This window comes from Podarcis muralis, chromosome 2, assembly GCF_964188315.1.
Source record: "Podarcis muralis chromosome 2, rPodMur119.hap1.1, whole genome shotgun sequence".
NCBI classification, from domain to species: Eukaryota; Metazoa; Chordata; class Lepidosauria; order Squamata; family Lacertidae; genus Podarcis; species Podarcis muralis.
The window spans coordinates 111,962,176-112,024,685 of NC_135656.1; the positions used below are offsets into that span (position 1 = coordinate 111,962,176).

Consider the following 62,510-nt stretch of genomic DNA (forward strand, 5'->3'; position numbering starts at 1 on the left):
CAAAAATCAATTAGAGGGCTAGCTGGCTGAATTGGTCCTACTTGGGCCAGTGAGAAGGCCAGGGGAGAATTAGCTGTGGGGTCTCAGACCAGGTGATCTTCATAAAAAGGGAGGGGGAGGGAAGGGAAGGGAAGGGAAGGGAAATAAAAGATCAGGCTGAATTCAAATTAAAGGCCAGGCGGAATAGCTCTGTCTTACAGGCCCGACAGAAGGAGGTTAAATTCTGAAGAGCCCTAGTCTCATGGGACAGAGCATTCCACCAGGTCAGAGCCATCACTGAAAAGGCCCTGCCCCTGGTGGGGATAATCTGACTTCCTTAGGGCCCGGGACCTCTAAACTATGGTTATTCATGGACCTTAACGTCCTCTGCGGGGCAGACCAGGAGAGAGGGAAATTCAATTGTGCCAACTGAAAACCAAAATACAGACATGCTTTTTAATTGATCCAGGAACTGAAGTATCATACAATACTTTGCCAAGATTTAAAGCACTGAAAATAACCCCATGACAATACTGGTTAAAGATTACCATATTTTCCCGTGTATAAGACTAGGTTTTTTCCCTTAAAAATGTCCCAAATTAGGGTGTTGTCTTATACACGGATAGTGCCGAGGGTGGATTTTCTTAAATATGAGTCCCCAAAAGTAGGGGGTGTCTTATACATGGGGACGTCTTATAGACGGGAAAATACGGTATATCTTTTCACCAATCGTGCTGATAGAAACTCTTTTCTTTCGTTTCTCCCACCACATTTTCAGTTTCTAAAATGCATTTCGAAAGGCCCAAACATACAAGATTGCTATTTATTCATCCCCTCTCTATTTCACCCCAGGCTGGCATTCATCAAAACTGAGGTAGAATAAATATGGAGGACTCAATGATGTCAATATAGCCAGGATTGTTTCTGCAGGAATAGCTCCCATCGTGGTCCATGCAGCCATTTCACCCAGTGACCTGGCAGTCTGTAGTAGTGGCACCCGCCCTGTGGAACACCCTCCCACCAGATGTCAAGGAAATAAACAACTGTCTGACTTTTGGAAGACATCTGAAAGCAGCCCTGTTTAAGGAAGTTTTTAATGTTTGATGTTTTATCGTGTTTTTAATATTCTGTTGGGAGCTGCCCAGAGTGGCTGGGGAAACCCAGCCAGATGGGTGGGGTATAAGTAATAAGTTGTTGTTGTTGCTGTTCCAGATCCAGAACACACAACCGAATGGTTGATATAATGAGGAAAGAAAATGTCACTGAAATATAAATGCAAGGTTTTAATTCATGGGATGAACTGAAAAAAAAGCACCATAGGGATACTAAGGTAAAGGTAAAGGGACCCCTGACCATTAGGTCCAGTCGCGGGTGACTCTGGGGTTGCGGCGCTCATCTCGCTTTATTGGCCGAGGGAGCCGGCGTACAGCTTCCGGGTCATGTGGCCAGCATGACTAAGCCGCTTCTGGCGAACCAGAGCAGCGCACGGAAACGCCGTTTACCTTCCCGCCGGAGCGGTACCTATTGATCTACTTGCACTTTGACGTGCTTTCAAACTGCTAGGTTGGCAGGAGCAGGGACTGAGCAACGGGAGCTCACCCCGTCACGGGGATTTGAACCGCCGACCTTCTGATCAGCAAGCCCTAGGCTCTGTGGTTTAACCCACAGCGCCACCCATGTCCCAGTATAGGGATACTGGACGCTTCTTTATGTTGTGTCAGACCATTGGTCCGTCTAGCTCAGTCTGTATTGATTGGCAGCAGTTCTACATAGATTTTAGACAGGATTCTCCCAACCCTACTTGAAGACGCTGGGAAGTGAACCTGGGGTCTTCATAGGCTCTACCACTACGGATGGGCGAATCTGTCCATTTTCGTTCCCTCAGGTTGTCTTCTATCAATCATACTTTCAGTTCTCCACATTTCTGCAGCATTTTTATTTTTATTTTACTTTAAGCCTGGTGAATTTTCACCAGCATTTTAGCACTGATTTCCTCCTGGCCAATATTTTTGCAATTAATTTCCCTGAAATAGAATGAGTTTTGCATTTTTATTTGTTTCGTGGTCTTTTATTCTCACAACGACCCTGTGAAGCAGACTGTAGTGAAATCCGGGGGGGGGGGGGGGACAAAAGGAACAGCATGAGCACATTCAAGACTAACAAATTTATTCTGGTGTAAACTTTTGGGGGCTAAAGTTCCATCAAATAAATCATTCTTTGCAATCCACGAAAGCTTATGGAATGCATTTGCTACATAGCCTCTGAAGCGTCACTTAACTATTGTTTCATTCCTGCTATAAGTCATGGATAGTTGGCGGCCCCATTGATTGAAAGGACACCAGCATAATTTTCTCAACACCACACAAGCAGCCAATGACAGAGAGGAGGATCCTTAAATTAAGCACAACAGTGACAAATGATGGAGTCTGGGGCCCCTGTAAAGCAAATCCGCCATGACAATGAAGTCTCAAAACCACATCTTTTTTGCCCTGGCTTCCTTCCTCTAGAGTCTAGAATAATGTTTAAAAAAGGCACTCTTTTCCTTCCTCTTCGGTGTCTCAGGCAGGATATAATCAATAACTTTAAAAGAAACAAGGACATAGTCTTGTGAGGTTCAGTTTACAGAAGGAAGGAAGCCCTGAAAATTAAAAACTAGAGGCCAAATGGCTCCCTTTATGAGTGTGTGTGTGTGTGTGTCAAATTCACCAGGAAAACCACAATGGAGTAAAATGGAAATGGTCTGCACTGAATTCAGTGCCAAAATGCCTCCTTGCCATGTCCTTATAATCCCAGTGGGGTACTTTGTAAATCCATTTGTGTGTGTTGTGGGGAGGAATCATTTTTCTCATATGCAGCACTTTGTAAATCCAGGTTTGGTTGCTTGCTTGTGGTTGTTAAGATCCATGGCCCCTTCCTCAGGTTAATCCAGGCATCCACCACCGTCTTGGTCCTCCAGAGCAGTAGAGTTTTTCATTTTTGTTATTCTTACTGGAGTGGTTTCTTTGAGTTCAGTTTTCTGCCCCAACTGAAGCCTCTGACTCAGGGCATTCTGGGATAACATCTGGTGAATCAAAGTAGGCATTATCCAATCATCCTGATGTAATCTGAAGGAAGATCCACTGTCGGGGGATAAATCACTAAGGCAGATGAAGTTCTGAAAGTATGAATTGTGTGGGACACAGGATTCTTCCAGGTGGAGCTTTATTATGGAATCAGTGGGTCCAATTCTTTTCCTTCCACCACCATGGTTGCCCCGAGGCATTCTGGGATTTGCAGTTTGCTGATGACTCTGGTCGTTCTCTCTTAAAGGTTCTTAGCCACCCTCACAGGACAGAAGTTCTCGGGATGACATTTAAACTGCTTTGAATCTGCCACACAGGCACGCTCATAAATTAGTTTAAGAGGGAGTTGACAAGACGCATCAATAACTTCCCCACTGAACAACACACTCATTCACAGGTGGCACCAAACTGGGAGGGGTAGCTAATTCCTTAGAAGACAGAATCCGAATTCCAAATGACCTTAACAGATTGGAGAACTGGGCCCAAGCTAACAAAACAAAGTTCAACAGGGACAAATGTAAGGCTCTGCACTTAGGCAGGAAGAACCCGATGCACAAATATAGGATGGGCTTACTAGTGGTACATGTGGAAAGGATCTAGGGGTCTTGGTGGACAACAAGCTTAACAGGTGTCAACAGTGTGATGCAGCAGCAAAAAAAAGCTAATGCTCTTCTAGGTTGCATCAAGAGAAGTATAGCATCCAGATCAAGGGAAGTAATAGGTAAAGGTGAAGGGACCCCTGACCATTAGGTCCAGTCACGACTGACTCTGGGGTTGCAGCGCTCATCTCGCTTTATTGGCCAAGGGAGCCGGCGTACAGCTTCCGAGTCATGTGGCCAGCATGACTGAGCCGCTTCTGGCGAACCAGAGCAGCGCACGGAGACACCGTTTACCTTCCCGCTGGAGTGGTACCTATTTATCTACTTGCACTTTGACGTGCTTTCGAACTGCTAGGTTGGCAGGAGCAGGGACCGAACGACGGGAGCTCACCCCTTCGCGGGGATTCGAACCGCCGACCTTCTGATCGGCAAGTCCTAGGCTCTGTGGTTTAACCCACAGTGCCACCCGCGTCCCTAGGGAAGTAATATTCCCACTCTATACTGCCTTGGTCAGACCACACCTGGAATACTGCGTCCAATTCTGGGAGCCACAATTTAAGAAGGATGTTAAGCTGGAACGTGTGCAGAGGAGGGCAATCAAGATGATCAAGGGTCTGGAAACTGAGCCTTATGAGGAATGCTTGAAGGAGCTGGGTATGTTTAGCCTGGAAAAGAGGAGACTGAGAGGAGATATGACAGCCATCTTCAAATATCTGAAGGGCTATCCCATGGAGGAGAGAGAATGCTTATTGCCTCCTGCTCTGGAGGGTAGGACTCGAACCCATGGCTTCAAAATGCAGGAAAGGGGATTCCGACTAAACATTCGGAAAAACTTTCTGGCAGCAAGAGCTGTTCAGCATTGGAACGGACTCCCACGGGAGGTGGTGGACTCTCCTTCCTTGGAGGTTCCTAAACAGAGTTTGGAGGGCCATCTCTCCTGGAGGCTTTAGCTGAGGTTTCTGCATTCCATTCTAGATGCCCCCTTGGGATCCCTTTCAACTCTATGGTTCTGCAATTTAGTTTGCCCCAGCGTTATCTCTGGTCCATCAGCTTTTGCAGGCTTTTGAGGTCCATGATTAACCATAGTTTAGAGGTCCCGGGCCCTAAGGAAATGAGACTATCCTCCACCAGGGCCAGGGCCTTTTCAGTGATGGCTCCGACCTGCTGGAATGCTCTGTCCCATGAGACCAGGGCCTTGCAGGATTTAGCCTCCTTCTGTCGGGCCTGTAAAACACAGCTTTTCCACCTGGCCTTTAATTTGAATTCAGCCTGATCTTTTATTTCCCTTCTCTTCCCTCCCCCTCCCCTTTTATGAAGATCACCCACTCTGAGACCCCACAACTAATTCTCCCCTGGCCTCCTCGCTGGCCCAAGTAGGACCAATTCAGCCAGCTAGCCCTGGGGGTTATCTAATTGATTTTTGAATTTTGGATTTTATTGTTATTCATGTTTTTATACTGTATTTTATTCTGCTTTTATAATTAAGTGTTTAAAAGTGTTTAAAATTTGTTGTTAGCCGCCCTGAGCCCGGTTTTTCATCTGGGAAGGGCGGGGTATAAATAAAAAATTATTATTATTATTATTATTATTATTATTATTACAAAACCCTGCAAGATCAGTGAATAAGAGTTTATCCGACCCCCCACCCACAGGGCAACAACATCTCTAACATCTCGTACAACCTCAAAAACACTCTATGCTGTCTCTTTAGTCAGCCATAGCTGCATCTGCTTTCGGGCTCAGCCAAAATGAAGCTTTGTGACAGCCAGGAGATGCTGACACCTGCTGGTAAAATGTTAGAACTGCTGCCATATCTGTGCCACCATCTTTCAAATGGAGAGGGGTAGAATTGCTCATGAAAGGTGGAGAATAGCACCCTCTATTGTCTCTGAATGAAGTTTGTCCATCTTCTTTTTTTACTCACCCTTTCCCCCTCCTCCTCCCTCTTCCCTCAAAAGTCTCTCTCCTTGGTGTCCAACTGTCTAAAGAAGCAATTTTTTGCTGAAGTAATTTTGATGTATGGAAGTGAGAGCTGGACCATAAAGAAGGCTGATCGCCAAAGAATTGATGCTTTTGAATTCTGGTGCTGAGGGAGACTCTTGAGAGTCCCATGGACTGCAAGAAGATCAAACCGATCCATTCTGAAGGAAATCAGCCCTGCGTGCTCACTGGAAGGACAGATCCTGAAGCTGAGGCTCCAATACTTTGGCCACCTCATGAGAAGAGAAGACTCCCTGGAAAAGACCCTGATGTTGGGAAAGATGGAGGGCATAAGGAGAAGGGGACGACAGAGGACGAGATGGCTGGACAGTGTTCTCGAAGCTACTAGCATGAGTTTGACCAAACTGCGGGAGGCAGTGGAAGACAGGAGTGCCTGGCAGGAGTGCCTGGCGTGCTCTGGTCCATGGGGTCACAAAGAGTCGGACACAACTAAACATCTAAACAACAACAACCATTTTGATGCCTGAGGTGGGGCAGACAATGCCACTGCCTATCCAAGCCGAGGTCCATCAAGTACCTGGTCCGAAATAATTTTGATACCCGAGGAAAAATATTTCACAAGCACATCTTTCTCTCTCTGTGGCAGCAGGGGGGGAAAGGATGGGGTGGGGCAGAATAATGAGACATTAAATAGCTAACATTCTGCTGCCTTTTTATGACACAAAGAATCAGCTGCCTGAGGGGGCCACTTCACTTTGTCCAATGGTAGGGCTAGACCTGCATTAAAATATTTTAAATATGGGGGAGAATGACTGAAATAGTTATGGGAAGGTGCATGTTTTTGGAACAAAGGCAAATACAGTCCTACCCATAGCTGTCAACTTACAGATTTGAAAATAAGGGATCAGCAGCCAAAATAAGGGATTTTCCAAGCACAGGTATGTTCAACTTCTGAGCCCCTCCGAGCCAAAGACAGAAAGCCCAGCCAGCAGCCAAATGAAGCCTCAAGCGGTGGTTCCCATAGCGCAGCAACCCGGCAAAGGGGATGCAGCAAGGAAAACCACCGTCACATCTCTGCTGGGAAGCGCTGAGCAAAGGCGAGTCCCCAGGCAACATGGCCGACTTGATCAGCACAAGGCATGCAAGCTCCACCCCCAAGTCGTTCTTAGACTCCTTATTGGGTGAGCAACGCAGCCAAGCAACACAGCTGGAGCCTCCCTCCTCCCTGCCTGGCAGGGAGGGAGGGAGAGGAGCTGCTTCCTTTGAAACCCAGGAAATTTAAGGGACATCATCAATAAGGGACAGCAGTGGGAAACAGCACTGGGATAAGGGAGTTTCCCGCCAAATAAGGGACGGTTGACAGCTATGGTCCTACCTTGGATCTTAAACGCCTTGGCTCCTGCACAAATTGGCTCCTGAACGCCGCAAACCCAGAAGTGAGTGTTCCGGTTTCTGAACAATTTTCAGAAGCCAAACGCCCGGCGTGGCTTCCAATTGGCTGCAGGACGCTCCTGCAGCCAGTCAGAAGTCGCGCTTTGGTTTCTGAACTTTTTGGAAGTCGAACGGACTTCTGGAACGGATTCTGTTTGACTTCCGAGGTACAACTGTATAGAATCCAGGAGAACATAATATGAATTGAAATACCAATCCAGAATGTCAAAGGAGTAGCAAACAAAATAAAACCTTTAATCAGCATTTGTATATAGGTATCTGTATAAGGCAGGAAGTGAATGATTTTATATTATTGGGTCTTGAATTCTATACATCTCAATTGGTTGTTTTTGCTGATACAGAAAAATATGCATTATCATTATCATCATCATTATTACCAAAACTGTGGTTGAATATGACTTGTTATTCTTAGCCAATAATTTACAGCACTGAAGCAAAATCTGGAAAAACAGAATTTAAACATTACATTTTTAAACAGTTCATTCCAAGGTAAACCTTTCTTGAAGTTGTGCTAAACATTTCTACATCCTTCCCATTTGTTTTTGCTTTAAGTCCCCCAAGTGGGGGGAAATGGCAGTTTTTCCATCCTTATTCCTCTCCTGGCTTTCAAGCTGCCACAAATCAAAATCCCGCTAGCAGGAATGTACATAGAGCAGGGATTCCCAAACTGTGGCACACGAGTTTCATCCAGGTGGTCTACAGCAGTGTTCCCCAACCTTGGGCCTCCAGCTGTTTTTGGACTACAATTTCCATCATCCTTGACAACTGGTCATGCTAGCGAGGGATGATGGGAGTTGTAGTCCAAAAAGCAGCTGGAGGCCCAAGGTTGGGGAACACTGGTCTACAGCATGCCCGTGTTAAATATTCATATTGATTTTTAATTGGGGGTTTTATTGTTTCTTTTACAGTGGTACCTCGCAAGACGAATGCCTCGCAAGACAAAAAACTCGCAAGACGAAAGGGTTTTTTGTTTTTTGAGCTGCTTCGCAAGACGATTTTCCCTATGGGCTTGCTTCGCAAGACGGAAACGTCTTGCAAGTTTGTTTCCTTTTTCTTAACACCGTTAATACAGTTGCGACTTGACTTCGAGGAGCAACTCATGTGGTAGCCTTTTTTGAGGTTTTTGAAGACTTTGGTGGTTTTTGAAGCTTTTCCAAAACTTTCCCGACACCGTGCTTCGCAAGATGAAAAAAATCGCAAGGCGACAAAACTCGCGGAACGAATTAATTTCGTCTTGCGAGGCACCACTGTATTTCTTTCATTTTCCCGCATTACGTCTTGAATTCTATGGGATGCAAATCTAGCCCAACACATTACAATTGCTACCAACAGACAGACAAATCTTTAGGTGACCCACCAAAAGAATTAGCCATTTTCAAACAGTCAGTGGAGGGGCCAGGAAGTTGAGGAATTACTGTAGGTTCGAGGATGACGGCACTTACTCCAAGACTATACAGTGGTACCTCAGGTTGCGAACTTAATTCAATTCGTTCCGGAGGTCCGTTCTTAACCCGAAACCGTTCTTAACCTGAGGTGCACTTTCACTAATGGGGCCTCCTGCTGCCGCCAAGCCACCACCACACAATTTCTGTTCTCATCCTGAGGCAACATTCTTAACCCGAGGTACTACTTCTGGGTTAGCAGCGTTTGTAACCCGAAGCGTTTGTAACCCAAGGTACCACTGTACACATATCTTTTAAATTCTCTCCCCCCCCCTCTTTTTTTTGTATTTTTTTCTTTTATTCTTTTTCTCTTTTCTCTGTAACTTTCAAAAATGCAATAAAAAATATTTTTTAAAAAAAGACTATACACGTATGGAAGCATATGTGACCTTTTCGCTTTGACGCTTGGATTTCCCCGCCTTCTTCACGACGACCTCTGAATAATTCAGATCTGCCGTTGACTCTGCCTTCTTGTCCTACGGAAAGAGGTCAAGGAATCAGTGTCATTGTTTGTGAGCTTCCCCAGATGTTTCCTGAACACTGGTACAGCCACAACATCAGCCATTAGGCCTCTAGCAAGTTACCGCTCCTTCGGATCAACCATACAGTGGTGCCCCGCAAGACGAACGCCTCGCAAGACGGAAAACCCGCTAGACGAAAGGGTTTTCCGTTTTGGAGGCGCTTCGCAAAACGAATTTCCCTATGGGCTTCCTTCGCAAGACGAAAGTCCATAGGGAAATCTCCGGCACAGCGGGGAAGCGCAGCGCGTCTTCCCCACTGTTCTCTCCTCCTCGGACCTCCTCCGAAGGCTCCGAAGGAGAGACCTCCTCCCGCCGCCAGCCTTCGGAAGGCTGCTCCGAAGCTAAAGAAGCTAAAGCAGCCCCCCGCGACCCTCTCCCGGCTGGAGAGGTGACGCGCGCCTATGGCAGGAGCCTCCATAGCCGAGCGTCACCTCTCCAGCCAGGAGAGCGTGCGCAGGGCTAAAGCAGCCCCCCGCAACCCTCTCCCAGGTGACGCGCGCCTATGGCAGGAGCCTCCATACGCGCGCGTCACCTCTCCAGCTGGGAGAGCGTGCACGGGGCTAAAGAAGCCATAGCCCCGCGACCCTCTCCCAGCTGGAGAAGTGACGCGTGACTATGGCAGCAGCCTCTGAAGGATGCTCCGAAGCCTCGCGACGGGAGGAGGTCTCTCTGCCCCTCCGCCAGGCTTTGGAAGGCTGCTCCGAAGCCTGGCGGCGGGGCGGAGAGACCTTCTCCCCGCGCCAGCCTTCGGATGGCTGTCCTGAAGACTTGGGGTGGGAGAAGGGTTTTCCTTCCCACCGCCAACATTCAGAATGCTGTTCTGAATGTTGGCGGTGGGGAGGAAAAACCCTCCTCCCACCGCAAGCCCCGGGAACAGAGGAGAAGCGCTGCGCGCCTTCCCCTCTGTTCCCGTACCTGTCCTGAAGGCTTGCGGTGGGGAGAAAAGCCCTTCTCCGCACCGCCAGCCTGGCAAGCGGTTTCCATAGGAACGCATTAATTGATTTTCAATGCATTCCTATGGGAAACCGTGCTTCGCAAGATGAAAAACTCGCAAGAAGAAAAAACTTGTGGAACGAATTAATTTCGTCTTGCGAGGCACCACTGTACTACAATCACTGCAATTACAGTCAAACCTTGGTTGCTGAACGTAATCCGTTCCAGGAGACTGTTCAACTTCCAAAACGTTCGACAACCAAGGATCAAAGGGCGGTTGGCAAATTCAGTGGAGAAAAAAGAAGAAAAAACTCCCCGGAAGCCGTTCAGCTTCTGAAAATTGTTCAAAAACCAAAGCAGCTATTTCTGGGTTTTTGGCGTTCGGCAGCCAAAATGGTCCAAAGGGAGGCATTTGTCAGCTGAGGTTTCACTGTATTGTTTTTTCCAGGGATGCGGGGAGTAATTAATGCACCTGTCCAGGGGTGGCAGAGAAATTTGGTTCTCATTTCATTGCCAACATACCTAATTCTCACTTCCTAAAACAATACGCAAAACCAAAAGATAGCTGTTCTTCTAAATTCGCTTTTCTCTGAATTTTGCAGTGCAGGTCTCCAGCCCAAAGATAGCCTGGATAGGTCAGTTGGTTAGGTACTGATAATGCCAAGGTTGCAGGCTTGAACCCCATATGAGGCGGCTGCATATTTGGGTTGGACTAGATGATCCTATGGGGTCCCTTCCAACTCTACGATTCTATGTATTGAACAATGAGCACCTCTGGGCGAAGTGTGTCTTAAACCAAGTGCCTTAGGGGAAGTGGCGTACAAAAATGCACTAAACTGGGGGAGACCGCTTGCAAAAAAAAATGGATATACAGTGGTAAGGTAAAGGTAAAGGGTCCCCTGATCATTAGGTCCAGTCGTGACCGACTCTGGGGTTGCGGCGCTCATCTCGGCCGAGGGAGCCGGCGTACAGCTTCTGGGTCATGTGGCCAGCATGACCAAGCAGCTTCTGGCGAACCAGAGGCAGCGCACGGAAACGCCGTTTACCTTCCCGCCGGAACGGTACCTATTTATCTACTTGCACTTTGACGTGCTTTCGAACTGCTAGGTCGGCAGGAGCAGGGACCGAGCAACGGGAGCTCACCCCGTCGCAGGGATTCGAACCTTCTGATCAGCAAGTCCTAGGCTCTGTGGTTTAACCCACAGCGCCACCCATGTCCCTTACAGTGGTACCTCGGGTTAAGTACTTAATTCGTTCCGGAGGTCTGTTCTTAACCCAAAACTGTTCTTAACCTGAGGTACCACTTTAGCTAATGGGGCCTCCCGCTGCCGCCACACCGCTGGCACACGATTTTTGTTCTCATCCTGAGGTAAAGTTCTTAACCCGAGGTACTATTTCTGGGTTAGCGGAGTCTGTAACCTGAAGTGTCTGTAGCCCGAGGTACCACTGTAGTTGCTCAAGGGAGCCGTGGACTCAAAAAGGTTGAAAACCTCTGGGCTAGAGACTACATCAGGTCTGCCTCACCTCTCCAACCTCCTCCCAGTTTCCAAACTTGCCCGTGTAGTATTATCTATGCTAGCTAACAATGTTTCAAGCAGAAGCCAGTCTGCAGATCATAGCTGTCAACTTTCAGATTTGAAAATAAGGGATCAGCAGCCTTGAAAATAAGGGATCAGCAGCCTCACCTGTCCCGGGCTGTCTACGGGATATCTAACAATCCGGGATAGCAGCAGGAAGCAGCGGGAAACGATGCTGGAATGAGGGAATTTCCCGCAAAAAAGGGGAAGGTTGACAGCTATGCTGCAGATAGCGGGTATCAGACCTGAGATCTTTGCCATGCCATGAAGTATCTGCGACTGAGCTGCAGCCTTTCTGCGCTACACATGCAAGCCTGACTCTGTTTTTAAGCTCGTCGGCTTACCTGACTCAGGCGTTTCGTCCCGGATCCTCTTGCTTGGCAGCAACCTGCAAATTCAGTTTCATAAAATGTAGCGAGAGAGATGCAATCCGAACAAATTTTCCTCTAAATATAACTCATAGGAGGCCTATCTTTGGTTCCCATCTGTTTGCTAGGCTATAGCAGCTTTCACCAAGCTGGTGCCCTCCAGGTGTTTTGGACGTCAGCATAATATCATTTCCTGAATAACAATTTATTTAACTAAAACAATAACATTATAGCATATGTATCCATGTTTCTTAACTTGATGTGGTTAAATGGTTTTTTATTTTTTAAAAAACCAGAGTTTTAGCACACATGAAAAACTTAAAACAAATCCTTATTTCCTGATGAATAGCCTTTGGACTACAATGTAACTTAAACAGAAAACTATCTTTTTTCCTCCAAAAGCATTTTATTTTAAAAATCCAATTTAAATTTAAATCTGATTTAAATTTTTTAAAAAATCCGATTTAAATTTTTAAAAAATCCATTTTTTAAAAAAATCATTGATTTTTATCCACCCTGCCTTCAACCCCCAGGTCTGTCAAATGCTCATCTCTGGTTTAGAGACAAGCTCCAGTCACCAGGCTCACCTTTTCTGTTCCTACAGTAGAGCACTATCAGAGGAGAAACTACAAAAACCGCCAGGGCTGAGCTGAGGCCTGCCCAAAGCGCTATGGAATGTGTTCTATTTTCATCAGGTTTCTTAGGATCTCCTAGGAGAGAGAATAAATGGGGTATTACATCATCAAACTTCAGAATCAAGGTAACAAAATGTTATAAGGCACACTCACCCACATATGTACACAGTGCCGCAATACAGGAAGACATTGTGAGAAAAATTCAGATTAAATTCAACAGATCCTGCTGGATTGCTGTTGCGGTTTCTATTCTTTCTTTTTAACTTTAGAGGTTCCTCTGGGCATTTTTATACACTAGCACAGAGGATCTCTCGCCTCATTGCTGACAACAAGAAAACACAGTCTTGTCCTTTGGCCTTGCATGGGGTTTTTCCCTCTCAGACAGAACAACCAACAGTCTATTTCTCATGTAGCACATGTTATCACACCCTGGGAATGGCCTTTCCCCTTAGCAGTTAGAATATTTGGGAACATTCAACGACATCACTGCTGCCCATCCAATCTAGGGGAGAACCTCAAAGCAGCAGCCGGTCCTTAGAAACTACAACTAACCCAGAATGCGGCTGCCACACTGGTGACTGGCAGCGGCCGCCAAGACCACATAACACCGGTCTTGAAAAACCTACATTGGCTCCTAGTATGTTTCCGAGCACAATTCAAAGTGTTGGTGCTGACCTTTAAAGCCCTAAACGGCCTTAGTCCTGTATACCTGAAGGAGCGTCTCCACCCCCATCGTTCAACCCGGACACTGACGGCTGCCTTCAGATGTCTTCTAAAAGCCAGATAGTTGTTTTTCTCTTTGACATCTGATGGGAGGACGTTCCACAGGGAGGGCGCCGCCACCGAGAAGGCCCTTTGCCTGGTTCCCTGTAACTTGGCTTCTCGTAGCGAGGGAATCGCCAGAAGGCCCTCGGAGCTGGACCGCAGTGTCCAGGCAGAACGATGGCGGTGGAGACGCTCCTTCAGGTATACAGGACCAAGGCCGTTTAGGGCTTTAAAGCTCAGCACCAACACTTTGAATTGTCCTCGGAAACTTACTGGGAGCCAATGTAGGTATTTCATGACCGGTGTTATATGGTCTTGAGGGCCGCTCCCAGTCACCAGTCTAGCTGCCACATTCTGGATTAGTTGTAGTTTCCGGATCACCTTCAAAAGTAGCCCCATATAGAATGCATTGCAGTAGTCCAAGCGAGAGATAACCAGAGCATGCACCATATTTGGAGATGGCTCTCATTTCTCCTCCCAGTCTCCTCTTACACAGGCTAAACATACACATCTCCCTCACCCATTCCTCAAATATATCAATTCTTCACCCCCCAACTTACTGTCCACACAGAAAATCCAGAAGTACTACACCCCAGCACTTTCTACACAAGCAGCTTCAAGCGACAGGGAAGGCCTGTAGCTGAGTAGTAGAGCAGCTGCATCTTTCCTGAAACCCTGCAGAGCTGTGCTAGTCACTGTAGATTACAGTACAGTGGTACCTCAGGTTAAGTACTTAATTCGTTCCGGAGGTCCGTTCTTAACCTGAAACTGTTCTTAACCTGAAGCACCACTTTAGCTCATGGGGCCTCCTGCTGCTGTCGCGCCGCCGGAGCCCGATTTCTGTTCTTCTCCTGAAGCAAAGTTCTTAACCTGAAGCACTATTTCTGGGTTAGCGGAGTATGTAACCTGAAGCGTATGTAACCTGAAGCGTATGTAACCCAAGGTACCACTGTAAACTGATAATGAGCTAGATGGACTATCTCAGTAGAAGGCAACTTCCTATGATAAAACCAGCAACATCTGAGTCTAGCCCACTGTTTTCCCAGTGAACCCATCCCAGTTCCTTCCTTCCTTCTGACCAACTACAGTGGTACCTCGGGTTAAGAACTTAATTCGTTCCGGAGGTCCGTTCTTCACCTGAAACTGTTCTTAACCTGAGGTACCACTTTAGCTAATGGGGCCTCCCGCTGCCGCTGTGCGGTTTCTGTTCTCATCCTGAGGTAAAGTTCTTAACCCGAGGTACTATTTCTGGGCTAGCGGAGTCTGTAACCTGAAGCGTCTGTAACCTGAGGAACCACTGTACATTCCTTCCACAGAACCCAAGCTCTTTACCTTTCGCAGCTTTAAGCACATGAAGCTCAGTCCCGTTCCCCGACGTCTCCTGGAATCCAGGGATCTTCACCACGCATCGATACACCCCCGAGTCGTAATGTCTCAGATCCCGTATCTCTATGTCAGCTCTTCTCCCCAAGAGGAAGGCCTGCTCCGAGGTGCGACTCACCCTTCCCATGAATTCCCGTGTGGTCTTTCTGACCTCCACCCCAGGCTCCTTCACCCACCGGACGCTCCCAACCTTAGGCTCTGAGGTGGAGTTGTAGGAACAGGTCAAGGTGACGGAACCGCCTTCCGTTCCTTCTGCTGAGCTGGGCTGGGAGACCATGAGGAGTTCTTGAGCCTGGGAAGCTAGGAGAGTGGAAATGGGATGGGGGTGGGAGAGAAAGAAAGGCAGGAGTCCCAGTTCTTCATGGTCTTGACCAGTTCTCCCAGCCTAACCTCCCAGCGTAGCTAAACTGTACAGTCTTAATGGTCCCTGAATGAGGCACCATTGCTCACACACAACTTATTTCCAACATGGTCAAGAGGAGGAAATAAAACTCATGTGGCTATTATTTCAGTTGCATTAGACCAAAGCAGGAATGAGGGAGAAATTCAATTCAACTCCTCCCCCTCTGTGTTCTGGAGGTGCATCCCCCTCAGTTCTTGGAAACCATATTTGGTGCTCTCAGAGTTAATGCTGCTGCTCATTTGTCCAGCATGGACAAGCCGATTCCGCACCTGCAGAAACAGCTATACAGTTGCACTTGTTTGTGTTGGGACACACAATAGTCACAATTCATCGCAATATCAATTACAGTGGTACCTCAGGTTAAGTACTTAATTCGTTCCGGAGGTCCGTACTTAACCTGAAACTGTTCTTAACCTGAAGCACCACTTTAGCTAATGGGGCCTCCTGCTGCCGCCGCGCCTCTGCTACACAATGTCTGTTCTCATCCTGAAGCAAAGTTCTTAACCTGAAGCACTATTTCTGGGTTAGCGGAATCTGTAACCTGAAGCGTATGTAACCTGAAGCGTATGTAACCCAAGGTACCACTGTAATGTAATGTTTCAAATATTTTGTGTATCATTGAAATCTGGTGAACCGTTGAAGCCTGGTGGTTAAATCTGACAAAGTATTACCTGTGGAAGTTTTCACCACAATAAATTTACGGGTCTTTAAACTGCCACAGGACACAACTTCATAAGCCTTGCTACAAGTGCTTAACACGGCTAAACCAAAAAAGTCTGGTTTGGATTTGAAATATGTTATTAGAATCATGTAAGTGATAATCTGAAGGCAGCCCTGTTCAGGGAAGTTTTTAATGTCTGATGTTTTATTGTATTTTTAATATTTTGTTGGAAGTTGCCTAGAGTAGCTGGGGAAACCCAGTCAGATGGGCGAGAAATAAATAAATAAATAAATTATTATTATTATTATTATTATTATTATTATTATTATTATTAATTGTGGTTGCGTTTATACAAGAAACTGCCCTCTTCTATACAGCTATTAACAGAACAAGAGCTCTTTCCTCCCTCTCTCTTGAGCACCCTAACACCGGGGGAGCCTTGGAGAAGTCAGCAGAGACCAGGAAAATGCACATGTCCAAGAAGATGGAACATGAAATAGTCACTCCTTACCTGCCCAGAGGATGAAGCAGAAGACCTCCAGAGGCATCATCGACACGAAGCAGTTAGGAATCAGTTTGAACAGCAACAGGGGCCAGCACAAAACCGAGTGTGCATAGTGTGCACGCTTCCACCAGTAGCTTCCGGAGAAGGCGAGCGCACGGTGGAAAATGTGGTCTGGTGGCCGGAAAGCAGAGGTGCTGCCCGTCCACAGGAAAACACAGCTCACATTTTCCATTCTGGGAGCCACTGGAACAGGTGACCAATCCATCCCCCAAACCATTCCAGTCCATCCATCGTCCCCCCAAAAGCTTTCCAGCTCTTTCTGTCGCTTGCAACCATAGCTCAGCGAACATGCTCTGTATGTACAATGTCCCACATCTGATCCCTGACTTCTCCAGTTAAACTAGAGGCGGGGAACGTGTTCCCCTCCAGAAGTTGTTGTTGTGTAAGTCCAATCCTTCCTGAACACTGAGCCATGCTGGCTGGGGCTGGTTGGAATTGACACTCATACAACATCTGGAAAAGCCACGGGTTCGCTAGCTCTTGAGTTAAAAGCTCTCTAATAGTACGGACGCGGGTGGCGCTGTGGGTTAAACCACAGAGCCTAGGACTTGCCGATCAGAAGGTCAGCGGTTCGAATCCCCGCGAACTCCTGTTGCTCGGTCCCTGCTCCTGCTAACCTAGCAGTTCGAAAGCATGTCAAAGTGCAAGTAGATAAATAGGTACCACTCCGGCGGGAAGGTAAACGGCATTTCCATGTGCTGCTCTGGTTCTCCAGAAGTGGCTTAGTCATGCTGGCCACATGACCCGGAAGCTGTACGCCGGCTCCCTAGGCCAGTAAAGCGAGATGAGTGCCACAACCCCAGAGTCGGCCACGACTAAACCTAATGGTCAGAGATCCCTTTACCTTAATAGTAGGGGGTGGGCAAATAAGTCCGTTTTGAGTTTCTCTCTGTTTATCCTTTCTCCAGTCTTCAATTCGGTTTTCCGCATCTCTACATCGGCTTGCATTTCGAAGCCCTCGTGCTTGAAGCCCTCGTGAAAAGTTGGCCTTTAAATGCAAAGTGAATTGAAATTTTCTTCTCCAGCCCTGGGAAAGGTGCTCTGCCCAAGACTTTGGGGGATGATTTGCAAGTCAGATTACAGTCAGTGAGGTATAACGTTAGAGTGTCCCTCTAGAACCAGGGAGACCTTGGCTCAAATCTCCAGTCAGCTGTGGGTGGGGTTTCCTGGAGCTTGTCAATATCTTTCAGTTGCCTGGCATTCCTTCACAGTGTTGTTGTGATAATAAAAAGAGAGCAATGTTTGTATCAACAATCTGAACATTTTGTTTTATACTTTCATAAACCACTTAGAGGTTTTTAATAATCAAGGGTAGTGCTTTTTTTTTCTTTAAAAAAATGTTTTGGGCTACTCTCATTTTCCTACTCATATTGAAATACTGCCCATCAATGAGGCCAAACTTAGATTCACAAAATGTTTAGGGGTATGCGTCCCCCTGCGTCCCCCCAGGAAAAAAGCACTGATCAAGAGACGTAAAAATCTTCTTAAAGAAAAATAATTGAATGAATTAAATTAACCATGCTGATTATTTTTTTTATCCTGAGTCCTTCACACATGTCCTCGCCAGTATTTTGGGACAATCAGCAACCATAATCTTCATTTTTTTCCTGTGACATTATGAGTCCACTAAGCACAGTTTCAGGTGTTATTCAAGTACGGTACAATTCTCTCAAGAACTCCTCTGTGGCAAACTGACTCAAATCCCTCTATAAACAGGCACAGATTTCCTCCCCCTTCTTCTTTTTGCAATTTTCCTTGGGGAGGGAACAGTTTGCTGGCATTGCGCAAGCTCCCAACTGGGGGCGAAATCACCTCATCTCCTCAGATTCTCTCTCTGTTCCACAGCTGTAGCTCTGGAACTTCAGAAAGTCCAGCCCTCCTTAGCAGAGGTTGGATTTGTGAGCAAGGACCGATGCGTTTCCTCAGCATCCTTCTTCCAGGGTCTTATTCTTTGCCGGAGATGCTGGTTTTGTAATAACGTACAGCACACTGCAGGGACGCGGGTGGCGCTGTGGGTAAAAGCCTCAGCGCCTAGGGCTTGCCGATCGAAAGGTCGGCGGTTCGAATCCCCGCGGCGGGGTGCGCTCCCGCTGCTCGGTCCCAGCGCCTGCCAACCTAGCAGTTCGAAAGCACCCCCGGGTGCAAGTAGATAAATAGGGACCGCTTACTAGCGGGAAGGTAAACGGCGTTTCCGTGTGCGGCTCTGGCTTGCCAGAGCAGCGATGTCACGCTGGCCACGTGACCCGGAAGTGTCTCCGGACAGCGCTGGCCCCCGGCCTCTTGAGTGAGATGGGCGCACAACCCTAGAGTCTGTCAAGACTGGCCCGTACGGGCAGGGGTACCTTTACCTTTACCTTACAGCACACTGCATCCACGTCTGGAGCTGGGAGATTCCACAACTTCACCACTGGATTCAGCAAGGCGGTTCTTATCTCCAGTGGCTTTTTGGTTCTGATCTATTTCCCTCCCAATTGCAGATACCGAGTCCCTCCTGTGTCGCCCACACAGCCTGCCCTTCTTTGGATTCGCAAGGGCTTTTTCAATTCCACAACCCCACCTTCCCAGAAGTGTGTGTTTGCTTGTTTGTTTGAGAGAGAGGCTCTTAAGTGCAGGGTCCGTGAGTCGCAACAGAACAAACCACAGGGCTGAGAGAGACAGGAAAGGGCTCTGCCACCTTCCAGACCACAAACAATGGCTCTTCGCGTCCACCCGAGCAACTCTGAGGAGGAGTTTTGCGGTGGCCGCTTTGATGCTAAGAGGCAGCAGGCCTCTTGCACGGATGGTCACGTCTCTCTCTAGCAGCGCCATCGAGACTAAACTCTCCCCTGGCAAGCTACTGCCGCTTCTGTTTCCTTCCAAACCGCAACGCTCACACTTCTTTTCCTGCCCTCGCTTTTCAACTTGCAGATTTCCTCGTGAGGCCCCATCAATTGTGTGAAATTGGATTGCGGGCCCGACTTTATCAGCCACTTTCTTTTGTTCTAGAAGTACCTTGAGTGGATTCCTGACCAAATATTCACTTCCTTATTTATTTATTGCTTCACTAAAGACCCGCTCTTAAAACGTCGACAGCTTGTCTTCCTGCTTCCGTGTACATTACAAACCTGCAGTTATGGGCTTAATTGATTGAGGTAGCTGATAGACTCCTTCGTTTTTTATTTTAAAAAAAAATAGGGCACACCCGTTGAAATTAATGGGGGAAATAGGCTGGACCTCACTGGAGATAACCCTTTTTATTGCTGCAATGAAACAGGTGCATTGTTCAGAAGCGAGCATTGTCATTGTTCATAATGAGAAGCTGGAGTTTCTCAAGAAGCTCATGTGTTACTAGCAAGCTTGCCAAAACGTCTGGAACAAAAACAACAAAGGGGCAGTATTTTCAGATGAATTTTAGGTCACATTTTCAGATGAATTTTACGTCACATTCGCGCTGTGCTTTTAAAGCACTCTTTTATGACTTTGGCAGTCATGGCTTTCCCCCACCCCACCCCCCCCACCCCAAGAACCCCGGGGCACTATAATTTGTTTAGGGTGCTGAGAGTTGTTAGGAGACGCTTCACAGAGCTACAATTCTGTGGCTGTTGGGAATGCAACAGCAGAGATCGTAGAACATGCAGCTGAAGTGTTAATTCTGTTCATGATCATTTGTTAAGGTAAAGGGTAAAGGGACCCCTGACCATTAGGTCCAGTTGTGACCAACGCTGGGGTTGCGGCGCTCATCTCGCTTTATTGGCCAAGGGAGCCGGCGTACAGCTTCCGGGTCATGTGACCAGCATGACGAAGCCGCTTCTGGCGAAGCAGAGCAGCACACGGAAACGCCGTTTACCTTCCCGCCAGAGCTGTACCTATTTATCTACTTGCACTTTGATGTGCTTTTGAACTGCTAGGTTGGCAGGAGCAGGGACCGAGCAATGGGAGCTCACCCCGTCGCAGGGATTCGAACCGCCAACCTTCTGATCAGCAAGTCTCTGTTGTTTAACCCACAGCACCACCCACGTCCCTTTTTGTTAAGGTACCACATGCTCTGATTGAATGCATAATTCTGATGGATTTTTCCTTCTATGTTTTAGTTCAGGGTTTCCCAAACTTGTGCCTGTTTGAGGACTGCAATTCCCATCATCCCTGACCACTGGTCTTGCTAGCTAGGGATGATGGGAGTTGTAGTCCAAAAAGCAGCTGGAGACTCAAGTTTGGGAAACATGGTATTAGTTGAATGCCCACTGCTTTGTACAAGGCCTGACATAATATCAGAATTGTAGAGTTGGAAGGGACCCAGGGGTCATCTAGTCCAACCCCTGGAATCTTTTGCCCAAATTGGGGCTCGAACCCACATCCCCAAGAGTCTCAAGTTATACACTGTTTTATTCACTTTCCTCAGTAAAATGTTATCGAGACTTTTCTACCTGGACTCTGACTGTGTTGCTCAAGTGACTTTGCTAACAATGGCTGATGGGAATTGCCGTCTAAAATATCTGGAGAGCACCAGGTTGAGGAACGCTGCTCTGCCTAGTGTGGCAAAGAAACGGAACAGTCAGTGGGATTATCTAGGGGGGAAACTGGTTGGGAGAGATAATCGTACTGAAGCTTTGCACAGCAATCTGAGGGCAATTTAGGGGATTAAAGCTGCTTATATCCAGGAAGCAGAACAATAAAATGACAGTTAAATACCAAATACAAAGAAGTGAGAGGACATCCATGCGCACAATGAAAGGGTAGAAAAGGGAGGAGCCTTGTTAAATAAATCATATTTATGAAATAATACAGAAAAACAAAGAGAAAACACTGAACAGGTACGTGCTCTTCAAGCAGAAAAGGGAAACAAAAAATTACGAACACAGCAGCGTCACAGTTTATTGAGAGTTTTGCTGAAGGACATAATATGCCTTCGAATGTGTGTATGTGTGGCAAAGATCTTTCAGAGTGTCAGTCCCATCAACAGTTTTGTTCTGGGCCATTTCATCTGTCTGTCTCAATCTTGCTTAGCAAAACTGACATTTCCGTGGTAATGGGTTGCATAACGTGCTGCCATGATCAAAAGTTAGCATTTAAAGTACCTCAGTTATGCTTTTCGAAACAATACAAGAACTGAAACGCAGCCGTCTTTCAAAATTCGCACTTCTCTGAAGTTTGAAATGCAGTCCTCCGGCCTAGTAATGGGTACCAAAATGCCGCAGTTTGTTTAAATTTGTGCATACCAGTGAAAATAAATGGCGAAAGTATATTACGTAAGGGGAAACTGCTCCTCAAAAATGTCTATATTAAGCAAAACTGAGTTTCAAAGATGCATGGAGTACAAAAATGCCAATGAATTTTCACAATGATTTGTTGTTGTTGTTTTTCTTGTTCTTGTTTTAAATTGCAGGCTGATGTGGGAATGTGTACAACCAATCTTAAGGCTAGAATGACCGCTCTCTGCATTAAATGGGGAGCGCCCTTTGCGTGGTCGCGCACAGCCCCCTGGACCCTATGCGGCACCATTAGCACACGCTTGGCTTCGCCTCCCCCCAGGTGGGATACCTGGAGGTCTCCGCCTACCTCAGCCGGTTGCCCAATCCCGCCTGGGGAGGCTCTGCCAAGGTGATCAGGCCAGGTAGGGGAGGGACTACCTGCCCACACAATAGGGGGAGGATTTTACCTGGGAATCGTCAGTTGGCTCCAGAGCTTCTCCCACCCTCCCCACCCTCAGTTAAGACTTCTTTTGCAGGTTAACCGTTTCTCCACAGGTACGCGGGCGCTGCTACGTCAAGGTCGCTGTTGAAGGGCCGGAAAGGAATTTCCCTGCATTGGCAGGTTTGCCTTTCCCGTAGCAATACATCACAACTTTGGCGGTATCAAGCCTTGGGCGGAATCCTTTAGTTTATCTTCCCTGAAGGGGGGGGGGTGTTCAGCAGTGACCCATGCCCCCCCTTCTTCGCGGTGGCAATACTAGGGTTCCCCATTAAAGGGGTTGTTTGAGGGGAGGCGTTGGCCATATGCCTAGAGGTCGTCATTGCTCTCCCCTGCGACGACGGCGTAACGGGGGTGGGCTCCCTTTGCTTGAACATACCGTATTTTTCCCTCTATAACACGCAGATTTTTTCTCCTAAAAAGGAAGGGGAAATGTCTGTGCGTGTTATGGAGCGAATGTGTGGTCCCTGGAGCCAAAAAATCAGACAAAAATCAAATCGCGAGTCACGGAGAAGGGAAACCTGAAAAGAGGAAGCGGCTGCTTTCCTGCATTCTGCCTCAGGGTCTTACTGCCCACCCTCCTCTGTTTCGTTGCTGTGATTGCTCAAACGGAACAAAGAGCAGGGAAAGCCCCTCCCCTCCAGGCAAGCAGAGGGGAAAGCAGAGTCGTTCCTTCTAATTCCTCTCTGTGCTCCGGTGCTGCGTCTAGGGACTAGCAGGCAACATGCAGGTGGGGGGGGGGGGAGAGAGAGAGAGAGAGAGAGAGAGAGCTGGCTGGTTTGGGTACTTGGGTGGGGGGAAACTTTTGCCTTTCTTTCCTCCCTCCCGTTAAATCCCTCTCCTGCATTCTTAGCCAGCTGCTTCTCTGCACACCCCTCTCATGCTCCTTTTCCCTTCTTTGTTTTTCCTTCCCTCCCCACTTAAAATGTGGTTACAAAGCATAGATCCACATGGATCCTCAGGATCTTTGCATTGGGTCACCCCAAATTCACCATCAGATCACATAGCATGTCCATGGCTACAGCCTGCCCCCCAAAAATCACGCACCCACTGTTGCCTGGGGCTGCAATGGTGCAAAAACGTGATTAAAAAGCATGGATCCACATGGATCCTCAGGATCTTTGCATTGGGTCACCCCAAATTCACCATCAGATCACATGTCTGTGGCCACAGCATGAAGCACAAAAATGATACATCCACTGTTTCATTCAGAATGTTTTTTCCCTTGTTTTCCTCCTCTAAAAACGATGTGCGTGTTATGGTCAGGTGCGTGTTATAGAGCGAAAAATACAGTATGTTCTCCAGAGCCAGTCCATCCACCCCACACACTGGATAACCCTGATGTTCCCCAGATCCCCGGGGGGGGTGGGGGTGGGACTGGGGAGGGATAAACGCCCAATGCCTGAGCCAAGGTCTACCCACATCTGAAACATAATAAAGTTGTGGCCGATTTTAATTCCATAGCACATTGTCTTGAGTCGTTATTCTACACGGGGGCCGCCCAGGGTTTGGGGGACTCCGCCTGTCCACACAAAAATGAAAGACTCAGAGAAACTGAAATTGACAGATTCACTCATTCCTATTACAGGATTCCCCACCTTACCTGATAGGCAATGTCTTTCACAGTATTTCCTGGAGAATATTGACCAGTGAATTGTTTAATATATCCCCTCCCCCCCTATGATTATGATTTTGAAGCTTAAAGGCCCAAAGAGTCTATAGAGTAAACACACACACACGTAAGAGAATGAACTTGAAGATAAACTAAAAACTGTTTAATGATCTTTATCAAATTATCTTTATTCATGCTCAGTCCGCTTGGAAATTATGGAGACGATTTTCAGGTGGTGTTAAGAGATTTTGAACTAATTCAGTGAACTTCATTAAAGCGAACTAGTTCGTTCCAAGCACTGATATGTGGCAGTGGATGGATGGATAGGATTTAACACAGGGTTTCTCAAACTTGGGTCCCCAGCTGGACTACAATTCCCATCATCCCTGACCACTGATTCTGTTCGTAACTTCCCGTGTATTGATAATAATAATAATAATAATAATAATAATAATAATAATAATAATATCTTTATTGTCATTGCCCCCTCTCGGGGACAACGAAATTACTTTTGACATTGACAATTACTTTTGGTATTGACATCCGGTAGGCACTTTTGCTGTATCTTTTTGGCACCTGCTTAAAATATTTTTGTTCAGGCAAGCCTATCCGGACATCTAGAAATTAGCACTTGCCCTGCTAGCTAGGGATGATGGGAGTTGTAGTCCAAGAACAGCCGGGGCCCCAAGTTTGAGAAACACTGATGCAACCAGACAAATAGGCAACTGCAAAATAAGCAAACCGTTGGGTTTTTCATGAGTGCCCACTTGTCATAATTATACCACCGTTCTGTATTTTAAAAGCAAATAAGGGTTTCTTCATATTTGCCAGACACCCTGGGTATATGTAGAAAAATGTTACTTGGTTCTAAAATAAACAAATCCCAAAAGCCTCCCAGTAAGGGTTTATGCATGCACAAAGCCCTCTTGTCAAAAAACAACAACCATGAGACTTGGTTAAATGTTTCTAGCTGAGGTGGCACTTAAGGCCAGCTGCCAGCACAAAAGCTGCTGGAGAACCTTCTGGCTCTGGGGAGAGGAGAGAGGTGACAAAACGGCTCATCAGGCCACCTCATTTAAGCTAAAACAACAAGAGTCTTAAGCTGTCAGTTAGGCACATCACTCAGCTAACGCAAACCCGGTTTTTGAACACCAGTGCTTTTTATTTACCTTGCCCCAGGGCACTTTTGGGTGGGATGGCGCAACATTCCAACCAAACTTCCCTCTGGTGAAGAAATAAGGTGATTTCATAAGCTGGTGGGGAAGAGCCCCCACCCTAACCCATTGCCCTTGCAGCTTACTTGGAGTAGGGCTGCCATATTTCGTGAGGGAAAAATCCAGACGCAAAAAGTTGCTGAGCTTTTTTAGGGCAATCACCGGATAGCCCCTCCACCATCGCCACTGCCGAGCCAGAACCAGCGCCAGAGCCCAGGTCACCCACACCGGAGCCTGAACCAGTATGGGAGAGCAATCCTGAAGCCATTTTGACTCTCCCAATGGCCTCAAATATTCCTCTGCAGTAAGGGAAGAAAATGGGGAGAGCCTTCCCATTGTCTTTTTGCTTGCAAATCCTGTCTTAAGGGCATATTTGTGTATGAATAGGGTGAGCCTGTGACCTGGACTCAGAAACTAAAGTATTAACCATCGCAAAAGAATGGCCAGGTTGCCCAGGTAATGCAATCAGTGACCATTATCAGGTATCCTGGCAGGCAGGATTTCTGCTGGAGACCGCATCCTTCTGTGATGTATGTATGATGTTTTTTGGGGTAGTCTTGGGCTACAAGGTGGGCAATTTCAAAAGTCCGTATAAGGGCTTGCGCACCATTGTTCGGGGTTCTCCTCCCTCCTGTGTGTGGTGAGTGGGGTGAGTTCCTTTAATAAAGATCAGGCTTACTAGCCACTTTGCTTCTCAATATACTCTGGTTGGACTCTGTTATTTTCTCCTACAGATAGGGAACCCACTTAAGGGCTCGGGCTCCAGAATAGCACATAAGGAAAAGGGAGCAGTTTTTCTTATAACAATAAAAAAAACAGAGGACAAAGGAAGACACATCTTTGCCTACAAGTGTAGTACAGTGGTACCTCAGGTTACAGACGCTTCAGCTTACAGACTCCGTCAACCCAGAAATAGTACCTCAGGTTAAGAACTTTACCTCAGGATGAGAACAGAAATCGCACAGCGGCAGCGGGAGGCCCCATGAGCTAAAGTGGTACCTCAGGTTAAGAACAGTTTCAGGTTAAGAACGGACCTCCAGAACGAATTAAGTTCTTAACCCGAGGTCCCACTGTAATGGTAACTCGCATCAGTGTGCTTCAGAATGTGACAAGCCACTCCTGCGGTGTTTGGGAGCCCTTCTGCTAAGTGGGGCCCTGGATGTCTGCCCCAAAACTTTGCTCTGATGGGCCGCTGGTAGGGTTGTTACCATCTCAGCCCCAACAAGGGAATTCTTCCAGGTGTGGCACTATCCGCCATGACAGCCCAAGAATGTCCTAAGAAAGGGGTGAGGGACCTCAGGGCCCCGAGTTCTTTTTCCTCAAGCTGCAACCACCCATCCTTCGTCTGACATCATTGGTGATGTCAGCTGATGGGCAGGAGGACAGGGTTTAATCCTGAACTGGCTGCAGGTTCCTGTTCCCAGCAGAGGACTGGCCCCCACAGACAAGGCAGCAGAATTAAATCGGCTGAGCTACTTCCAAGAGATTGTTGCAGAGGCTTTACGGCGGCGCCTCCACTCTGGTTTGCTCAAATTGCATAAAGTCTTAAAGCAGTTTCCCAAATCTCTCTAAGGTAAAAGGTAAAGGACCCCTGACAGTTAAGTCCAGTTGTGAACGACTCTGGGGTTGCAGCGCTCATCTCACTTTACTGGCCGAGGGAGCCGACGTTTGTCCGCAGACAGTTTTTCCGGGTCATGTGTCCAGCATGACTAAGCCGCTTCTGGCAAAACCAGAGCAGCACACGGAAATGCCGATTACCTTCCCGCCGGAGTGGTACCTATTTATCTACTTGCACTTTGACGTGCTTTCAAACTGCTAGGTTGGCAGGAGCAGGGACCGAGCAACGGGAGCTCACCCCGTCATGGGGATTCAAACCGCCGACCTTCTGATTGGCAAGCCCTAGGCTCTGTGGTTTAGACCACAGCGCCACCTGTGTCCCTCACCAAATCGCTCTACCCCTCTTTAAACATTGGTGGAGTGCTGTTTACGGGGAGGGGGCACAGCTTCAGAGAACGGCTTGACCGAAGCTCCCCGCACCCCATTGTTGCTGTCACAGCCACCATGCAGGGAAGAAAAAAAGCCTGCATTTCAAAATGCAGAGGTTTCCCCCTCTCCCGTCTTACAGTGGCAGAAGCAGACAGTGAGGAATGATGGAGAGAAAACCTTCAGTTCTCCCCTTGAACATCTCCTTTAAACCTCTGCAGGAGGCTGTTTGAAGGTGTGCCCTCGCCCCATCAGCTGATGGACAGTAGGAAAGCACAAGTCCCCCTTTTCCAGTGGATGTTTGAAAGCCCTCTACAAACATTCCTACATGAGGATGTTTGCAAAGGGCTGTATAAAAGCCCTGCAGTTGACTTTTAAGTCTCCACAATCATGGCTTCAAAAGGAAGCCTTCCCTAGATGCCACAGGTGGAAGCCCCTGCCCCCTGTCAATATTGGAAAGCCAGGGGTGGGGGGGGGATAAAGATCTGGCCAGAAAAGAGTCTCTTCCCACCCAACTCACCATCTTAAGGAAACAATCAGGACCAAAAAGCAAGATTGGGACAGGTATGGACTGAATTCCACATATTGTTTTTAACCAACCAGCCAGTTCTTTGGCTGCATCCTTCTAGTAATCCTTTGCTGCAAGACACAGACCACCCCAATTTTGCTCCGTTAAACTCACAGCAGCTTGATTTTAAATGCATGTCCACAACTAAGATCATTAGTTAAGGTAAAGGTAAAGGGACCCCTGACCATTAGGTCCAGTCGTGGCCGACTCTGGAGTTGCGGCGCTCATCTCGCTTTATTGGCCGAGGGAGCCGGCGTACAGCTTCCGGGTCATGTGGCCAGCATGACTAAGCCGCTTCTGGCAAACCAGACCAGCGCACGGAAATGCTGTTTACCTTCCCGCCGGAGCGGTACCTATTTATCTACTTGCACTTTTACGTACTTTCGAACTGCTAGGTTGGCAGGAGCTGGGACCCAGCAATGGGAGCTCAGCCTGTCGTGGGGATTCGAACCGCTGACCTTCTGATTGGCAAGTCCTAGGCTCTGTGGTTTTTTTTTAAAAAAAGTAGAAAGCTCTCCTATATTATTTTATAGGATGACATGCCAATCAGTGTGTAAACAATACTGAGCTAGATTTTAAAAGGGGTGTTGTAATATGTTTGCACCAACGTTCACCTGTGCAAAGGTCTGGACTGGGCCTGGTGCCAGCTGCCAAAAGCAGTGAGACTGGCTCAAGCCTTCCTCACAAATTGCACACCAACATGCATTAAGCATAATACGTAGCTTGGCTTCTACATACGCAAAAAGGTACTTTGGCCAAAAACGCCAATTAATGCAACTCTTCAGTGAAAAGGAAGTATTTTGCAGGATAATGGATTTGAGACAAAGTTGGCAAGGTCCTCTGATTCCTTACAACCCATACCTGGGAATGCTTCACAGGCCAACTGGGAGAACCAGTAAATCTTTGTAAGTAAAGAACCAGAAGGCTAAACTATCAAACAGGGCTCCTTTATTCTCACAGTGTTGCCCTTGGGTGTTGATATGTCTGTACTCACTATTAGCCTAGCAGGCATCAGTTCTTTATATGAGAAGCAAATAAAGCATAAAACTGATCAATGTAATTGTAAATCAATCAATATAAAGGTAAATAATTGCTTAGAAGTATCTTATTCAAAAATGCCTCCCTTACTATAGAGGAATATTTGGAGTCATTGGGAGAGTCAAAATGGCTTCAGGATTGCTCTCCCATACTATTTCAGACACATGGTTGATATATTTAGATATGTGTGCATTTATGAATATTTATTGTATGTACGAGACCTTGAAATTCTTACACCATGATGATGTGTTTTCTCCTTGGGGGCATTATGTAAGGGGCAGGAGCGGGTCAGCAATAAATAAGTCTTTCTTAGAAGAAGCAAGGTCTGCTCAGGAGCGGCAGATCTAGTGAGTACAGTAACTCTTTTCCGTAGTTCTTGCTCCTGGGAGGCAGTTGTGGAGACTAAAGGTCCCCCTGCCACTTTCCACCTTGAGAGCCAGTGTGGTGTAGTGGTTAAGAGCGGTAGTCTCGTAATCTGGGGAACCGGGTTCGCTTCCCCGCTCCTCCACATGCAGCTGCTGGGTGACCTTGGGCCAGTCACACTTCTCTGAAGTCTCTCAGCCCCACTCACCTCACAGAGTGTTTATTTGTGGGGGAGGAAGGGAAAGGAGAATGTTAGCCGCTTTGAGACTCCTTCAAGTAGTGATAAAGCAAGATATCAAATCCAAACTCTTCTTCTTCTTCCTACAGCTGCCTAAGCCTCCTCCTCTCCCAGGTCCTTCCCAAACAATCAGAGACTATGCTGCCTCAACTGCCATTGCTCCACCCTCTTCATGCCTCCACCTCCTTCAAAATGTGCACTTATGCCCATCCACACTTCTGCTTGCCCCGTGCCTAGATAGCAGGGGTCCAAGCAGTTTCCCACTTGACCCATCCCTTTCCAGGGGAAAACCTGCCCTTGAGTGCAAACTCGAAGCAAACGTTCATCTGGAGAAAACCCAAACTGCCTTTTGCAGTTTTGAGTGCTAAAGAGCAATTTCCTCCAGGGGAAAGCAGTGGGACATGGGGAAATACAGAGAATAATAATAATTTATAATAATAATTTATTACTTATACCCTGCACATCTGGCCGGGCTTCCCTAACGCACAGGTAAATTTTCATGAATTTCCTGAAAGGACCTATGGTACATTGGCTCCCAGTACGTTTTCGAGCACAATTCAAAGTGTTGGTGCTGACCTTTAAAGCCCTAAATGGCCTCAGTCCTGTATACCTGAAGGAGCGTCTCCACCCCCATCATTCAGCCTGGACAGTGAGGTCCAGCTCTGAGGGCCTTCTGGTGGTTCCCTCACTGCAAGAAGTGAAGTTACAGGGAACCAGGCAGAGGGCCTTCTTGGTAGTGGCGCCCACCCTGTGGAGCGCCCTCCCACCAGATGTCAAGGAAATAAACAACTATCTGACTTTTAGAAGATCTCTAAAAGCAGCCCCGTTTAGGGAAGTTTTTAATGTTTGATGTTTTATTGCGTTTTTAATATTCTGTCGGGAGCCATCCAGAGCTGCTGGGGAAACCCAGCCAGATGGGCGGGGTATAAATAATAAATTTATTATTATTATCATTATTATTATTACAGCAGACGCTTGAGTTGCGAATGTGATCCGTGTGGGATGCACATTCGCAACCCGCAGCGTTCGCAACCCGCAGTGGTGCGTCTGCGCATGCATGGGTTGCGATTTGGCGCTTCTGCACATGCACAAAGCGCGATTTAGTGCTTCTGCACATGCGTGGCCACCAAAACCCGGAAGTAACCTGTTCCAGTCATAGCTGTCAACTTTTCCCTTTTCTTGCGAGGAATCCTATTCGGAATAAGGGAATTTCCCTTTAAAAAAGGGAAACGTTGACAGCTATGCTTCTGGTACTTCCGGGTTTCAGCGGGTCTGTCACCCGAAAGAAAGGTAGCCTGAAGCGTCTGTAACCTGAGATATGACTATTAGGACTTTTTTAAAAACAACAACACGTATTTGCAAAGTGATGTGGAAAGGCAGAGATCTGAACTCAAGACTGGGGGAAAAGGAAAAACTGAGAGATACCAAAACCATCAGATTCGCCCATCGCTATCTGTAAAGTATCCCCTTTTCAACTGGGAGTTTATAGTGCTTTGTGGCCAAGCAGTAATGGTTTGGGAGAGAGGTTTTTCCTGGAATCCTTTGCCTGGCTGCTGTACGCGTAGGAGGAAATGGACTGAACAGGCGGGGGATTTCCCCTCTTCAGGCTCAACTATTTAACTGGCAGAGCAGAGGAAGGCACAGGATCTCTTTCCTGCCCCTGCTGCAAAGCATGCTGCTTCCCGTGGGCATCACTGTGCTCCTCTGCCTGGGCACCGTGAGGGGGTTCCTCCCCAACCACGAATCGGGGGGCATCGATTCGACAGTCTTCACAGATGCAGACATCACAGAAGAAGGGGTCCTTCGGGCTGTTGCCCATTACATGGAGACGAACCCACTGCCCGGAAGATCTCCCATGGCCCCAGGAGAGCTGGAAAACATGAAATCGCTGACGGCGACCGAACTGTTCAAGGCCTTTTTCAAAGGTAGGCTTGGAAAACAGGGGTGTGAAGACCAGATCTCACGGCCCTCGCAGAGGATTGCTTCTGCGCAGCCTATTCCTTTTCTATATCTCCACTACTTCTTTTCTTTTTTTATAATATTTTTTATTAATTTTAACATATAAATTATAAAACGTACCACAAAACTTATCACTTATACAATCTTTTTAGGCTTCCATCAGCACCTCTGATGATCCACCGTTTTAACCACTTCTTAGGCATTTCTTAACTTTATATTGCCTTTACATCTCTTAACAAATCATCCTCCCCCTTCTCCATTTTTACAACACGTCTAATAATACTCCTCACAAAACTTCTTGCAACCCTACGAACGTCGCCTGTTCTTCACAATTACTTTTCAAATAGTCCATAAATTTACTCCAGTCTTCCATGAATTTCTGGTCTCGTCGGTTTCGAATCCTTCCTGTTAGTTTATCTAATTCTGCATAGTCCATTAACGTCATCCTCCATTCTTCAATCGTCGGTAACTCTTCTTGCTTCCGAGAAGAGCAAGTCACTCTTCTTGAGAGCCAGTGTGGTGCAGTGGTTAAGAGCGGTAGTCTCGTAATCTGGGGAACCGGGTTCGTGTCTCTGCTCCTCCACATGCAGCTGCTGGGTGACCTTGGGCCAGTCACACTTCTCTGAAGTCTCTCAGCCCCACTCACCTCACAGAGTGTTTGTTGTGGGGGAGGAAGGGAAAGGAGAATGTTAGCCGCTTTGAGACTCCTTAGGGTAGTGATAAAGCGGGATATCAAATCCAAACTCTTCTTTTTCTTCTTGTCTCTTTTCACTTGTTCCCCCCCCCCCCAGCTCCTCACCACCCACATGAAATTAGGCTGAGGTTCATGAGCGCCTAGAGGGGACACAGCTTGCCCACCCCAACTTTTGCATAAGTCGGTGCTGCGGCTGTTTTAAAAAAGCACTTCCATTTTTTTGTATGGATTTCAGGGTTCGAAAACCAGTCATGCAATCTGTCCCCGTTTTCTTTTTCTTTATATATAATTGTTTATTAAATTTTCCATTTTACAATTTAAAATACTCGTTTTAAATCCTTAAGATATCAGTGGATTCTCTTCTTCTCTTCCCATGGTTCGTTTTGCATATCATAAATCCCTGCATGTTTTACAAAAACTACACCATTCAGTATTCCGTTATTGCATCCGTCAAAACTTGTTGACACTGTTGAATTTATCTTCATACTGCCAGCATTTTCCGCTGTGTACACAACTATTTCCCATATATTCAATAAACGTTTTCCAATATTCTTTGAACGTATGTTCTTCTTGTTCTCTTATTCTATATGTTAAGTCTGAGAGTTGTGCTTATTCTGTCAACTTAAGTTGCCATTCTTCTCCAATTCGGACCTCGCTCGTTTTCCATTTTGGGGCTAACAAAACATGGGCTGAAGTTGTAGTATAAAAAGGGTAAAGGGACCCCTGACCATTAGGTCCAGTTGTGGCCGACTCTGGGGTTGCTGCGCTCATCTCGCTTTATTGGCCGAGGGAGCCGGCGTACAGCTTCCGGGTCATGTGACTATGCCGCTTCTGGCAAACCAGTGCAGTGCACGGAAACACCGTTTACCTTCCCGCCGGAGCGGTACCTATTTATCTACTTGCACTTTGACGAGCTTTCGAACTGCTAGGTTGGCAGGAGCAGGGACCGAGCAACGGGAGCTCACCCCGTCGCGGGGATTCGAACCGCCAACCTTCTGATCGGCAAGTCCTAGGCTCTGTGGTTTAACACACAGCGCCACCCGCATCCCTGCAGTAGTAGCATACATACTGGTAAATATGGTAAGCTTTTTTGACACCTGTCCCCTTTTTTTCTCGCACAGCTGACGTCTCTCCCAATCGATTAGTCAAAGCCATACAGGAACTCATCTCTGCAAATAATCAAGTGGAGGTCAACTACGCTGAAAACAGTAACTACTTCTTCCACTGTGAAAAGATTGCCCCAAGTAAGTGGGAGCTGTGCCTTGGGGGAGAGGGGGTGGAGCTGCGTTTGGGGGGATGTGGGGAATTGTTCTTGATTTAAGAGAAACACTGAACTACTTGCTCGCACAGGTGAAAGGTACTTAATTAGCCATGCTATCTACAACAGTCATATTTTTAGAGCTCATGCTTAGTTTATCTGTATATTTTTATACAGATATATATTATATGTATATTATTATTATTATTATTATTATTATTATTATTATTATTATTATTATTATTATTATTCCCTGCCCATCTGCTGGATTTCACCAGCCACTCTGGGTGGCTTACAGCATATAGAAAAACATAGTAAAACATCAAGCATTAAAAACTTCCCTATACAGTGGGGCCTTGGGTTACAGATGCTTCACGTTACAGACGCTTCAGGTTACAGACTCCGCTAACCCAGAAATAGTACCTCAGGTTAAGAACTTTACCTCAGGATGAGAACAGAAATGCAGCAGCAGCAGCAGCGGGAGGCCCCATTAGCTAAGGTGGTACCTCAGGTTAAGAACAGTTTCAGGTTAAGAACGGACCTCCAGAACGAATTAAGTTCTTAACACGAGGTACCACTGTACAGGGCTGCCTTCAGATGTCATCTAAAAGTTGTGTAGTTCTTTATCTCCTTGACATCTGACAGGAGGATGTTCCAAAGGGAGGGGGCCACTACCGCAAAGGCCCACTCAGTGTCCGGGTTGAGTGATGGAGGTGGAGATGCTTCTTCAGATTTACCAGGCCACTACTTACAGAAGATTTGGTTTTAGGAAGCTTCTGGCCCTCCAGATGTTCAGGATATTATCATCTCCAGTAACAGCAACAACAAGAATTTTATCATTTATACCCTGCCCATCTGGCTGGGTTCCCCCAACCACTCTGGGAGGCTTGTAACACATAAAAACAAAAAGGTAAAAAGGTAAAGGACCCCTGGACACTTAAATCCAGTCAAATGCAACTATGGGGTTGTGGCGCTCATCTCACCTTCAGGCCAAGAGAGCCAGTGTTTGTCCGCAGACACCTTTCTGGGTCATGTGGCCAGCATGACTAAAGCGCTTCTGGTGCAACGGGGCACCGTGATGGAAGCCAGGGTGCATGGAAACGCCGTTTACCTTCCCGCCGGAGTGGTACCTATTTATCTACTTGCACTGGTGTGCTTTCGAACTGCTAGGTTGGCAGGAGCTGGGAAAGAGCAACGGGAGCTCACCCTGTCACTGGGATTCGAACCGCCAACCTTCTCATCAGCAAGACCAAGAGGCTCAGTGGTTTAGACCACAGCGCCATGGGAGCTGGAATCTAACCATACCTGGAGAATCCCTAGAGAAATTCGTTCCAGGGAAGAGTGCATGGCTTCCAGCTAGGCTTGAGACTTGACATTTCTCCAGTTTAGAAGTTCAGAGTTCAGAGGAGGAACAGGGATATAAAAAGTTCTCCTGGGTTATCTATTCCCAGGTATAACACAGATGCAAAACCTGAGGGATTCCATGCTAAGTAGCTTAAAGGAACCCGTGAGTTCATCCGATTTGGAATCGGCTCGACAAAGTGCTGGACAAGCTCTGCACATCCTTCAACAATTCTACAGTAACACCAACTGGCCTGAGCTGGGGAAAGGTGGACCTTACGATCACCTCTGTAAGTCAAAATGGATCTGGAAAACTCTCTCTTGTTTTCAAAGTTAAACATAAGAAGTACAGTGGTACCTTGGAAGCCAAATGGAAGCCGTTCCGGAAGTCCGTTTGACTTCCAAAACGTTTGGAAACCAAAGCTCCTGCAGCCAATCGGAAGCTGCAGAAGCCCCATCAGACATTTGGCTTCCAACAAAGCGTTCAAAAACTGGAACACTCACTTCGGGTTTCGATCGTTTGGGAGCCGAAACGTATGCATACCAAGGCGCTCAACATCCAAGGTACGACTGTATTACTTCAAAGAAATATAGAAGCATGCCATGGTTCATCCATTTGCATTCCAGGTCCCCAAAAAATGCTATCCATAATCAGTATAAGAAATCCAATAACAACTCATTTGAGAGGTTTCATTACATCCTAATATAAATATCTCCAATTGCGTATTTTTTAATATATAGATCATTTGTTTAAAAACAAAGAATTTATTGCAATTATGGTAGAATTCCTCATTTTTTGCATTCTTTCATGACTTTATTGGTCCCTGACCAGATGAGTGAGCTTGATCATATGCAAAACTAGGCAAATACATTCAAGAGTTTCAGTGGGAATTTGCAAGACTGATCCAAAGCACCTTTTGCATTATTATTTTTTATCTACCTGGTTTTTAAAACCGACATCCCTTTTTTCCACTCATGCTCTCAGATCACCATACAGAATCATCATAAACCTGCCCGAGCTGCCGATTGTCAGGTTTACATGGAATTCAACGGAGTCTAAAGCTGTGTACCCGCCATATATTTAAAGCACATTCCCCCTCTCCAAAGAATCATGAGAACTGTAGTTTACTCACCACAGAGCTACAACTCCCAGCGCCCTTGGCAAACTACAGTTCCCAATATTCATTTTGGGAGGGAGACACGCATGTGCTTTGAATGTATGGTATGTAAAGGTAAAGGTCCAGTCGTGGCCGATAGAGCCAGTCGTGGCCGATATAGAGCTCCAGTACAACGTAACTGTAACAATTTTCTAAAACTATCCAATCACTGAACGTCACTTTCGATCCCTTATTTGCATAACTATCTACAGTATCCCCCTGCTGGCCCAGGGTGAGAACTTCAGTACATAACAGCGCTCATCTCGCTTTATTGGCTGAGGGCGCCAGCGTTCAGCTTCCGGGTCATGTGGCCAGCATACCTAAGCCGCTTCTGGCGAACCAGAGCAGTGCACGGAAACGCCGTTTACCTTCCCGCCAGAGTGGTACCTATTTATATACTTGCACTTTGACGTGCTTTCGAACTGCTAGGTGGGCAGGAGCAAGGACCGAGCAACGGGAGCTCACCCCGTCGCGGGGATTCGAAGCGCCGACCTTCTGATCGGCAAGCCCTAGGCTCTGTGGTTTAATCCACAGCGCCACCCACGTCCCCGTATGGTCTGTACACAGACTAAAATAGGATTTTTTTCTCTCCCCTTATGTTTGCCCTACAGTAAACCCTGCCAGTCCTGCTTTCCCTGTTGCTCCCGCTTCTAAGGAAACCTGTCGCGACTGCAGCAAAGATGAAAGGTAGGAACCCATGGGCACCCATGGGTGATGGTTGAGAGGGAGAAACGGCTGCTTGTTCTATTGTGACCGTGCAGGCAGTAAACAACAGAGGAGTGCCACTGATTTGTGTTGCTCCGTAACACCTCAGAGTCTCCCTCACACATAAGTGAAAATTGTGTAAGTGGGGAGCACCCTTCAAATGGTAAATTTATTTCTAAGCAGTGCATTTACCAACTTCCACGTTCTCTGTTTAACAGCAACCAGCTTGTGTGCGATGGAAACATCCTAGTGAACGACCTGCTCACAAGCGGGTACAAGTTGTCAGCATCATGCAGGCGCAAACCAAAAGGTAAGACCAGCGATTGTCGCTTTCCTGCCAGTTGTTGGGCATTTTCGTTTTCTTTTCATGCCATTGAAAAATGCATGGAGGATAGGTAGACACGAGAAAGGCAACTTCTGAGTTCATTGCATGTCTGCACCTACCTCCTACATGCTGACTAAGAGACAAGGACTTCTCGGTGGTGGCTCCCTGGCTAAAGGAGTTTGCTTGCCGCCCAGTCAGCATGGCCAGTGGTCAAGGCTTGTGTCCAGCAACAACCTCTGGAGAGCCACAGATTCCCCACCACTGATGTGAAGACTAAAATGTCCACCTCGTTCCCATAACTGAAGCTGATGACCCTCACTACTGTGTTTCCCTAACTAATAATAATAATAATAATAATAATAATAATAATAATTTATTATTTATACCCCGCCCATCTGGCTGGGTTTCCCCAGCCACTCTCGGTGGCTTCCAACAAGACACTAAAATACAATAACCTATTAAACATTAAAAGCTTCCCTAAACAGGGCTGTCTTCAGATGTCTAAAAGTTTGGTAGTTATTTTTCTCTTTTACATCTGATGGGAGGGCGTTCCACAGGGCGGGTGCCACTACCGAGAAGGCCCTCTGCCTGGTTCCCTGTAACTTGGCTTCTCGCAGCGAGGAAACCGCCAGAAGACCCTCGGAACTGGACCTCAGTGTCCAGGCTGAACGATGGGGGTGGAGATGCTCCTTCAGTTATACTGGGCCGAGGCCATTTAGGGCTTTAAAGGTCAGCACCAACACTTTGAATTGTGCTCAGAAACATACTGGGAGCCAGTGTAGGTCTTTCAAGACCGGTGTTATATGGTCTCGGCGGCCGCTCCCAGTCACCAGTCTAGCTGCCGCATTCTGGATTAGTTGTAGTTTCCAGATCACCTTCAAAGGTAGCCCCACATAGAGCGCATTGCAGTAGTCCAAGTGATAGATAACTAGAGCATGCACCACTCTGGCGAGACAGTCTGCGGGCAGGTAGGGTCTCAGCCTACGTACCAGATGGAGCTGATAAACAGCTGCCCTGGACACAGAATTGACCTGCGCCTCCATGGACAGCTGTGAGTCCAAAATGACTCCCAGGCTGCGCACCTGGTCCTTCAGGGGCACAGTTACCCCATTCAGGACCAGGGAGTCCTCCACACCCGCCCATCTCCTGTCCCCCAAAAACAGTACTTCTGTCTTGTCAGGATTCAACCTCAATCTGTTAACTTAAATGATCCAGCCTAGCAATTCTTCTCCTTCTTCTCCTTCTTCTTCTTCTCCTCCTCCTCCTCCTCCTTCTTTACATTTATATATCACCTTTATTTTACAAGGATCTCACGATAGCGTATCTGGTTCTCCTCCTCCCCATTTCATTCTCACAGCAACCCTGTGAGGTAGACTAGGCTGAGAGACAGTGGCTGGTCCAAGGTCACCCAGTGGGCTTCATGACTGAGTAAGGATCCGAACCCTGCTCTCCCAGGTCCCAGTCCAACACTCTAACTATTACGCTGCACTGGCTCTTATGAAGAAGAAGAGTTTGGATTTGATATCCCGCCTTTCACTCCCTTTAAGGAGTCTCAAAGCGGCTAACATTCTCCTTTCCCTTCCTCCCCCACAACAAACACTCTGTGAGGTGAGTGGGGCTGGGAGACTTCAGGGAAGTGTGACTGGCCCAAGGTCACCCAGCAGCTGCATGTGGAGGAGCGGGGAAGCGAAGCCGGTTCACCAGATTACGAATCTACTGCTCTTCACCGCTACACCACACTGGCTCTCACTTATGCCTCCTCCATTCTCTTTCCTATATTCTTTCTGCAGGCAAATGTGGACATGGCGGAAGAAATGACCCAGCCGAAATGTTCCCTACCACGGGGGGGATCAACAAGGAGACAACTGACCCCCGGCTCTCCCCGCACTATCAGTTGCATCAACGAGCAGCTGAACTGGCCATACAAGCCACAAGGGACTTCTTTGTAGGAGATGGTATGGTTCATTGACCTTTCAGCACAGGGATAAATAATACCTTTTTCTTCTTCCAGGCCTTTTATGACCTTGATATAGTTGCAACCCTTGTGGTGGTTTTAGCTCTTGTGATTTGTTTGGGCTGTGGCTGTCACTAAATTATGGGACTCCCTTCCCCACAGAGGTGCATCACACACCTTCATCGTATGGTGTTTGTTGTGCTCTGAAGGCACACTTGTGACACATGATATAGACATGGATCATTAGACACCACCTTGTTCCTGTAATTGTTTTAAACTGTTTCTTCGCGTAGCGTTTTAAACTGTATTGACTTGCCCTGAGACCTTACAGTGAAGGGTGGGAAATACAGTGGTGCCTCGCAAGACGAAATTAATCCGTTCTGCGAGTCTCTTCGTCTTGTGGTTTTTTCGTCTTGCGAAGCACGGCTATTAACGGCTTAACGGCTTAGCGGCTATTAGCGGCTTAGCGGCTATTAGCGGCTTAGCGGCTTAGCGGCTCTTAACGGCTTAGCGGCTTTAAGAAAAAGGAAACAAACTCGCAAGAACTCGCAAGACGTTTCGTCTTGCGAAGCAAGCCCATTGGGAAATTCGTCTTGCGGAACGACTCAAAAAATGGAAAACCCTTTCGTCTAGCGAGTTTTTCGTCTTGCGAGGCATTTGTCTTGCGGGGCACCACTGTAGATAAACAAACAAATAGGCCCATGGACCGATTCCTCACCCTGGACCTGTCAGTTTTGTTCTTTTGCCCATAAAGACCATGTCACCATCCACCATGCCAGTCTGAGACAAGGTATTGTCCAATGAAAATAGGGAGGTCCTAAGGAAGAGTGGATAAGCATAACCTGTTTTTACTCCATTGTTGTTGTTTTTCAGGGTACGGCCTGCTGGACCAGGTGGGCAGTGATACCTTTAAGAGGTTTTTCAACTTGGAAGGCTATTCACTCACCTTTGTAATAGACACGACTGGCAGCATGTCGGAGGATATCCACCATGTCATAACCACCAGCGTCAACCTCCTCCAGGAATTTTCCAGCTCCCCGGATAAACCCTTTAACTACATTCTTGTGCCTTTCAATGATCCAGGTGAGAGGGCAAAAAGGCAGAGCTGGTTCTTCCCACGCCAAGTCTGCTTAGTCTGAAATTGCCTGCCTTTCTTCACTCTGCTTTTTTTCGGAGAATCCAAATAACATTGCTGCTCACCTGTTCTTTTGTTAAGTGACTTCAAATGATATTTTGGCTAAATTAATATACAGGCAACTCCCCCATTTGTGTGGGGGTTACGTTCTGGGTCATCATGCATGTCGCTGCAGCGTAAGCCCACCCCACCCCATTCTGCCCCCTCCCTGCCCCATTCCAGGACCATAAATGGTCACGCATGCCTTAGTTGCACACATAATGGTCATCCCCATAATTCTGTTCTGCTTGGTATGTAAAATAAGTGTAAAATTGCATAGGAATAGTTAAAAATGACTGCCAAGTACTTGCAGTTATATATTATGTATTTATATTGTTTGTTGTTTGTTGTTACGTAGCATTACCTGACATTTTCAGAAGGCAACATTAGAATTCTGTGGTTTCCCCAAAGCATTTTATGTCCTTCTTCACTAGACGTACCATATTTTTCGCTCTATAGGACGCACCTTGTTTTAGAGGGGGAGAACAAGAAAAAAAAAATTCTCCCCCTCTCTGCTCAGCGCCCCTTCAGCGAAGCGGCAGGAGAAACGGAGCCCCTTCCATTTCTCCTCCTGTTTGGCTGAAGGGGCGCTGCGCAGCTCTCCCTCTCTGCTGAAGCCAGGAGAGTCTTGCTCTCCTGGCTTCAGCAAAAAGAACCCAAAGCCTCCGAAGCACAGCGGGACCTCCCACTGCACTCCGGAGGCTTCAGGCAGCTATCCCTGAAGCCTGGAGAGTGAGAGGGGTCGGTGCGCACCGATCCCTCTCGCTCTCCAGGCTTCAGCGAAAGCAACGTGAAGCCTCCGGAGCGCAGAGGGAGTGCTCCCTTTGCGCTTCGGAGGCTTCGCGTTGCTATCGCTGAAGCCAAGGAGCCTGCATTCGCTCCATAGGACGCACACACATTTCCCCTTAATTTTTGGAGGGGAAAAAGTGTGTCCTATAGAGCAAAAAATACGGTAAATTGACCAAGCTAAACATTGACTAATCACAAAAATAATATCAGGTTTGAATTCTTCTCACACACACACACACCCAAAAAACCCGTATTTTAAGACTCCTCGCTGAAGAAATTTGCCGAAAGTAATTTTCACCCAAAAAAAATGACATACCCTACGTGACCCAGCTTAAGGTATGTCTCTGCCTGCCAGCTCTCCATTGCAGATACTCATTCCCTCTCATATCTATCCCTGCAGATGTTGGCCCAGTCCAAGTGACTCAGGATGTGGATGAGCTTAAGACCTTGATCTCTAACCTTAGACCTACGGGTGGCGGTGACTGCCCAGAGATGTCTTTGAGTGGCCTGAAGTTGGCTTTGGAACACAGCTTGCCAAGGTAATAGACCTGGCCTTTCCCGCCTTATTCCTAACATAAATATTCCCGTTACCTTCATTCCTCCATTCCTAGTACCTTTGCTTGAGTACCTAGAAGTCACTCCACTCATTCTCCCTTGCGACCTGGAACTTCTTCCCAGGTCATCTCCTTGTGGTCACCTCTATTCTTTCAAATCCCCACCACCACCAGTTAAGCCTTCAAAACTCCAGTCCTCCCCCCACCTGCCCCCAACAACAATGGTGCCCATGTATGTATTGAGTGGCCATGTTCCAACAATCATACCTCCGTTAAATAAGCTGCGGTAGGAAGGAGCCTCCTGAACATGCGCACAACCCCTTTATGTGAACCAGAAAATGGACCAGTTAATTTCCCATTAACCTCTAGAACATAAGAAGAGGTCCACTGGATCAGACCAGAGGCTGATCTAGCCCAGCATCTCACTGCTGGACTATGGGAAGTCCAGACACAAGACATGGGCGCATTAGCCCTTCCTCTGATCCTGAATCACTGCTATCAGCCTCCAATAGCCTCAGGAATTTCTCTAATCTCCTTTGAACACTACCTCTTTGTTGTAGAGAATTCCATGGTTTAGCTATGCACAGCATGAAGAAGTCCTTCATGTCCCAACGTTCAGCTTTGTTTGATGGCCTCTTGTTCTGGTATCAGGGTGGGACTCCTCCGACGGGTAGAAAAACCGCTCTCTCTATTCGCTTTGGAACATGCCTTGGTATTACACCTACTCTGAACTAGGGTTTGATATCCTGACTTCTTCAGAAGGCCTTAACCATCGGTTCGGTCAAAATGGAAAACTCTAGTTAGCTTCCTGATTTGTTCTCTTCCTTGCACAAAGGTCCAAGATCTACACCTTTACTGATGCTGGAGCCAACGATGAGCACCTGAAAGATGAAGTCCAGGTCCTACTTGATTCATCCGGGTCTGAAGTGAATTGTTATCTCACAGGGTATTGCTCTAACCGGAAACGCAGAAGTATGTATAGCTCTTGGCAAGCAATGAGAAAGAGGGCGTTTTCATTGGTGGGAGAGCGTTCCACAAACAGAAAGGTGGGATCCTTGAGAAGTCAGCAGGCCCACCTCCCGACTTATGCCAATATAATTCTTCTCTGGTGATCATTTGTAGCCAAGTATGATGGTCTTCCATAAACACAGTTTTAACAATGAGTCCATAAGTGACTGTGGAGGCCAATTCTGGATCCACAGTGGTTTCCAGGTGGGAGTTGATCACAGTGAGGGTTTGCCAAACGTGCCTTCCTCTTAGCGCATTTCTCGTCCTGAGTTTGAGTGTCTTCGAAGCCCATGACACCTTTGGTAAAGACTGTTCTTCAATTGGAGCGCTCACAGGCCAGTGTTTCCCAGTTTTCGGTGTTTATACTACAATTTTTAAGATTTGCCTCAAGAGAATCTTTAAACCTCTTTTGTTGACCACCAGCATTACACTTTCCATTTTTAAGTTCGGAATAGAGTAGTTGCTTTGGAACACGATCATCAAGCATCTGCACAACATGACCAGTCCAGCGAAGTTGATGTTGAAGAATCATTGCTTCTACACTGGTGATCTTTGCTTCTTCCAGTACACTGGCATTAGACAGGCGAACCTTATAAGCAACTGCTGCCAAAACACCCACTGTGGTTTGCCTTTCCTCCTGTGAACACAGAAGAGGAGGAGGCCAGGTTTTGAGACAAAAACCCATCCTTTCTCTCCACAGGTGCTGCCGAAGAGGCTTCTGGGAGAAGCTATGCTAACATCTATGAAGAACTAGCTGCTTATTCCGGAGGCTTCTATGTGATGACCACCAAAGGCGAACTCGACCAGGTCTTGGGCATCATGGAGCTGTCTCTGAATGCCGCCCCGGTTACGGTGGCCCATAAGCAATTGGATGGGTCTCAGTGCTCCTTCCCTGTGGATGAGACCCTCACAGAAATCACAGTCTCTGTCAAGAGCTTGCACTCTTTGGATTTCACCATTACTGTGAGGCAACCTTCAGGTACAGCTTGTTCACAGAATGAAGCAGAGAGCTTTCCTGCTAAAGTATGGTGGGGGGAATGAAAATTGTGGAGAGTCTTGTGTGGTTTGCCATCTCATCCTCTACACAAATAATGGTGAACACTTTTTGGCCTGAGGGCTGTGTTTTGGGCTTTTGGGCTACCGTCCAGGGACTCCACGTCAGCGACAGGCAAAGCGAGAGGAGAGCATTGGCAGTAAATGTTACCTTTGTGCAGTTAAGAGAGCTTCTACACACATTCACAGGCCTACATCTCTATCAACCACCCAGGAAAATGAGGGGCATGATCAGAGTTCAAGAACATTTAAGCAAGAGGGGTGGGTACTCAAGGAAGGCATATCCTCCAACATGAAAATAGGGGACGTCTTATTCCATAATAATAATTTTATTATTTACACCCCGCCCATCTGACTGGATTTACCCCAGCCACTCTGGGGGCTGGCGGTGGTCCCACCAGACATCAGCTGCTCCAGCCCCCAGCAACAACCTGTGACGCTTGCCCTGGACATCAAAAAAGGGAATACCTAGGTGCACAATAGGGAATTTGAACCTGGGTGCCTCCTGTGCAAGTCTGACACTCTAGCCCAGGAATCCCCAAACTCTGCCCGCCTAGGTGTTTTGGGACTACCATTCCCACCATCCCTGACCACTGGTCCTGTTAGTTAGGGATGATGGGAGTTGTAGTCCCAAAACACCTGGAGGGCCGAGTTTGGAGGTTCCTGCTCTAGCCACTCTAGCCACCTGAATCATACTGGGATCTTTAAATCAAACTGGCTCTTTGGATTTAAGGGAAACCTGAAAAATAATAATAACCTATTTCAATAACCTAGATTATTGAAAATAAGGATTGTAAATGTTGAGTGTTTCTAATTTTCTTTTGTCATTTTTCTTTTTTCTGGATTTTTTTGAAAATTTTAATAAATATCTTTTTTTAAAAAAAAAAGAAAAAAATTATTATCATTTTGTTAAAAAAAGAAAGAAAGGAGAGAGAGGAGGAGAACATAACACTGTATTTATTTTTTAAAGAACTCACGTTTGTTTGCTGCAGGGTTTTCTTTATTATTAATCAGTTAATTTTTATTATTTTATTATTAACTAATTAATATTTTCCCGATTTCATGGGGGGACCCCCCCAAAGCATAATACAACAAATGTATGTTAAGGGGAAGGTATGTTGAGCATAACAACCAGCTGTGGTGCACATTCACCAGCCCTCATGGAGAATGTGCATACTTCCCAGTCAAATATACCGTATTTTTTGCTCTATAAGACTCACTTTTTGCCTCCTAAAAAGTAAGGGGAAATGTGTGTGCGTCTTATGGAGCGAATGCAGGCTGCGCAGCTATCCCAGAAGCCAGAACAGCAAGAAGGATTGCTGCTTTCACTGCGCAGTGATCCCTCTTGCTGTTCTGGCTTCTGAGATTCAGAATATTTTTTTTCTTGTTTTCCTCCTCCAAAAACTAGGTGCATCTTGTGGTCTGGTGCGTCTTATAGAGTGAAAAATACGGTACATAGTCTTCAACAGGGCTTGGAGAACTTGCATTTATTGAGGGTGTGAAGCAGGGGCAGTAAAGAGTGTGGCCAGAAGAGAGGTTATTGACCGTGGAGAGGGGCAGACAAGGAGGACTGCATTTGTCATTTGACATTCCCCCCCCCCCTGCTCTGCCCCTCCTGCAACCTTGTCTGTCTTTGTGTCATCCTGTGGCAGGTGTCTCGCCATCCACTCACACAGTGATCAACACAGCCAGCCACAAGATTGTGAAGGTGTCCCCCATCCCTGAGCGGGGCATGTGGACCGTGACTGTCTCTCCCAGTGGCTCCTACGAGGTGGAAATCGGAGGCAAGAGCTTGCTAGACATATCCTACCAGATTATGCAGAAGCAGAAAGAGTATGTGCTTCCGGTCCAGGGAAAACCTGTGAAAGGTAAGTTTGGGGGGATTTGAAGCAGCCATACTGAGGGCAGGGGTATCCGATGTTGCTGTTTAAGGCTTAAAAAGGGTAAAGGGACCCCTGACCCTTTACCCTTTGTCCAGTCATGGCCAACTCTGGGGTTGTGGCACTCATCTCACATTTATTGGCCAAGGAAGCCGGCGTACAGCTTCCGGGTCATGTGGCCAGCATGACTAAGCCGCTTCTGGCAAACCAGAGCAGCGCACGGAAACACCGTTTACCTTCCTGCCGGAGCGGTATCTATTTATCTACTTGCACTTTGAGGTGCTTTCGAACTGCTAGGTTGGCAGGAGCAGGGACCGAGCAACGGGAGCTCACCCCGTCGCGGGGATTCGAACCGCCAACCTTCTGATCGGCAAGTCCTAGGCTCTGTGATTTAACCCACAGCGCCACCCGCATCCCTGTTTAAGGCTTACAAAGCACCTAAAGAGTTGTACAGATAGTAAGGGCCAGAGGCTCTGGCTTCCTCCACTCTTAAGGGGGGCCGACGTCACGCAATATGCCAATGTAGCATGCGTAGGGCTGCCGTACGTCCAGGATTCAGCCCTCGTAAACAGCGTCCGGGTGGAAATTGCTGAAACGTCCAGGGAAATCCGGACGTATGGCAGCTCAGATCAATAGTGTAGTTTCTGGTGGTTTTCATTAAAAATAGCTCAAAAACTCAACAACTTTGGCCAACGAAAGCTCAACAACTTTTGTGTCTGGATTTTCACCTTTTGGAATATGGCAATAATGTGGCAACTCCAATGGCAACCCATGTCTAAAGTGTTTAATCCCCCCCCCCCCCGATTTTCGTCAAAAACTTCATTTTTTGGGGGGGGGGGAGATTTTGCAAAACAAGCTCAACAACATTGGCCCAAAGTTGAAATAATATGGCAACCCTAATTTATTTGGTAAGCCTGAGAAAAATAAAGGACAGACCGGAGATTAGTTTTGTTTATGGAAGCGTTGAACAGAGTCCGTCCCTGACCGATATGATTTTTGGAAGAGTACAAAACCCACACAGAGATACCAGTTTATGATCTGCTTGTGAAAATCATCAGAGATCGCAAAGAAAGGAATATAAGATAACAACAAGAAGAGAAAGGAAGTAACAAAGAACTATCTGGATTAAACTGGATAGAACTGACTAATTAAAGCAGGAAGATAAGTGATGCCTGTTTGGGACTCGTGCGGAGCTTGCTGTATGGGTACCCTCAACAAAATTTAAAATCTGGCTGTATAATTTGGAATTAATGTGATATGGATAATGTGATGTGATTGGCCTGTTAATAAAAATTATTTAGAAAAAAAGAAGAAATAATATGGCAACCCTAAGTATGCACAACTTTACTGCTCGATATTGAGGGGGCCCAGCCCCGTCCTTAAGAACTTCGGGGAGGGGGGGCAGCTGGCATGCCTGTTAAGGACACTCCCACACCTGTCATTTGCAGCATGTTTGCCATGTCCCATGCACTCATTTTTGGGTGTTCATCTGCATTACACTGAGCTGTAGTTTAACCTGCTCATCCCCTCTCCCCCAGTTATGCAGGTTCCCTGTTTGCAGGCTTAAAGGGATGGGGTTGGGGGGCAGGTTGGTGTCTCCTTTTGCCATGGTGTTCTTCCTAGAGCACCCGTGGGAGGTGCTATCTCCCAGTGATACTTTCCCCCCCTGGAAAAAAAAATTCATTTTATAACAAAAATAAACAATACAAACAGAAAAACAAACAATGCAAACAAATTCTTGTCTTATCCTTATTTTTTCTGAACATTGTTAGGTGAGCTTCCCCAAGTCCCCCCTATCTGGTTTTCATTTTACCTCATCTTTAGCAGTTTCATATATCATAATTTTTAACCATTTTTTACCATAAAAATCTTCACGTTTTATTGCTGACAAATAATACTATTCTCTTCTCCTTCTAACCCTACAGCCTATGTCCACTTCCAAAGCTATTCTAAGATTTTAATATTAACATGTTTTTTCAAATATTCTTTAAACTTCTTCCAATCTTCTTCCACCATCTCTTCTCTCTGGTCTCGGAGTCTCCCAGTCAGTTTGGCAAGTTCCATATAGTCCAAATATCTCCCAGTGACCCTTGGTCTGGATGAGCTCAGTGGTGTGTATTGGGACTGATGGACTTTTGTTGGGGACTGAAACCGGGAAAAGGGTGGGTGGAGTTTGGGAATCCAAAGGGTATATAAATATAGTTTATTTTACCTTTACTTTGCTTTGCTATTGGCATGGAAATGGGGAAAGACGTGGAAGGGAAACTTTTGGTCGACTTTAGGAAAATGATGTGTAAATTTGATTAAGTTAAAACATCTTTTAAAATGGTCTAAATTAAATGAAAATAAGGTTTGTAAATACAAATTGAGGAAATGGAGGAAAGAAGAAAAGTTAAATAATAATATGTCAGAATAAATTGAATTAAGTTAAAACTTCTCCATTTTAAGTAAACTAAGGATTTGCTGAACCAATAATTTAAATTAGAATACAAGAAGGGGAGGTGTGAGGAGGTCTGAGAAATAGGTTAAAAGAAAATAAGTATCTGAACCTATCAGGTGTTTTTAATTGTTCTTTTTTTAAGTTTGGGATTTTTGTATATATATTTTCTGTTTATTTTTATGTTTGTTGTTATATGTTTTGTTCTTTTTGAAAATGCTAATAAATATTCATTCAAAAAAATGGATGAGCTCAGTGGAGATACTGAAGTGATAGGTGGGGATTTCCAAGGATGTTCTTCTGAATTCCTGTATCTTTGTTCCAGGCTCCAACTATACTGTCTCGCTGAGGCTGGTGGGTGGGGCTAAAGGTGCCCAGGTCCAGCGCCTGGTCCCTATTTCTGGATTGGGGAACCCCCTAGACTCCATCACTTTGAACCAGACCTCTGATGCCCTTGGCAATGTCCTGGCTATTGCCCCTGTTTTCTTGCACACTCCGGTAAGTACCCTTTCCTCGTGTCATTTGCTAAAGACTGGTGCCAGTTGCAGGGCCGGCTCTACCATTGGGCAAGGGCAGGACCTCAGGTGCAGAACCAAATGCAGCTTTCCAGTACTCCTACTATGCTACTACCAAGACCTTCCCGGACTAACCCGGAGACAAATGTCAGGACACGGGTGGCGCTGTGGTCTAAACCACTGAGCCTCTTGGGCTTGCCGATCAGAAGGTTGGAGGTTCAAATTCCCGCGACGGGGTGAACTCCTGTTGCTCTGTCCCAGCTCCTGCCAACCTAGCAGTTCGAAAGCACACCAGTGCAAGTAGATAAATAGGTACCGCTGCGGCAGGAAGGTAAACAGCATTTCCATGCGCTCTAGTTTCCGTCACAGTGTCTCAGTAGCGGTTTAGTCCTGCTAGTCACATGACCCAGAAAGCTGTCTGTAGACTAAGGCCGGCTCCCTTAGCCTGAAAGCAAGATGAGCACCTCAACCTCATAGTCGCCTTTGACTGGACTTAACCATTCAGGGGTCCTATACACATACATACATATATATGATAAAAAGGTAAAGGGACCCCTGACCGTTATGTCCAGTCATGAACGACTCTGGGGTTGTGACGTTCATCTCGCTTTACTGGCTGAGGGAGCCAGTGTTTGTCCGCAGACAATTTTTCCCAGTCATGTGGCCAGCATCACTAAGCCGCTTCTGGCAAACCAGAGCAGCGCACAGAAACGCCGTTTACCTTCCCGCCAGAGTGGTACCTATTTATCTACTTGCACTTTGACGTGCTTTCGAACTGCTAGGTTGGCAGGAGCTGGGACAGAACAACAGGAGCTCACCCCGTTGCGGGGATTCGAACCGCCGACCTTCTGATTGGCAAGCCCAAGAGGCTCTGTGGTTTAGACCACAGCACCACCTGCGTCCAATATATATGATACTACTAGGAAAAGAAATGGTCGGGTATGAGGGGAGCTGTAGTCCAATGACTTCTGGAGGGCCACAGGTTCTCCTGCCCTGCTTTAAAATATCTTTAACAATAATTCTCTCTCCTCTACCTTCTAGACCACGCTGCTGAGTGTGGAAGGCCTGTCTCCAGAGAATCTGCCCTTTTCGCGAGTCAGCAGCTACCCCATCAGCACAGAGTCCGTGCAGATTCTACCTGTGCCGGACCAAAACAGTGAGTATGGTATTCAAAGGCAGACTGCCTCCAACAATGGAGGCAAAGCATTAGCTCTCATGACCAGTAGCAGCCACCTCCAACGGTGAGATGATGATGGTGGTGGTGATGATGATAATAATAAGAATAATAAGAATACAAATTTATTATTTGTACCCCGCTCATCGGGCTGGGTTTCCCCAGCCACTCTGGGCGGCTTCCAACAAAGATTAAAAATCTTCCAACAAAGATTAAAATGTCACACATTAAAAACTTCCCTGAACAGGGCTGTCTTCAGATGTCTTCTAAAAGTCAGATAGTTGTTTATTTCCTTGGCTTCTGATGGAAGGGCGTTCCACAGGGTGGGCGCCACTACCGAGAAGGCCCTCTGCCTGGTTCCCTGTGACCTCACTTCTTGCAGGGAGGGAACCGCCAGAAGGCCCTCAGAGCTGGACCTCAGCGTCCAGGCAGAAATCCACCCAGCCACTCTGGGCAGCCCCCACAGAATATGAAAAACACGATAAAACTTCAAACATTAAAAACTTCCCTAAACAGGGCTGCCTTCAGATGTCTTCTAAAAATCTGGTGGTTGTTTATTTCCTTGACATCTGGAGGGAGGGCGTTCCACAGGGTGGGCGCCACTACCAAGAAGACCCTCTGCCTGGTTCCCTACGACCTCACTTCTCGCAGGAAGGGAACCGCCAGAAGGCTCTCGGAGCTGGACCTCAGTGTCCGGGCAGAACGATGGGGGTGGAGACTCTCCTTCCGGGTGCTGAGAGTTGCTAGGTGCCCCCTATTCCCCCCCCCCCACATAGCTACAGAATGGTTTGACAACCAATGCGTCCTCCCAGGCTGAACGATGGGGTTGGAGACACTCCTTCTAGTATACTGGGCCGAGGCCCAGCTGCCAGTACCTACCCATGTTCTCCTATCTACCCAGGCACAATGGCACCTGGCGAAAGCCTGGAGGTCTCTGTCATGGTGGTGAACGAAGGGACAGCTGCCGCCTTCTCCTTTAAAGTCTGGGACGACTTTGGTTTCCTGGAGAGCTTTACACCGACGGAAAGTTTCCTAAATTCAGGAGAGAGCGTCGTCCTCAGGGCAACCTTCACGGCGCTTTTGAAGAACAGCAGCTTTACTTCCAGGTAGGACAGCATTGCTGTAACGGTCTGGAACAGGAGAGGCAGGTTGAAGTGGGACCATGGATGAGGTGCCAACATTTGGGAGGTCTGTGGGCAGGAAGCAGTAGTCTGAAGACCATGGGTAGGCAAACTAAGGCCCGGGTTGCCAGATCCAGCCCAATCGCCTTCTAAATCCGGCGCACGGACGTCCCAGGAATCAGCGTGTTTTTACATGAGTAGAATGTGTCCTTTTATTTAAAATGCATCTCTGGGTTATTTGTGGGGCATAGGAATTCGTTCATTTCCCCAAAATATATATATATATATATATATATATATATATATATATATATATATATATATATATATATATATATTCCGGCCCCCTACAAGGTCTGAGGGACAGTGGACCGGCCCCCTGCTGAAAAAGTTTGCTGACCCCTGCTCAAGACGGACCAACTTTGATGGTGTCAGTCTTCAGGGAATTCTATCCCTCCCCCCGGTAGCAGCAAGAAGCAGAGAAAAACAAGGAAGAGTCCTTACAAATGAGTTTATTCAGTGATCACAGCGAGAGACAAAGGAATGCAGTCTGCCTCCAGATAATGGCGTTGCTCCGAATTCCTCCCCACTTCCTTCCTAGCAACAGCACTTCCCCTTACGGTGACTGACAGGGGCTAATTGACTGTGACTCCTTTGCTCTTGCACTCTCAATGAACGCCATGATCTGGGAGAAGCGGGGTCAGAAACACTCCCCAGTGATAACTTGTCAGCTGGCTGCTCTGTCTCTGTCTCTCCCCCCCCCCCTTCTCCCAACACCTCCCAACTCTTCTGTTCATAGCTGTCAACATTTCCCTTTTTTTAAGGGAAATTCCCTTATTCCGAATAGGATTCCTTGCAAGAAAAGGGAAAAGTTGACAGCTATGCTTCTGTTTGCCTGTCTCTGAGCTGTGATCTTCCTCAAACCACTGCTGTAATTCAATACGGGGCTACCTTGGTTCTCGAACAAATCGGCTCCCAAATGCCACAAACCCAGAAGTAAGTGTTCTGGTTTGCGAACGTTTTTCAGAGGTCGAATGTCCGGCGCGGCTTCCACTTGAGTGCAGGAAGCTCCTGCAGCCAATCGGAAGCCGCGCCTTGGTTTTTGAACGGTTTCGGGAGTCGAACGGACTCCCGGAATGGATTAAGTTCGAGAACCAAGGTTCCACTGTACTGCCTTCCTCTTCTCTGGAAGCTTCAGGAGAGGGGGGTGGATCGCCACCATTCAGTGCCGGATTTACGTCCAGTCATACCTCGGGTTACAGATGCTTCAGGAAAGGGTTACTTCCGGGTTTCGGCAGTCGCACATGCGCAGAAGCTCTAAATCGTGCTTTGCACATGCGCAAAAGCGCCGAATTGCAACCCGCGTGTGCACAGACACGCCACTGCAGGTTGCGAATGCTGCAGGTTGCGAACGTGCATCCCGCACGGATCACGTTTGCAACGCAAGCATCCACTAAACAAGCTAAACAAGCTATAGCTTAGGGCCCCACTCTCTTGGGGGCTCCCCAAAAAAATTAAAGAAAAAAAACTGGAGGTACATTTACAAAATATAAGATAAAAAACAAATAAAATAAAACCTACATACAGCAACACTGTTTTGTTTTGTGTTGTGTAGGCTCCTATGATGTAAGGAATGGGCCCCACCTGCTGGCCTGCTCCCTAAAATATTACTGGTTTGCTCATTTCTATATATAGGGTGCCTACATTCTGCATGGACCGGTTGCATGGCAACATGTGCAAATGGCTTGAGATACCTGTTAGGTCCATAAATTACCATATAGCATATATTGAACACAAAACAACAGTGACAATTTGTTGTTGACAAAGGACAGCTGGACATAGAAAGGGTCCCATTACCTTCAGTAGCTTAGGGCCTCGTCAAACCTAAATCCGGCCCTGCCACCATTCTTCTTCAATCTTGTCCCCTTCAGATATTCCCTGCCAGATGGGCACAAACAGGTTACAGGTTGCTGTATCCCTAATCAGACCATCAGTCCATCCAGCTCAGTATTTCTACACTGGCTGGCAGCAGCTCTCCAGGCTTTCTTTTCCAGCCCAACCTGAAGATGATTGAGCCTGGGACCTTCTGAATGCAAAGCAACTGCTCTATTGCTGAGACACAGCTTTTCCCTCGATGCACTTTAGGGCCATAGGAAGCTGCCTCACACAGCGTCAGGCCAATGGCCAGTCCAGGTCAATACTGGCTGCCCTGACCCACGGTGGCTCTCCTGGGTTTCAGGCAGGAAATATTCCCAGCCCTGCCAGGAGATGCCAGGGTTTCGCCCATGCAGAGTGAATGCTCTGCTGATGAGCAATGGCTCTTACCTGGCTAAGGGGGGGGGGGGGAGCTGGTGCCAAGACTTATGGATTCCCTTGGCAAGGAAAGGCCCTCCAGATGTTTATGGCTGCAACCTCCATTCGCCACAGCCAGCATGGAGAGTTATAGTCCAAAATACCTGGAGGTTGCCAGGTTGTTGATAGCTATGCTGAACTACCCCTTCTCATCTACACTCCTTAAGGTAAAGGTAAAGGGACCCCTGGCCATTAGGTCCAGTCATGACCGACTCTGGGGTTGCAGCGTTCATCTCGCTTTATTGGCTGAGGGAGCCGGCTTACAGCTTCCGGGTCATGGGGCCAGCATGACGAAGCCGCTTCTGGCGAACCAGAGCAGCGCACGGAAATGCTGTTTACCTTCCCGCCGGAGTGGTACCTATTTATCTACTTGCACTTTGACGTGCTTTCGAACTGCTAGGTTGGCAGGAGCAGGGACCAAGCAACAGGAGCTCACCCCGTCGCGGGGATTCGAACCGCCGACTTTCTGATCGGCAAGTCCTAGGCTCTGTGGTTTAACCCACAGCGCCACTCCTTACCCCCCCCCATGCACTCTGTTCATCATTACCTAATGTTCTTTCAGCACTGCAACGTTCACAGCTAAAAGCTCAGCAACTCAAAACTACCTGAGACTGCCCATCACTGTCATTTCTGAAAATGATACGGTGAGTTCTCACTCCACGTTGATTATTCACTAATATGTGATAGTCAGTGAAGAATTGCCTGCTGCCTAAGCATGTAAAAATGGATGATTTTCTTTTCTGCCCTGCTGTCCCGTCCCCCCACTGCAATTCATCTTCCACTGCCCCAAATTATGTTATTTGTCTCTCAGTCTGTTGCGGTGAAATTATGTAGCTTACGTAATTTGCATAATTAATTTTGCAGGTTACGTAAGTTATGTTGTCGTCATGTTACTCCACCCCCATTCATTTAAAATGCAAAGGAAACACAATCCAAATTGGGGGGGGGGGGCGGTTGTGGGAGAGACATAATCAATTACATATTTTTTATGGACTGAAAGCAACAACAACAGTGAATACCAATCTTATTTGCTGTATTGATTTTTGCTCCAGATATGGGACAAATAAGTGAACACCTGCAGTTTCCGCTCCCATTTCTATTATTGTGTGAATTCTCTTACATTCCCAAATGCCTCCCAGTTTGAGAAATGTTGTTGTTTAGCTGTTTAGTCGTGTCCGACTCTTCGTGACCCCCTGGACCAGAGCACACCAGGCACTTCTGTTCCACTGCCTCCTGCAGTTTGGTCAAACGCATGCTGGTAGCTTCGAGAACACTGTCCAACCATGTTGTCCTCTGTCGTCCCCTTCTCCTCGTGCCCTCCATCTTTCCCAACATCAGGGGCTTTTCCAGGGAGTCTTCTCTTCTCATGAGGTGGCCAAAGTATTGGAGACTCAGCTTCAGGATCTGTCTTTCCAGTGAGCACTCAGGGCTGATTTCCTTAAGAATGGATAGGTTTGATCTTCTTGCAGTCCAAGGGACTCTCAAGAGTCTCCTCCAGCACCATAATTCAAAGGCATCAATTCTTTGGCGATCAGCCCTTTTTAATCTGTGTGTGTGTTTTTTAAATAAAAATCTGCATGCAAATTTGTATTTAAACATACACACACACACATGCATATATAAAGATATATATATGCATGTATTTAAATCTATATAATGTCTAAATACAAATTTGCATGCAATTGTTTTTTTAAAACACACACATTAATGTGAAAATGGGACTTATGAACACATGTGAAACTGACATAGACAAGCAATAGACTGATTGATCCATCTGCCGTTCAACAGTTGCCAACGTGGTGCCCTCCAGACTATAATTCTCATCAGCCTCCATCAGCATGGCCAATAGTCAGGAGTTGTGTGTATTGTAGTCCACCGAGAGAGCACCGTGTTGGCTACCCAATTCCTAGCAGAAAGTGGTCTTTACAGATGGCTACTCTTGGTTCTTCCTAACCAACCTGTGCTCCATCCAAACAGAAAACTGATGAGATCCCACCAAACCACGCGCTTCTAGACCTTTACATGCCTTGTGTCAGCAAATTCCAGCACAAGCCTACCTGCTCTCGGCACATTTGGAAAATGAGGTTCTCTGCAATGGATAATCACAGCGCTGTCACCGTCCAAATCAGTGCAAATCCTTCTGGTCTATCCTGCAGCCCACGGGGGACTGATGGCAGCAAGGAAGTCATGTGTCACTATCAGTATGTATATCCGGTTTCTAGAAATCTGATGGCATGGTGCAGAAAATGACCACTGATCATGGAGCTCCACAGCAGAGGCTGATTCCTGTTTACCTCTGCTTGCTTGCTTTTTATTATTATTATTTGCATTTTATTTATTTGTTAACATTCTTATATTACATTGGTAAACGTTGTCATATTACATTAGAGGACTTATAATATAATTTCCAAGATGTATACAAAAATTATATACAAATTTTATATACCTAGAAAGAACAAAAACAATTCCCCCCCAAAATCATATACATACCAACACACTAGACTTCCTGTCTATCCCGTTGTCTATTCCTTTTTTACAAATGAATGTACTCTTATTATTGTATATTTCTTTACATTTTATCTAATACATTCCTATATCAATATGTGCTCTTAGTCTTATATCTCAACTCAGTCCCACTCCAACATCAATCAAATGCTAGCATAGATAGCGAACCTTTACAGTGGTACCTCGGGTTACATACGCTTCAGGTTACATACACTTCAGGTTACAGACTCCACTAGCCCAGAAATAGTGCTTCAGATTAAGAACTTTGCTTCAGGATGAGAACAGAAATCGTGCTCCACCTGCTTGCCTGGGGCTGATGGGAAATGTAGTCCAAAACATCTGGAGAGCACTGAGTTGGCAAAGGCCCTTATAAAGCACCATCAGCTTCTCCCTTAATTGACTCTTTAACTAGATATTTCCTTCACTGCGGCCACAACGTTAGCGAATCAGCTCTTGTCATTTTTTGTACTCTGCCTATAGAACCTTTTATGATCAATTTGTCCTTTAAAAAAGAAATATTAAAAATAACAGTTGCACTATTCGGGGGGGGGGGGGAGAATGAAAGAGTAATTTCTAGTAGTGAAAGAAGTGGGAGCTCTGCTGAATGGGAATTGCTTCTGAATAAACATATATTAAGAACCAGCCCTTGGGAGTGGGCTTTTGGGGAGTGTGATTTGAAAGACAATTGCAGGTCTAAAATTGTGTTTTATTTACAGTGGTACCTCAGGTTACATACGCTTCAGGTTACAGACTCCACTAACCCAGAAATAGTGCTTCAGGTTAAGAACTTTGCTTCAGGATGAGAACAGAAATCGCGTGGCGGCAGCGGGAGGCCCCATTAGCTAAAGTGGTGTTTCAGGTTAAGAACAGTTTCAGGTTAAGAACGGACATCCAGAACGAATTAAGTTCTTAACCTGAGGTACCACTGTACTGTATTTTTGAACATATGTTTTATATCTATCCCACTTTCCCATAAATTTTTGTTTTGAATTGCCTCTCAGGGTATTTGTTAACTGCGCCATTTCAGCAAATTCTTGTAGCTTGTAACGCCAATCCGTTATTGTCGGGGCTTCTTGTTCCTTCCGCCCCTTTGCCACCAAAGTCCGAGCTGCGGCCGTTGCATATAAGAATACCTCCCTAAAGGCCTTCGGGAAGTCCCTGAAAACAATGCTTGCTTTCTTTTCAACTAATGTTAACAATATTTCCCCATTGTTGTATATAGGGTGGGGGGTTTTGCATATCGTGAGACCATGACCTCTGAATCACACGCCCATCAGAGCTTCCCTTCCTCTCATCTTAGGCTTATCGGCCTTGTGTCTTCTTTTGTAGGTCGAACTGCTGTTCTCCTTATGCAGAATTCCTGATCAGCGATGAAAACGGGAACACAAACACTTTTACTGTAGACTACAGACGGTCCCGTCCTGCCGCCGCCTCATAAACCTACAACAGGTATAACACGCTGTCTGTTGGTCCTTCTAGTGCAGTCATTGAATCTGAACAGTAGCAGCAGCTCTCCAATGTTTGGGGCAATGTTCCCTTCCAGTAACTGTAGGGATAGGGGAGGATCCCAGCTCAGTGTGCATTTAAAGGCTTTCCTTTAAATTCACACTTTCCGAAACAATGCACACAAAACTGAAACACAGCTACCCGTGAGGAGTCATACGTGCCTGAATTTTGCAACGCACTTCTCCAGACAAAAAATGTTGGCAGAAATGCATGTATTACAGCACCTCGGGTTACAAACGCTTCAGGTTACAGACTCCGCTAACCCGGAAGTAGTACCTCAGATTAAGAACTTTACCTCAGGATGAGAACAGAAATCGTGTGGCGGCAGTGTGGCGGCAGCGGGAGGCCCCCTTAGCTAAAGTGGTACCTCAGGTTAAGAACAGTTTCAGGTTAAGAACGGACCTCTGGAACGAATTGTTCTTAACCAGAGGTACCACTGTATTAGGGGAAAGTGTATGGGGAAAGGATACATGCAAAACATTCAAAAATACATTTTATTAGGGGGAACTCTATATAATGTAAAAACCGCACACAAACATGCGCATTGTTATATAGTGGGAAAGATGGACGAAGGACACAGCTCTGTTAGATTCACAGCTCTTTATTACAGCAATTAGAACTGTGTGGTGCAGTGGTTAAGAGCGGTAGTCACGTAATCTGGGGAACCGGGTTCGTGTCTCCGCTCCTCCACATGCAGCTGCTGGGTGACCTTGGGCCAGTCACACTTCTTTGAAGTCCCTCAGCCGCACTCACCTCACAGAGTGTTTGTTGTGGGGGAGGAAGGGAAAGGAGATTGTTAGCCGCTTTGAGACTCCTGAAGGGGAGTGAAAGGCGGGATATCAAATCCAAACTCTTCTTCTTCTTCTTCTTCTTCTCTTGGAGTCAGACTCAGCGCAGCCTAGCTGGCTGTTTTATATAATACTAAGTAACTTGTAACAGTAACAACTCCCAACTAGCTAACCAATCAGAGAGCGACAGTTCTCGATCCTTCATATGCATACTGGTGGCCCTGAGTGAGAACTGCAGCTAATCTTATTACATAACACGCATATTAGGAGAAAAATCCACCAAATGCTGGTGAATTTTCATGGATTCAATCATTATTCACAAATCACTGCAAACATGTGGAGAACTTAATTTAAGACTGGGGGGAAATGAGAAAGAAGAAGAATGGACAGTTCTGTTCTTCCCTGTTAGATTAAAGGTAAAGGTACCCCTGCCCGTACGGGCCAGTCTTGACAGGCTCTGGGGTTGTGCGCCCATCTCACTCAAAAGGCCAGGGGCCAGCGCTGTCCGGAGACACTTCCGGGTCACGTGGCCAGCATGACAAAGCTGCATCTGGCAATCCAGAGCCGCACACGGAACGCCGTTTACCTTCCCGCTAGTAAGCGGTCCCTATTTATCTATTTGCACCCGGGAGTGCTTTCGAACTGCTAGGTTGGCAGGCGCTGGGACCGAACAACAGGAGCGCACCCCGCCGCGGGGATTCGAACCGCCGACCTTTCGATCGGCAAGCCCTAGGCGCTGAGGCTTTTACCCACAGCGCCACCCGCGTCCCCCCTGTTAGATTAGGTTGCAGCTAAAAACTAGGACTCCATGGTTCTCAGTGAGAAGAATGGATCCCAATGGGACAGGGAAGGGACATCATCTGCTTGGCCTGCTCCCAAACTAGCTGTTTTCTTTGGAACTGATATCACCATTTGGACAGGGAAATAAGAGAGCATGACTGCCAAAAGCATTGCACTGGACCGGAGTGGGGATCCTCAGGCCCAAGGGCTGGAGGTGATCTTTCAAACCTTTCTACCTGGCCCCGAGAGTGTAGGTTCAGGAGACAAAATGTAAGTATTAAAAAGGAGAATTCCTGGATGCTAAGATCCAGGTTTGGGGCAAGCACTCTTTGGTGAGGGAACCCCAGCAGAGATTTGAAATCACTAAATGTACCACGAGGTGAAGTGTGGAAATATAGGCTGTTAGACCAACGCACACGTTGAGCTTCTCAGGTAGGCAGAGGGAACAAAGGCTTGATTGCCTAGTCTCTCCCGAGGTGAACTAAACCTGGCAGGACAGCTTGCTCTATGGTTTTAACCCCTTCATGCATTAATTAGAGTTAAGCATGTTGGTTATATGTTATCCCACAGACAGCTCTCTCCAGAAGCCAGTCCCCTCACTGGCCCTGCTTCGCCCCATACCTGCTTGCCTGGGGCTGATGGGAAATGTAGTCCAAAACATCTGGAGAGCACTGAGTTGGCAAAGGCCCTTATAAAGCACCATCAGCTTCTCCCTTAACTGACTCTTTAACTAGATATTTCCTTCACTGCGGCCACAACGTTAGCGAATCAGCTCTTGTCATTTTTTGTACTCTGCCTATAGAACCTTTTATGATCAATTTGTCCTTTAAAAAAGAAATATTAAAAATAACAGTTGCACTATTCGGGGGGGGGGGGAGAATGAAAGAGTAATTTCTGCTAGTGAAAGAAGTGGGAGCTCTGCTGAATTGGAATTGCTTCTGAATAAACATATATTAAGAACCAGCCCTTGGGAGTGGGCTTTTGGGGAGTGTGATTTGAAGTACAATTGCAGGTCTAAAATTGTGTTTTATTTACAATGGTACCTCAGGTTACATACGCTTCAGGTTACAGACTCCACTAACCCAGAAATAGTGCTTCAGGTTAAGAACTTTGCTTCAGGATGAGAACAGAAATCGCGTGGCGGCAGCGGGAGGCCCCATTAGCTAAAGTGGTGCTTCAGGTTAAGAACAGTTTCAGGTTAGGAACGGACCTCCGGAACGAATTAAGTACTTAACCCGAGGTACCACTGTACAGATCTAGTTGCTGCTGAATGACAGCAGAGAGGCCGTGTGGTATAATGGCGATTGTGCTAAACTAGGACATGGGAAACTAGGGTTCAAATCCCTTTATATAAATATAATAATATTTTTTTAAAAAAAAAAACATTAAAAGGAGTTAGTGAGGGAATAACTCCAACCGCATAAGGAGTTAGCAGAGGAACAGGAGGGCTGGGAGTCAGCAGAGTTGCTATCTTTTTCTCTCGACAGAAGCTCTGTGCCCAGCTGACTGGCAGAAATTCAACAGAAGCAGCTTCTCCCATTGCTGCTTCTCTAGGTCAGAGTTCAAGCTGGACCTTGAACTACGGAAGAAGCAAAGGACATATGTGGCACCCCTAAAGTCCTCCCCGGATCTGGGGATTTGAGAGAGGGAGGACACTGACAGATACCTTGATGCTTTTCATGCAGAAATTCTTTTTTTCTCTTTCTCTCTCTCCTAACAGCTGAACTGCATTATATGACTATCACAAAAGGCAATAAGCTTTGGAGAGTCACATTTCTGGTTTCGTGGTGCCATTTGAATCGGGAAGGAGATACTATCCAGATGTTAAACTGCCAAGTGGTGATCCAGCTACATTGGCAGCCTCCATTACACCCACAGCCAAATAAAACAAACTTCAGAAAGCACTTGTGCCTGTGTTTACCTTCACTGTTAAGAATAATGGGCATGTCTGCAGTCTATACTAACAAAGCATCCATCAGTTTGATGAGCCAGAATTTCTGGGCCCATAGCATATATTGGTCCCTCCAAACGACCTGTTTATTAAGCATTCCTCATGATTTGCTTGCACAAAGCTTACGGGGAACTTCGATTGCATCTGGCGGCCTTCATCTTGAGTTGTTTACAGAGGTTATACAACAATAAGCACCCCGGTTTTCTTGCGGGGTGTTTACACCGTTTCTCGTTAATCATTCCTCCCTCCCACACTTTTCAAGGCTACCCCCCACCCTTTCACTTTCCAAACCACAGAAAGTCTATCTCTCTTTTAAAAGTGGGTTTCTTGCACTGGGGCAACAGAACACTTTAATTGCATAAACTTTAATTTTCCACTATGTGCTTGCCTCTTGGACTGAGGGCTGGTATTCCTGTGTGCACATATATATATCATGCTGATGTCAGAAGCACTAGCCAATCAGCATCACTCACATCCACCTTCTTCTGCAAAATTGCAGAACCATTATTTGAAGAGCTCAGCCTTAGAGAACAGGCGTCTGCAACCTCAAGCTCAGAGTACATTTCCGAGCACAATTCAAAGTGTTGGTGCTGACCTTTAAAGCCCTAAATGGCCTCAGCCCTGTATACCTGAAGGAGCATCTCCACCCTCATCATTCTGCCCGGACGCTGAGGTCCAGCGCCGAGGGCCTTCTGGCAGTTCCCTCACTGCGAGAAGCAAAGCTACAGGGAACCAGGCAGAGGGCCTTCTTGGTAGTGGCGCCCGCCCTGTGGAATGGCCTCCCATCAGATGTCAAAGAGATAAACAACTACCTGACATTTAGAAGACATCTGAAGGCAGCCCTGTTCAGGGAAGTTTTTAATGTGTGACATTTTGATGTATTTTTAATCTTTGTTGGAAGCCGCCCAGAGTGGCTGGGGAAAGCCAGCCAGATGGGGAGGGTACAAATAATAATAATAATAATAATAATAATAATAATAATAATAATAATAATTATTATTATTATTATTATTATTATTATTATTATTATTAGGGCCACCCTCAAGACCTTTCCCCAAGTCACATGCTCTGCCCAGTTATAGCCTTTTCTGGCCCTGCGAGGAGTGCTTTTGCTAGGTTAAATGGTCCTCTGGAACTCTGATAGTGCCTTTGGCTTGCCTAGGAGGAGGATAATGGAGGGGGTTATAATCACATGTAGAAACTAACTGCTGTAGAAAGTAACTTTCACATTTTTGCCCCTGGCCCACTTTTGCCACAGGCATCTGATTCCCAAAAGGCACTCAAGGCAAATAAGGTTCCCAAATAAGGTTGGATGAGTCACTGAAAAAAACAAACCCCCGATTCTCTTGCAGGTTTGCCAAAGGCATCTGGCTGGTCTTGCGAGAACAGGATGCTAGGCCAGGTGGGCCATTGGCCTGATCCGGAAGACGCTTCCTATGTTCTTACATTCTCTTTAAAAGCCAGCCAAGGCAGAGTCTATCATGTGGGAGCAAATTCCATAGTTTCACTTCTTCTTCTTTGGCGATCACTCGTAGCTGAGTAAGATTGTCTTCCATAAACACGGTTTTAACAGCAAGTCTGTAAGTGCCTATGGAGGCCAATTCTGGATCCACACATCCTTCCACACTGGGGACCTAGGCATAGCTGTCAACTTACAGATTTGAAAATAAGGGACCAGCAGCCTCGAAAATAAGGGATCAGCAGCCAAAATAAAGGATTTTAGTTAACCAGCTCCTTTCCTTTCCCTCATAACAGTCAATCGAAGGAGCCTCCAAAACAAATCCAAAAGCCCCCCCCCCCACGAGATTGCCGCCTGCTATTGTACTCAACTAGCTCCTTTCCTCTTCCCCCCACCGTGTGCCCCTGCTCCAGACAGACCTTTTCCCCAGCAAGGGTGAGTGGGCCGTTGATGACGTATCCATCTGATTCCCAGCATTTTTGTTTAGTCGTTTAGTCGTGTCCGACTCTTCGTGACCCCATGGACCAGAGCACGCCAGGCACTCCTGTCTTCCACTGCCTCCCGCAGTTTGGTCAGACTCATGTTTGTAGCTTCGAGAACGCTGTCCAACCATTCCGAGCATAGGTATGTTCAACTTCTGAGCCCCTCCGAGCCAAAGGCAGAAAGCCTGGCCAGCAGCCAAACAAAGCCTCAAGCGGTGGTTCCCACAGCGCAGCAACCCGGCAAAGGGGATGCAGCAAGGAAAACCACCGTCACCTCTCCGCTGGGAAGCGCTGAGCAAAGGCGAGTCCCCAGGCAACGCGGCCAGGCACAAGGCATGCAAGCTCCACCCCCCAGTCATTTCAGCCCGGACACTGAGATCCAGCGCCGAGGGCCTTCTGGAGGTTCCCTCACTGCGAGAAGTGAGGCTACAGGGAACCAGACAGAGGGCCTTCTCGGTAGTGGCGCCCGCCCTGTGGAACGCCCTCCCATTAGATGTCAAACAGATAAATAATTACCTGATATTCAGAAGACATCTTAAGGCAGCCTTGTTCAGGGAAGTTTTTAATATGTAACGCTGTACTGTTTTTAACACTGATTGGGAGCCGCCCAGAGTGGCTGG

General features: G+C 46.8%; 1 protein-coding gene across 1 annotated transcript; it reads left to right on the top strand.

Moving 5' to 3' along the window:
- The first annotated feature begins 30,641 nt into the window (after positions 1 to 30,641).
- Positions 30,642 to 59,902, top strand: LOC114592057 (von Willebrand factor A domain-containing protein 7-like). The gene is made up of 18 exons (XM_028719891.2): positions 30,642 to 30,894; positions 32,744 to 32,866; positions 34,332 to 34,511; positions 35,990 to 36,065; positions 36,302 to 36,393; positions 38,199 to 38,363; positions 39,236 to 39,445; positions 40,726 to 40,864; positions 41,715 to 41,851; positions 42,588 to 42,866; positions 44,593 to 44,808; positions 47,583 to 47,755; positions 48,814 to 48,928; positions 49,848 to 50,052; positions 52,982 to 53,063; positions 54,397 to 54,620; positions 56,254 to 56,373; positions 59,719 to 59,902. The coding sequence occupies exons 1-17, from the start codon at positions 30,642 to 30,644 to the stop codon at positions 56,360 to 56,362; spliced, it is 2,778 nt and encodes a 925-aa protein (XP_028575724.2). The 3' UTR covers positions 56,363 to 56,373; positions 59,719 to 59,902.
- The last annotated feature ends 2,608 nt before the right edge of the window (positions 59,903 to 62,510 follow it).

Coding starts and splice junctions, on each gene's coding strand:
- LOC114592057 (XM_028719891.2), top strand. CDS start 30,642: ATGCTGCTTCCCGTGGGCATCACTGTGCTCCTCTGCCTGGGCACCGTG. Junction 41,852..42,587: donor CTCTAACCGGAAACGCAGAA/GTATGTATAGCT, acceptor TTCTCTCCACAG/GTGCTGCCGAAGAGGCTTCT. Junction 50,053..52,981: donor AACAGCAGCTTTACTTCCAG/GTAGGACAGCAT, acceptor ATGTTCTTTCAG/CACTGCAACGTTCACAGCTA.